Raw genomic sequence first — 72,089 nt, forward strand, 5'->3', positions numbered from 1 at the left:
TCACGAGTGCAGAAGCTCACATTATGGGAAACAACTGGGAACTAACGAGTAACACCAGATTTTCATCTCTCTTTCATCTCTCATCTCTTCTTCATTTCAATGGATACACTTATTAAGTTCCATGGCTGGCAGAGGTAGTAACACTAATTAAATTATTCTCAATCTCTCCATGTCTCTGTCTCTCTCTCTCTCTCTCTCTTTCTCTCTCTTTCTTTCCCTCCTTCTCTCTCTTCCTCTCTATCTCTGTCTCTTTCTCTCTTACATCTCTTCAGAAGATGATTTCCTTAAAGAATGAATACATTTCAATCCAAAGTCAAACAAAAAGTGATCCAACAATAGCATGATTGAATATTAATTCAGGAAGAAATATTGAAAATCAACTAGACCAACCCTCTCCTTTGACAGATGGGAAAAAATAAAGCCCAAAATAGGAGGGGACTTTCTCAAGATAATGTGCAGTCCTGGACCTTTTCATTTCCCAACAGTCTTCTGCAAAATTTTGTTTTATACTATAACATTCAAAGTAAAGCATGTTTGTGTGATATATAAAAAGTTCAAAAAACATAGTTTCTGGGTAAGTAATCATTTTATTAATTACTACTAGTAGTAAATAATTAATGAAAGGATTGGTAATTTGGCCATCTTTCATGAATCAAAGACGGATCAGGCAGGTTCTTCAAACTTATACATCCTTGTGAGAATGGGTGTTCCTGATAAGTGGCAATCAGCTCTGATTAGTAAACAATTGGTTGTTGTCCTTCATTTCTGAAGAGGATCAAAATGATATCGCCATGATAAAGTGAAGTTTCAGTGTGACTGGAAAGGCACAAGAGCGTTGTTCACTATCCAAAATCTGGGCAAACATGCCATCATGAAATTGATGTACAATACTGATGAACTTCTCTGCGAAGCCAAATTTTGACATAATTTTCCATAAGCCCTCATGACTACCAGTGTCAAAGGCCTTGGTCAGACCTATAAATGTTGCGTACAGACCTCTGTTCTGCTCCTGGCATTTCTCCTGGAGTTGTCATGTAGCAAACACCATATAGACTGTTCCTCAGCCCTTTCTGAAGCCACAGGTTAACCAGGGTGTGGCTGCTGTGCATGCTGCAGCTTCTTGGAACCACAGGTGAGAGTTGGGTGGAACAGATGAACATCAAAGGTGGAAAGAGAACCAAAAATGGCTCAGCAACCATCACACCAAGGTACTGGTCCTCCTTGAGCACACCCTACATCCCTTGGTAAACAATTAATGAGGGAATGAAAATTATAGTAAGAGTTGTACTACTCTAATGAAAGGCTGAGGGATGTGACGGATTATGTCACTCTTACTCCCAGATCACCCCCAGCTTTGAGCAATCTAAACAAAGGATTTACCCTCCCTCCCCCAAATCTGAGTAGAACACAATGGGCTTCCCCACTTGGATGGGGTCTGAACCAGTTTGAGGAGAAAGTTAATCCAACCCCATTATCAGCAATGTCCTTCAGATGCTGGCTGAATAACCTTCAAGGGACTGATTTCTGAATATATAAAAAGGAAGGGGAAAATCCTGGATCTCCCCAACAGTAAATGGTTATTAATATAAGATTATAGTATATGTATTTATGTAATAGAAATAATCATTTTCACTTATTATTCTAATAGAGAAGAGGGACCAATTTAATGAAGATACATTTTATGTAGAATAACTATAAGTACAGAAACAATTATTTGCTTCCAAAAGTTGTCTTATAAAGCATTCTATGTTTTCATATGTTTTCAGCCATGCTTTTTACCATAATTGTTTCAGCCTCATTGTTATATGCCTGTGAAACATGGACAGTCTACCAGCGCCATGCTAGGAAACTGAATCACTTCCATTTGAATTGTCTTAGGAAGATTCTGAGGATGGCCTGGCAGGATAAGGTACCAGACACTCAGGTCCTTGCTTGAACTAAACTGCAAAGCATTCAAACTATGCTTCAGAGAGAGTAACTCTGATGGGCTGGTCACATTTGTTTGAATGCAAAAAAGACTGTCATATGGAGAACTTGCATGGAGCAGGCAATTACCTGGGGGTCAGAAGAGGTGATACAAGGACACACTCAAGGTCTCTCTCAAGAACTTTGGAATCGATTGTGTGACATGGGAGACCCTGGCACAGGACCACTTAGCATGGTGTGCTCACATCAGAGAAGGTGCTGTGCACTATGAGCAAAGCAGAATTGAAACAGCTCAAAGAAAACATAGTACGTACAAATTTGGAACATCCACACCAAATGTTTACATGGACTATCTGTGCCCAATCTGTAGTAGAGCATTCCAAGCTCATATTGGTCTGGTCAGCCACTGTTGGACACATTGAAACTTGACTTTATCATAGTGATGTCATTTTGGTCTTCTTTGAGAACGAAGGACAATAACCAACCAAATATAAAGCTTTCCAATTTATTTGTTTTTTAAACTAACTTTTAATATTGCAATCAACCTCAGGAATTAGTTTTCCAGTATTCTAAAGGTATATGGATTCCGATGAATTCCTATTGCCTCTTGGTAAAAAACATAAACTCTTCTATTTAAAGTCTTAAACAAACAAGCCACACACAACCTATCTTTCCAGCCTCCTCAGGCTTCGATCCTCTTCCCATATTCAACAGTCCAGCCAAACTGGTCTTTTCTAGGTTTTTCACACATTTAAACTTAATTTTAAAAAATCTGAACAATCCAAAAGCAGAAAGAGCTACCTTTCGAAGTGGCAGGCTCCCCCTACTTGAAGGTCTTTAAGCAGAGATAGGATGGTCACTTTTTTAAGAATATTATAACAGGAATTCTTTTTTTAGGAACAGGTTGGACTAGAGGGCCAACAAGATTCCTTCCAACTCTATAATTCTATGATTCTATAATTCTTTTTAATGGCACTGGTTGACATATAATTTGCCAGCTGGCTAATTCATCTTGAAATTCACCCAAAGAGAAATAAATATCTGAGGAGACAAGATCATTTGGGCCAAGTGCATACATCTCACACCAAAAAAAAAACAAAAAACAGATGTGATTTTCCTAATGAAGGAGGAAGGGAGAGAGTGGGGTGTTATATAAAAACTTATAAACACATGGAATTTCAGGGAAATTTCTAGCACAACACAAATATATAAACTTATCATAAGGTATTTATAAATTTAGGACATAATTTTAAGAATAAGACTAAACAGACACATAAGCATTCCTGCAAAACAGGATTGCATTATCTGTTAGTACCCCCTCTGTGTTCCATTGTGTTTACGTGATACAGGTGGGAAGAGAGAGAGAGAGAGAGAGAGAGAGAGAGAGAGAGAGAGGGAAGGAGGGAGGGAGGGAGAGAGAGAGAGAGAGAGAGAGAGAGAGAGAGAGAGAGAGAGAGAGAGAGCCAGAGGCATGGAAGCAGAGCAGAGATTCTTTTGCCTGACATAAGGGAGAGAGGGGAAGTCTCATGTGCATCTTCCCTATATCCCTCCCACTACTTTCAGTATAGTTATCTGCAAGAGTACAACAAAAATTGCTTTCCCACTTTCTTGGCTCTCTACTGCCTGTAGCTCCTCACATCCTTATGAGAGTAGGAAACAAAATCATATCTTGCACATTTCAAGTTCTGTGTCAGATTTCATGGTCATTGCGGATGATGGCCAGTTTTAAAGAACATGTTGTTTTGGAATAAATAAGGTCATACCCTGGTAAAAGAAGAAAAGGTCACCTTTGAAATACAATCACATGGCCCATGCTGACATGAGACTTTTGTAAAAACCTTACATTTTTCTACCTGGAGTTAGAGAGAGGAATGAACATTTTCATTACTTTCTACCCAGCCTCCACATTCTTAGAAGGTAATAAAATGATATTAGAAGCCTCTTCCTTTGACCCAGCAATACCACTTCTAGGACTGTATCCCCAAGAGATCATAAAAATGGGAAAGGGTCCAAAAAAATTTATTGCAATTCTCTCTGTGGTGGCCAAAAACTGAAAATCAAGGGGATGCCCATCAATTGGGGAATGGTTGAATAAATTGTGGTATATGAGTGTAATGGAATACTACTGTGCTATAAGAAATTATGAACAGGAAGACTTCAGAGACACCTGAGTGAAAGGAGCAGAACCAGGAGAACTTTGTACACAGCAATAACCTCAGTGCGCAAGGAATTTTTCTGATAGACAGTACTTCATTTCAATGCAAGGACTTAAAAAATTCCCAGTGGTCTTTTACACCAAAATGCCTTCCATATCCAGAGAAAGAATTATGGAATTTGATCACAGAATGAAGCAGACCATTTTCTTTTGTGTTATGTTTTATTTTGTTTTATGATTTCTCCCATTCATTTTCATTCTTCTATGCAACATGACTAAGGTGAAAATGTATTTAATAGGGATGTATGTGTAGAACCTATATAAGACTGTATGCTGTCTCAGAGAGGAAGTGACGAAGCAGGGGGGCAAGAGGGGAAAGAAGGGGAAAATATCTAAGATGTATGGAAGTGATTGTAGAACACTGCAAACAAATACAATAATAAAAAAAAAATTTAAGAAAATAAAAAAATTAAGTTCCCAGTGCTACAAAAAAAAAAAAAAGAAAGAAAGAAAGAAAAAAGAAACCTCTTAACAATGGTAGCTTTGTTCTGGTACATTATTCTATCATGGTAACATATTAGCTGATGTTAACATTGTCTACCTTCTTCCACCCTCAGTGTTTATACATCATATTTCTATACCAGAAGGCCAAAAGATATCCTATAGGACACTGGGATTTATGCATGTTTAAAATATATTCTGAATTAAATTGACTTGAACCTCGGTCTTCTGACTATAAACCCAGTGCTTAGAGGAAGCCAGTACAAGTATTATATCATCAGTTCGTGGATGAGAAAGAGACTAAGAGAAATTAAAGGACACTCCATTCTCACATAATAAGTTGCTGAGCCAACCCTCAAATCCACATATGATCATTCCAGGTTCATTGTTCTTTCTTCAATAACATAATGTCTGAATAGAATCTCTCTCAAGAGACTCCAAAGTCTTGTGCTTGATTTGTATCTCTTTTTTTGAGAACAGTGAGTTCTCAGTAAAAGTCATTGTTGATTTACAGAGAAATATTATCCTAATGTTAATCCTTATCACCAAGGGCATAAAGAAAAAGATGAAAAGTCAAAGGCAGCCACTATGCAGAAATCTCAGCAATGAATCTTTTCATCTATTTACCTAAGTGTCTACTACTTGCAAAGCACCTGCCAAACTACGTGTTCAAATTCCATATGATATGTAACTTATATGATATATCACTTATATGATAAGTAAAACTGTTCAAATTTTCCTCTGACTTAGAATTTGATGTCTTGCTATTTGTACAACCAAGAAAACATAGTTTAACTCTACAGGTATAAGATCAATCCTTTTTTTAATCTGTACATGATTTTATCTGCATGAAGATCCCACCCTTGTCTTTATTATCTAGTTTAAGTATGGATAAAATCACACAATAAGCACTATTTGATTTTGGCATACATCCTATTACGAGGTTGTTTGATATATAGTAGACAGAGGGAAAGACAGGAAGTCTATGAATGGCTTTGCTTCTGATACATACTGGCTGTATGACCAGGGACAAGTTATTTAACCTGCTTCTTAGAGAATAATCTCTCAGACATTGATGAATGCACTGATAAAATCACTAGTTCAGACTAAAAACAAAAACAACTATTCTCCATAGTAATTCATAGCAGCCACTTAGTTAAAGGGAACTGGTTTCCAATCCAGGAAGACTAGAGTTCAAGCACTTAATTCAAGTGGTTAGTGGTTTTCTGTTTTGTTTTGTTTTTTAAATCCTTATCTCATTTTGGTTTCCAAATAGTTTTCTCAATTAGGAAGAAAATGTGTTGACTAGAAGCTAAGAATATGATCTGCTTGACAGAATTCTGACTATAAATTCATAAATCATCATTCTGGGTTACAAATAAAGCTTCTTTGTGTTTGGATTTCATGAATCAGTTTACCAAGGCATGATCTCATCTGAATGAATTTATAAAAAATGAATTTTAAGGCAGAGACCTAAATTATGGAATATGAACTATTTCCTTTTTAAGAAAAACTGGAAAAGGTCTCATTTCTAAAATATGTAGAGAACTGAGTCAAATTTACAAGAATACAAGTCATTCCCCAATTGATAAATGATCAAAGGATATGAACAGGTAGTTTTCAGAGGAAGAAATTAAAGCTACCTATAGTCATATGAAAAAATGCTCTAAATCACGATTGATTAGAGAGTTGCAAATCAAAACAACTCTGAGGTATCACATCACACCTATCAGATTGACTAACATGACAAAACAGGAAGGTGATAAATGTTGGAGAAGATGTGGGTGAGTTGAAACACTAATTCTTTGTTCGTGGAGCTGTGAGCTGATCCAGTTATTCTGGAGAACAATTTGGAACTATGCCCAAAGGGCTACAAAGATGTGCATATCCTTTGACCCATCAATATCACTTCTAGGACTGTATCCCAAAGAGATCATAAAAATGGGAAAGGATCCCATAAGTATAAAAATATTTATAGCAGTTCTCTTTGTGGTGGCCAAAAACTGGAAATCAAGGGGATGTCTATTGATTGGGGAATGACTGAACAAGTTGTGGTATATGAATGGAATGGAATACTATTGTGCTATAAGAAATGATGAACAGGAAGACTTCAGAGAGGCCTAAGAGGCCTTAGATGAGCTGATGCTGAGTGAAAGGAGCAGAACTAGGAGAATGTTGTATACAGCAACAATCACAATGTGTGAAAAATTTTTCTGGTAGATTTAGTCCTTCACAGCAATGTAAGGACCTAAAAAATTCCCAGTGGACTCTTGAGGCAAAACACCTTCTACATCCAGAGAAAGAACTATGGAATTGGATCACAGAATTAAGTAGATCATTTTCTCTTGTGTTATGCTTTGTTTAATGGATTCTCTCATTCATTTTAATTCTTCTATGCAACATGACTAAGGTAAAAATGTATTTAATAAGAATGTATGTGTAGAACCTATATGAGATTGCATGCCGTCTCAGGGAGGGAGAAGCAGAAGGAAAGAGAAGGAGGGGAAAAAATCTAAGATACATGGAAATGATTGGAGAAAACTGAAAACAAAATAATTTTAAAAAAAGAAAATGAAAAACTGAAGTCTATGAATTTTATTTTTAATTCAATTTCTATTTTCAGTTCCAATTTCTCTACCTTTTCTCCCACCCTTGAGAAGGCAAGAAATATGATACCCTTTATACATATAAAGTCATGAAGGACATATTTCTGCTTTAGTCACATCTCCCCCTCTCCCCCCAAAAAAAGCAAGGAAAAATTAGGAAAGGGAAAAAATATGCTTCAGTTCACACTCTCTGACTACAAATTCTCTATCTGGAGCTTGAGAGCTATTTACCTCATGTGTCTTTTGGAGTTGTAGTGCATCATTTTATTGATCAGTTACTGAGTCTTGTGGTTACTGTTTAAATTTGTCCCCTTGGTATGACTCACTTCACTTCACACTAATTCATATAAATATTCCCAGGGGTTTTTTCCTGAAAACTATCCCCTTCATTATTTCTTACCACACATTTTTCTATCACATTCATATACCATCAGTTATTCAGTCATTCCCTAACTGATAGACATTCCCTCAATTTCCAGCTCTTTGCCACTATAGAAAGAGTTAAAATAAATATTTTGTACTTATGTACAAAATTTTCTTTAATCTTTCTTTTCTTTGATCTCTTTGGGATATAGACATAAAAGAGTTATTTCTGGATCAAAGGATATGCACATTTTTCTAGTTTTTGGGACATAGTTCCAAATTATTTGGTTGTATCAATTTACTGTCCCAATTTTTCAACATCCCCTCCAACATTTGTCAGTTTCCTTTTCTGTCATCTTAGTGAATCTGATGAGTGTGATGTGGTACCTTAAAGCTGTTTTAATTTGCATTTCTCCAATCAATAGTGATTTAGAGTATTTTTCCTTGTGACTACTGATAACTTCGATTTCTTCCTCTGAAAATTTCATGTTCATATCCCTTGACGATTTATCAATTGGCAAATGGCTCCTATTTTTTATAAATTTGGCTCATTTCTCTATATATTTGAGAAATGAGACCTTTATTAGAGAAATTTGCTACAAACCCCCTCCCTCCCCCAGTTTCCTGATTTTCTTCTGATTTTCTTCTGATTTGGGCTGCATTTGGTTTTGTTTGTGGAAAACCTGTTTAATTTTATATAATAAAAATTATCCATTTTACCTTGTATATCATTCTAACACTTCATTAAACTCTAAATTGTATGAAAGCTGTCCTGACATCTTCCTTAAGTAAATGTCATTTCCAATTCTGAAGAACTTATGATAAAAATTGTAATCCATCCCCAGAGAAAGAACTGATGGTGACTAAATACAGATTGCAGCATACTTTTTTCTTTATTTTTCTTGAGATTTTATTTGTTTATGTTTTCTTTCACAACACGACTATTATGGATATGTTTTGCATGACTACATATATATAGCCTATATTGAACTGTTTGCCTTCTCAGTGAGGAGGAGGTGGGGAGGGAGCAAGGGAGAGAATTTGAAACTCAAAGTTTTATAAATGAATGTTAAAAATTGTTTTTACATATAACTGAGGGAAACCAAATTAATTAAAAATAAAAAACAAGCAGGACAATTTGGTGACTGCTCTATTAAAGTCAACATGTATATCTTTTGTTTGGGAGTTTACAATCAATAAAAGAAGCTTTTCAAACATATTTTCTAATGATTATTTTAGAATTATGAGGTAGGTTGGACCTGATATTTCTTATCTTTCTCTAAGTTAATGGTTATGCTAAGAAAATTACTTTGAGACTATAAAGTCCTTGAGAGTGAAGATCATTTCATTCTTTGTATTCATAACATGATTGCTTAGTACGGTCCCTGGTAGATAGCACATTTAAAAATTGTTTATTGATTGATTCCTAGCAGTGAAGAGATTGCTGAATTTGGAGTGGTAAGGACCACATCTCACATCCTACTTTGGACACTTACTAGCTATATGACCTTGGGCAAGTCACTTAATCTCTCTCAGTCTCTGTTTCTTCATCTGAAAAGTAAGGGAGCTAGGCATCATGGCCACAATTTCATATTTGTAGGCTGTATTGTCACCCTTCACTGTTTCTTCCACTGGGATTTCATTCAAATTAGCTATCCCTGATTTCTGTGTAAAAGACACAGCGAGAAACAGATCTTTCTTTACACATGCAGCATATCTTTCTGTTGCTAAATTTTCTCTGAAATATGACTTAATTTCTCTTCTCTTTGGTACAGATAGGACCACAGAAAAAAAATCCATTAGCATTTATAATTTTCCTTTAAACAATAAGCTAAAATTGGTTTTTAAATGAGAGACCCACAAAAAATGTTAAGTAAAAGGATATGAGAAAGAGGTAAAAAAAAGTGAAGGATCAGCTTCCCAACAGTCAGAGCTATCTAAAAATGTAACAGACTACCTTGGGAGATAATGGGTTTCTCTTTAGTCGAGGTTTTTAAGGTAAAGATTGGATGACTTCTTCTCTGATCTACTGTACAAAGGTTTCTTATTCAATTACGCACTGGACTTGGTGGCCTCTGAGATCTTTCAACTCTAGGATTCTGTAATTCATTTTTCCTATGATACCTTCAAATCTTTCATCTATACATCTAAAAGGCAAGCAGAGGAAGAATGGGTAAAAGTATACATAAGAATGAATAGCTACCTATCAAGAATGGTGCATCCATTCTACAGGCAAGGATTGGTCTAGAAGACATCTACCTTCCCTTCCAACTCTGAGAATGTATTATATGAGAATATTATGTTATCTTCCCTCCCTTTGGAGGGAAGTTATATTGTATGTTCACAAAGACTAATCAAATTATTTCATATATTTAATAGTAGTGGTGGGATAAGAAATAATTATTTCCTAGCTAAAATAGCATCATAGATTTTTCCAGTTTTCTTGAACTGAAAATCTTGAAAACCGGCCTGGGTGAAGATCCTACGGTACTCTGTGGCAGTTCTCTCCTTTCCTTCAGCCTGTACCAGCATGTTCATAGAATAGAGCTGGCTTGTCAAAGGCCCCCTCTTATCTTCATCCAAAAGAGTTTCAACCACTAAAACACCACAGCCTAGAGAGAAAAAAAGTAAGTGTGAGCTGGGCCAAAAAGAAACAAAAGACTGAAACAGGTTTCTGCCTCACTCTCTCATTCTTTCCCCTTACCATCAGTGGGCCCAGTTTTGGGGCTGGTCATAAAGAATATGTAGGGCCTATTTTTGGGTGGAGATCAGTCCTTCCCATATTGTAAGTTTGGATCCAGTGAATATGCTAACCTTCCTTCAACATGAAAATAAAACAATGAACATATAATACTTGCAGGGCTTTAGCTCTACTTTCATTCAGCACCACAGCAAAGGTATATTGCCCAGAGTAATCAGTTCTGTCTAGAGGCATATCTGCTTCCACATAAGCTCTGTTCCATCATGTTTTGGTTTTCCTCACAGTAACACGTCAACCAAGCCTATTCCAATGAGTACATGAAGATCAGCATACATGGTAGTTCAACCTTAGTGTCATTATATATCAGGATGCCTACTTCTGGGGCTATCTCTGATTTCCCAATTTCCAACCTCCACTTTGGACCTTGGACCATTTTATCTGATGAGAAGAAAAAGTGCTATCTCTTCCTCATCCTTTAGCTTTGCCTTAAGGGTCTTGGAAATTTTGATTCATGATGGTATCAAGGAGGAAATAGACAAATGCCGAACTTGGAGCCACAAAATCTGAGTTCAAATCCTGACTCTACAACTTATATATGTGACATTACACAAGTCACTTAACTTCTTTCTCTCTAGGTCTTACATTCTTCTAGGGGAGGAGGCTAAGACTAGGCTTTGTAGCAGTCTTCCCCAAAAGGTCTCTCCTCTACCTTATCTTTCCTTGGCCTCATTGACCAGGAGCCTTTTCCTCCTCCTCTTTCCTCTAATGCTACAACTAAGCTGGTGGATCTCTCATGCTCAAGAGCTCTGAGCTGCAGTGTACTAAGCTAATTCAGTGTCTGCATTGAGTTTCATATCAACATGGTGAACTCCCAGGGTTGGAGAGAGGGGACTACCAGGTTGTCCAAGGAGAGGAAACTGACCCAATTTAGAAATGGATCAGATCAATGGCAATCAATAATAGAATCAGGCCCTTCAGTTAGCCCTGCATTCCCAGATATGAAGACCCAGACAAAAAAAAAATTTTTAACTATAAAGAACATATGAGGGTGCTATCTACATCCAGAGAAAGAATTGATAAATAGAAGTATGTATAGAATAATTTTACACATATATACCTATTTGGGTCTAATGGAAGCCATCCCTAGGATGGGGGTGAAGAAAAAAGGGAAAATCAATATGATACTTTTGTTGCATATTTGTAAGGAATAACAAGTTGTACATAGTAGATTTATAGTTTCATGTACAACCATCTTTTTTATTGTACTATCTTACAGAAATGTTTGTTTTATTTTCTACATTTTTTTATGACAGTGCAGAGAGGAAAAGTATATATGGAAAAATATAAACTCTTTAGTCACTTGACCTTATTTAAAACTAGATATAAAAATGCCAATAGGACCAGAGCAGTGCTGTTAGATTGAGAAAATGTTTGTAGGGACAAAGGTATTTCCATTCAAAAAAACAAAACAAAACCCAGCAACAACTTTCAATGCATAGTTCTTTAAAGAGTGGCATGAAATGCCTTATATTTCAGTGAAATCACAGGGGAGGGGGGTCATTTAAATGAAAGTAATCCTCAATTTATACCCCCTAAGCAAGCAACTATTTGCTTTGGGTGTATCTAGAAGAGATCTAAAAGGTCCCATTTTCATTTTACCAAGGAAGTATCAGTGACTCAGAGAAGATAAATGACTTGATGCATCTATATTTATGTATGTACTTGTCTCCTTAATCAAGTGTAAATCCCTTAAGAACAAATTACTTCATTCCTTGCATTTGTATGCACAGTACCTTGCAAAGAGCTTGGAACACAGTAGGTGCTTAATAAATGTTCATTAGGCAATTCATTGATTCTGTTGGTCAACTCACTTCTCTTTGGACCTCAGTTTCCTCATGGCGGGGGCTAGGGTGGGAGTTGGAGGGGATCTGATGACCTCTGGAGTCCCTTATAGCTCCATGATCTTGTGATGCTAGGTTGTGACAGGCCAAAGGTACAATAAAATCCTCCTGATTTCCAGACCTTTGTTCTTTCTATTGCATGCTAACTTTCCCAATTTAAGGTAAGTTAAACTTGCTTCTGTCTGGAGAAGATTACAGGCAATTAGATGTAGCACAACCAAAGTGGGCTAAGGGTAGGAGACTTAGATTTAAGTCATTATCTCAATAAGCAATAGTATCATAAGATCATAAACTTAGAGCCAAAAGGATATCTAGTCCAATGTCCCCATTTTATAGATGAAGAAACTGAGACCCAGAGAAATGGACTTGTATAACGTTTTATGAGAATAATAATCCTTTTTTTTTATAGATCAAAAGAGAATTGCTCTAGAGCTGGAAGTATTTTTGAAATCATTTAATTTAGTCTAATCAACAGAGGCTTACAGACGTTGTAATTTGTCCAACATCATTATTTGTTGTTGCTGTGTCATCATTGCCATTGTTAACTGTTTGTTTGTCCTTTGTCCTTGAAAAGGATTGAGTGGACCAGGATTTGAACTCGGGTCTTATGACTCCAAATTCACTGCTCTTTCCAGTATTCCCACAAGATGAGGAAACTGATGCTAACAGGTTAAGTGACTTGCCCATGACTACAGAACTAGTAAATGTCAGAGGCTATATCTAAACCCACGTTTCCTGCCTACAAGTTTCAAAGCTATTTTTTAATATACTATACAGAACATAAAGGGCAACTAGGTGGCACAGTGGATGGAGCACAGGACCTAGAGTCTGGAAGAATCTTCTTCACGAGTTCAAATTTGACCTCAGACACTAGTTGTGTGACCCTGGGCAAGTCACTTAACCCTGCTGGCTTCAGTTTTCTCATTTGTGAAATGAGCTAGAGAAGGAAATGGCAAACCATTCCAGTGTCTTTGCCAAGAAAACCTCAAATGGGGTCACAAAGAGTAGGAAATGACTGAACAACAACAACAAGGTCTGTTCTAAAATCTAGATTTATAATCCTTTTAGGAGGCAGCTAGGTGGCTCAGTAAATAGAGCCCTGGGCCTAGAGTCATGAAGATGAGAGTTCAAATCCAACTTCAGACACTTATTGTCTGTGTGATCCTGATTAACTCAACCCGTGTTTGCCTTGATGCACTGGAAAAGACAATTGCAGTGTCTTTGCCAAGAAAACTCCATAGACAATAAGGTCCACAGGGTCATGAAGAGTTAGACACAACTGAATAATTAAACAACAACAAAATATAAATATGTCTTAGTTTACAATATTGAAAACAAACAAAAATACACATACCTGGTTTACAGGCTTGGTGGATGTTTGTTAGCAATTGTACGCATTTATTATCTGCCCAGTCATGAAGGATCCTAGCCAAAATATACAGATCAGCTTCAGGAATGGGATCTCTGAAAAAGTCCCCTAAAATACAAAAGAGAATGACCTGAGGTAATCTAGCAATTCAATTCCGTTTGGATGAACCTGAACTATGCCAAAAAAATCCTATGTTAGAGCATCTGCAAGGACACACACAAATATACATGAGTCCTCTGAGATAGAGTCAAAAATCTTAACAAACACATTTGAAAACATTGAACAATAATAAATCTATTGGCAGTGTGAGAGTTAGAGCTGTGACTAAGAATTTTTACACCTTGAGCAAAGAGGAGTTAGTTGTTGGCGGGAGGAAAGAGATCACTTGGGGTGCTGTCACACAAGAGGAGAAACAATGCCATGTGACACCATCACATTTTTACTTTACTCAAGGACTAGCTAAGGAGGCAGAAGAAAAAGAAGTGTACCCTGAGATAAAGTCACTTAGCTGGGGGGATGGAACTCGGTGGTAAGGAGTTCATGTGGAATGTGGTCATAGTGGAGGAGGGAGCTTGTGAAGGGGTAAATTCCAGTACATTTCTATAACTACCCTCTAAGTTTTAGTAGGCTAAGGCAAGATCCCAGTTATCCTGCACTAATTAAAGTTCTAGTGTAGGCTATTTTTCCTTAAGGACAGAAAACCCCTGGAAAAGGTGCCATGAGACAGAATATCCTTCAGAAATTGAACTTGAGTTGCTTATCTAAAACAGAAGGCTTTTCAAGACAAAAGTGCCTGTAGATCATGACCATGATTCACATATCCATCATATCAAGAATACTATGTATATATACGTAACCGAACAATCTTCTTTTATCATTCAAAGCAAATAATCCCACTATATTAAGTGGACCTGCCATAGTATTAGTTGTGTGTTACACACTGAACCTTTTGCAATGGGGAAAAGGAAAAGAACAATGACATAGCTATATACTTGCAATGTCAAGTATTCAATCTCAGTAACTCTTCCAAGACAACCATGAAGACCCATAGGACTTTTGAGCTAGAAGAGACTTTAGAGATATTTAATCCATCCCCCCAATTTTATGGGTGAGAAACTTAAAGTACTAAGAGATTAAGCAACATTCTTCATTGTTTCCAGCCCAGTACCCTGTCCACTGGGCCATGTACTGGGCTGCTTTCCAATGTCTTCTTAAGCACTGGCTCAGATTCTGGAAGTAATGTACTTCCCGGTGTCCTTAAATAAAGGGATCCATTTGAAAATTCTTAAATAAAATGAAATAAAATCTGATGACATTAAACAGCACAAAAGTCCAAGGTACAGTATGACTTTGACAGCAACTGAAAACACAGAATTATGAAAACATAAATATATCTATACCCCCAAATTCCATGTGTATGTAAATACTGCAATCATATGTTAGAGGGACTTGGGGAAGACATTCAGACACATGCTCAGGGAATTCCCTATACCTAAAATTTCAGTCCTTTCCTTCCTTTAGAAATACCACAAAGTCTTCTACCAAGCCTTCCCTGACTGTCACCCCATCCTTCTAGCAGATAAAAATTTTATCTCTCTCTTCAAATTTCTCCCAGTGCTTTTGTTAGATTTTTCTTTGCATTGATCTGACCCTTCTTCATTTTCCTTTTTTGAGAGTATCATTTTCCCTATGGGAGAAGAAAGAAAGCTCTTCTACCTCAGCTTTTGAGGATCTAATCATAATTTATATTCCAAGGTTCCCAGAAAAAGATAATCAAAGAATAGGGACAAGACAAATCAAAGATATATGATTTTTTAGACAGCTACAATACTGAATCTGATGCATATAAATCCAGAGTTTGGGGTGATGGCTGACAGTTTGTCATCCCAGAAGTCATTTAATAAATGTTTTTTGAATTGAATTAAATTGCAGTGCTCCTTCCAAAATTTTGTCTAACTTTTTAATCTCACAGTTGCTAGAACTCTTTCATTTTCTACCTTGCAAGTAGGACTCCTCCTGTAGCTGAGTAATTTTCCTTCCTTTTATGACTTTGATTATAATTGAAAAGGGTGATTGGGGAGGTAGGACAAGGTGGCAGAGTTCAGACAGCAGTGCAGATGAACTCTCCCAAATCCCCCTCCAAACAACTTTAAAATAATGTCTCATATCACATTCTGGAGTGGTAGAGCCAAGAAAAGGTCAGGGTGAGATATTCTTTCCAGCCCAAGACAACTTAGGAGGTCAGCAGGAGAGGCCTATGAGCATAGGGGGGTTGACCAGGAGAATAGCTCAGACAATGACAATATCAGCAGCAGATCTTAGAGGTATCTGTGACATCTGTGGCAGCAGATTTAAGAACTCTCAACCTAGAGACAGTAAGGGGATTAGATCACTGGTCAGAAAGAAATTACATGGGACTGTTTGCTGGGTGCAGGACCCTGTTACATTTCCCATACACAAGTCCAGGTCACAGCTGAAGGTAAAGAAAAATACTAGTGCTTGTGATTGCAAAGAAGCAGGGGTGCTGGGCACAGTTCCAGGGCAGAGAAGAGTGCATATGATCACTTACAAAGGAGCAGGGACCATGGTCTCAGTTTCAAGACTGTAGAACTAGGGACCTCAACATAATTCCAGGGTCAAGTGAAGTGCTAGTATTTGTGACTACAGGGGAGTAAGATCCCTCCTGGGTAAAGGTCAGAGTACAGGCAAGTAGAATTGTGACTACATCTGTCTTTGGATCATATCACCTTGGAAGCACCAAAAACTTTCAGAACCCTAGAAATAGCTTTGAAAACAGCATCACAACAAATCTAAAGCTTTGGACAGGGCCCCCTCTGTCCTGGGAGCAGAGTCCAACTGTAAAATGCAGTTGAAAGTCAAGAAATGGATGGGAAAATGAGCAAACAACAACAACAAAAGAACCTGACCATAAAACGTTACAGGGGTAACAGGGAAACTCAAGACACAAACTCAGAAGACGTCACTATCCAAACAGCTACAAGCAAAGCCTCAAAGGGGGGAAAAATGTGAATTTGACACAAGCCCAATAAGAATTCCTCGAAGAGCTCAAAAATGATTTTTTAAAATCAAAGAAGAGTGGTAGAGAAGAAATTGGGAATGAAAATAAGAGTGATATAAGAAAATTATAAATAGAGCAGACACCTTGATAAAAGAGGCACACATGAAAAATCTAAAGAAAATAACAGGATTTAAAAAAACAGGATTGGCCAAATGGAAAAGGAGATACAAAAGCTCACTGAAGAAAATAATTCCTTAAAAATTAGAATTGGGCAAGTGAAAGTTAACAACTGCATGAAAAATCAAGAAACAGTAAAAACAAAATGAAAAAAATAGGGGAAAAATGTGAACTATCTCATCAGAAAAAATAAATGACCTGGAAAATAGATTGAGAAGAAATAATTTAAGAATTGCTGTACTACCTGAAGCCATGACCAAAAAAAAAGAGCTAAGACATCATATTTCATGAAATTATCAAGGAAAATTTTCTGAATATCCTCAAACCAGAAGATAAAATAGAAATTGAAAGAATCCACTGATCATTTCCTGAAGGAGATCCCAAAATGAAAACTCCCAGGAATATTGTAAACAAATTCCAGGGCTCCCAGGCCAAAGAGAGACTGTTGCAACCAGAAAGGAATGCTTCAAATATTATGGAAGCAGTCAGGATCACACAAGACTTAGCAGCTTCAATCTTAAAGGATCAGGGGGCTTGTAATATGATATTCCAGAGGGTAAAAGAACTAAGATTACAACCAAGAATAACCTATCCACCTAAACTGAGTATAACTGTTTAGGAGGAAAAATAAATGTTTAATGGAACAGAGGACTTTCAAGCAATTCTAATGAAAGACCTTATCCAAATAGAAAATTTGTCATTCAAACATAAGACTCAAGAGAAACATAAAGGTAAACAGGAAAGAGGAATCTCCTATAAAAGAGGCATGCAAGGAAGAGTTTCTACAGTGGAGGGAAAAACGGAGAATGGGCAATGTTTGAACTTCACTTTCATCAAAGCGTGAATAATTTATGCCTTCAGTAAAGTATAGAAATATGTCTTACCCAATAGGGAAGTAAGAAGGGAAAGGGATGGGAGTAGTAGAGGAGATGCTGATTGAAGGGAGGACAAATAAATGGAGGCTGTGGTCAAAAGCAAAACAGAATTTGAGGAGAGATGGAGGAGAGAGAGAGGAGAAAGGATAGAGGGAAATACATAGTAATCATAACTGGAAATGTGAATAAGTTGAAGTCACCTACAAAATCAAAGCAGATAGCAGAATGGATTAAAAACCAGAATCCAACAATATGTTGTTTACAACAAACATGCTTGAAACAGAGAAACACACAACACGGAATAAAAATAAGGAGCTGAAGCAGAATCTTCAGCTAAAGTTTAAAAAACAGCAGAGATACTCATCATGATGTCAGACAGAAAAAGCAAAAATAGATCTAATTAAAAGGGATGAGCAGGAAAACTACATTTTGCTAAAAAGGTACCACAGACAATGAAGTATTGTCAATTGAAGAATATTAAATATATATGTACCAAATGTCATAGCATCCACATTCTTAAAGGAAAAGTTGAATGAGTTACAGGAGGAAATAGTAAAAGTATAATGGGGGGGACCTCAACTTTCCATTCTCAGAGCAAAATAAATCTAATCATAAAACAAACAAGAAGCTAAGGAGATAAACAGAATCTTAGAAAAGTTATATATGATAGCTCTCTGGAGAAAGTAGAATGGTAAAAGAAACATTTATTAAGTGCCTACTATGCGCCAGTCAGCCACTGTGCTAAGCTCTGGGAATACAAAGAGGAATTTAAATCCTAACTTCTAAAGAGACAAAGATTCATGTAGTTTGTGCATACCTACTAGGTTGTCCACTGGTCATCACATTCTTGGTAAATTATTTAACCCCTCTGTTCTTAGAAAGACTTTTATGAATATACATGAAATAGGATATTCATAAGATTTAGCACTGGAAGAGATCTTAGAAATCAATTAGTAAACCCTCTCTTTTTACAGGTGAGGAAACTGAGGTCCACAGCAGGTGAGTCACTTGCCTGTGGTTACACAGGAAATAAGTAGTAACAAAAGAAACACAAATCTAGTCCCTCTGATTCGAAATCCAATGCCCTTTTCACTGCACCATGCTTCCCATTTCCTCATCTATACTTCAGTATAACTATAATAATTTTTAAACTGTCTTCACATGACTATTACTAGGAAAGTATTTTTGAAAATCTCAGACTGTCATATAAATGTAAGTTACTATTATTTGTATTTGTCCCTTGAGGCATAATTTCAAAACTGGTAAGTCAGAATCTGATGATTAAATGATAAGGGGAAGTTTTCATTCCATTTCTACTTATGTTTTCAGCTTCATCTTCCATTACAAAATAATGAAAACTACTTCTTAGCCCTGTTTGTAACTATACCATCATTTCCTACCTAATTTCTCATGCAATCAAGTCCAATATATTTGTTTCATTTTGTGATATTATAGTCATGATGGAAGACAGTAGAAAATTAATCATAAAGCAACAATAAAGATGATTTTTAAGAATTATAAAAGTCCTATAGACTTTCTGAATATCACTTAGATCCTGAGCAAAAGATCTATGGTTCTTTTCCCTGCCACCTGGTTTCATGGTATCCCCTGGAATCTTTACAGGTGGTGCTTAATCAGATAACAAACAACTTCTATGTGAACGTAAAGTTGTTTAAAGTGTTTTGAAGGTCAATTTAATCCAACAAGTACTTAGTAACCTCTTATGATATGCAAGACACTGTGCCCAGGTGCTAGGAATAGAAAGACAAAGGTCAAAATAGTTCCTTCCTGAAAGGACCTTATAGTCTATCCAGGGAATCACAATATTCTGTAGTTCTATTAAGTCTTTTGACAAAAGGTTCTATGGAGACGTGTATGGTGGTGTCATACTGTATACTTGAGAAAGTTCTAAATGTCAATAGTCCAGTACAGGGAAACATGGAACACGCAAGACAATACAAGAAACCAGTTTTATTAAGGGCATATGCTTAAAATATGAAGGTCAGTCAGCAACAGGTCAGATCTGCTCAACACCTGAGACCTCAGAGAGAATGGGCCATCCCCTCCCAGTAAAAAAGCTTTTATAGGGTTCTTATGTGGGTCCATTCATAATAGGGCAGAGAGGGGGAAGGGGAGGAATGGAAGACTCCTGGAATGGAATGGAAGACATTCCTTCTAGTACCACTAGCTGATATTCAAACTGGAAAGGGAGATTTGGGCCATTACTGCTAGCCTTACCATGACAGAGTGATTCAATCCACAATGAACCTTCTCCAGGTGTAGGGAGGGTACAATTAGGGTCATTGTAAGTGGAGAAGAGAAAATAAAACCTTTTTCAAATATACCAAGAAAAATCAGTTCTTCATGGCTCCCTATTTTCTCTAGGATAAAATACAAAACCTCCCAATTGATAAATGGTCAAAGGATATGAACAGGCAATTTTCAGAGGAAGAAATTAAAGCTATCTATAATCATATGAAAAAATGCTCTAAATCACTATTGGTTAGAGAGATGCAAATCAAAACAACTCTGAGGTACCACATCACACCTATAAGATTGGCAAACATGACAGAACAAGAAAATGATAAATGCTGGAGAGGATGTGGGAGAGTTGGAACACTAATTCATTGTTGGTGGAGCTGCGAGCGCATCCAACCATTCTGGAGAGCAATTTGGAACTATGCCCAAAGGGCTACAAAAATGTGCATACCCTTTGACCCAGCAATATCGCTACTAGGACTATATCCCCAAGAGATCATAAAAATGGGAAAGGGTCCCACATGTACAAAAATATTAATAGCAGCACTCTATGTAGTGGCCAAAAACTGGAAGTCAAGGGGATGTCCATCAATTGGGGAATGGCTGAATAAATTATGGTATATGAATGTAATGGAGTACTATTGTGCCATAAGAAATGATGAACAAGAAGACTTCAGAGAGGCCTGGAAGGACTTATATGACCTGATGCTGAGTGAAAGGAGCAGAACCAGGAGAACTTTATGCACAGCAACAACCACAGTGTGTGAGAGCTTTTTCTGGTAGACTTAGATTTTTGTAATAACACAAGAACTTCTGAAAAAAAAAAAAAATCCCAATGGTGGACCTCAAGGCAAAATGCCTTCCACACTCAGAGAGAGAAATATGGAAGTCACTCACATAATGTAGCAGATCATGTTTGTGTATGTGTATCTGTTTGTGTATCATGTTCTGATTTGTTATACGGATTCTTTCATTTATCTTAGTCTGACTACATAGCATGACTATAGTGAAAATATACTCAATAGGAAAGTATATGTAGAATCTATACAGAATTGTATGCAGTCGTGGGGAGGCAGGGAGGTAGTGGGGGGTGGGTGGGGAGGGATAAAATCGCAATTGTATGGCAGTGATTGTTAAACATTAAAAAAATAAAAAAATTAAAAAAAATAAAATAAAATAAAAATAAAAAAAATAAAAAAAAATAAAATAAAATAAAATAAAATACAAAACCTTCAAAGACAGATAGCCTTGGATCAAGAGTGCTGACACTGTAGTCAGGTGACCTTGGTTAGCTTCCCATCTATGCAACTATTTAATTGTGAGATGAATTTTACTTTACCTTTTGGGTCTCAGTTTCCTTTTCTGTAACATGAAGGACTCGGACAAATGATGAAAATGTTCCGTTCCAGATCTAAATCTTAGAGTTATCTATTAATTTAAATATATTTTACCAATAAAAAATAAAAAGCTTTTCCCTTGAATAATATCTGTCTTTCCTTGTGGACATACAGACCTACCTATGTGGAAAGTGATCCGAGGTTCCTCTAGGAATGGAAAATGCTTCCTTGCCACATGTATCACCTCTTCCTTTTCAAATATTGTCACTTGGCATTCAGGATACATGGCAATACATTCCTTGGCTAGGGCACCTGAACAACCTCAAAAACAAAAATAGAGGAAGAATCCCAGCTAAACATGGAAGTCACGCCAGTTGTACAGACATCAATGATCAGTCAACTCTAGGGGCCCTTGGTTCAAGATACTGATTATCCAGACTCTTCTCCTTCTTCTTTTTGCTAATTGTTTGGATTTTTGTTTGGGTTTTTTTCGGGGTTTTTTTTTTTTTTGATAATTTAATTTTTTACTAGCAGCAGGATTCAGAAAATTTCCCTTTCTCCATGTACTTCCTGGACTCTACCCTATCTCTGCCTAATGAAATCTTTCCCCTGTTTCAAGGTCTTCCACAGACACCACCTTGTAGAATTATGGATTTAGAGCAGGAAGAAGCCTCAGAAGCAATCTAGTTCAACTCTACTTGTTTTTCAGATAAGGAAACTGAGGTCTGGAAAGATCAAGTGGCTTATTCAAGACCACATATGTAGTACCCATTGGAGATGGAATTCAAACTCAAGGCCTCAGACTCCAAACCTTGGTATATGCCACACTTCTTCCATGATGCCTGCAGTGATCTCCAAAACTAGAAATAAGCCCTCCCCCCTTGAATTTCTCAGGCTATTCTGTTTGTGCACCACCCCACCTCACTTCCTATGCAATCATTTTCTGATTTGTAATGTAGTTATTCATGTACATGTTTCATTCCTTCTACTAGGTTTTAAACTCAAGAACAGGAATATACTTTATGCATATTTTATCATAACCTTTCAACCCTAGTCTTATTGCTGCTCAGCAGAGTTCCTGGACACTATCTCATGCCTTCAGACTATGACAGCACAATAGGATTTACTTGGAAGGAATATCAGAGCTCATTTAGTCCGAAAACCTCATTTTACAATTGAGAGATTTCCACTTATTTGCCCAAGGCTACATAAACCATTATGCTTTGGCTCTTTGCTGACCCTACTGTCTGTCTTCACAGTGATACACCCAACCAGGTGTATCAAACCACAATTTTTTGTCTCTGGAGTTCAAATGTTCATGAATCAAGACTATACCCTTGAGACAGCAAAACTTCACCTCACATGTAACTGCCATTTCTCCATTGTTTTCACTGATTATGCCTTCATCTTACCTCTGAATAGAGTCTAAATTCTTTAAAGCTAAAGGACTTATCTACTCATTTTTTATAAAAAAAAAATTATTGATATCTTTTGCTTTTATAGCACCTACATTTTCTACCATATTCTTCCTTCCACCCCATCTAGATTGGCATCTCTCATATTAAAGAATAAAAAATTGGGGGGAGGGGGAAAGAAGGTTAGCAAAGCTAATCAATAAATCAAAAATATTTGATGCATGTAGAATTCCACAACCAACCTCTGAAAAGAAATGGAGGGAGATATCTTCATATTCATTCTTTGGGACCAAGTTTGATCATGATACAGATGAAGCATTCAGTTTTTATTCTTTCGTTGTTTCTTATTCTTTCTAATTCTGTTATGATAAGTCACTATGCATAATGTTTTCATGGTTCTGCTTACTTCACATTATTACTGTTGTTCACCCTACACCATCTCAGTAAATGTCTTTGCTACGAAATAACTTCTATTGGAAGTCTATTCAAGGTAAATATATTGGTGGAGGGTCATATGGACCCACAGAGTACCTTGAACTTAGGTGTAGTTATCCACTGAGTGATCCAACCTTTGAATGTGAGTTTAGGGCAGGGTAATGCGGCAAAGGAGACATTATCACAACATATAATAAACAAATGGCAAATTTAGGAAGCTGGAGGATGCCATATATTGGAAAAGTTTTGTTTTGCTCCCTTCAGTTACCCAAGGCATTCCCTTCTGAGTTGTCTTCCCCCATTCACACTCACTCACTGACTAGGTATTCTGGGAGATAAGTACCTTAGGTTTTAAGTACAGTGTGGACTCACAGGGTTTAAGGTACTCTCTGGGTCCACACTCCTAAAACTACTTCTCACTTAGCCAGTAGACAGAATTAGTCCAAAACAAAAGTATTTGCTGAGATGGCATAAGCATAAACAATAGTAACAAATTACCCCCATAAATCTATGGCCGAGTTCTCCCACAACTGCCTATGGCATCAATGAGAAGTGGGAGACTCTCCATCAAATGCAGCCTTCCAGCCTCTGCCTTCTCTTCACCTTTTTCCTGGATGTCAAACCCCCACTTGGGGTGATCTGGCAATAACAGCAACATAGCTATCCACATCAGTTGGATGAATTATGACCCCACAACTGGGTGAGTAGGAATCTTTCTGGTGACAAATAAAACTAAAATGTCTAAGAATCTGCTAACCTTCCCCTATGCCATCCAGATTTTCTAAGCCATCTGACCTGCTAATTCAACATCAGGTATGACCATTCTTTTTACTGGTTGCTGAATTTCTAATTAATTTTATTAATTAATTAATTCTAATTCTATTTAATTTCTAAATCTCAAGTTTATCCATCCTCCTTGCAGCTGAATTCTTTTATATGTTTGATATGTCCCAGAGGGTCAGCTCCTTGAGGGCAGGAACTATCTTGTCTTATTCTATTACTAATAGAAAACTTGGTATGTACATAGGAAGTATTTAATAACTGCCTTTTAATTCATTCATTCATAGAGTGCATTATTTCAGAGGCACACACGTAAGGAAGGTGACCAAGGCAATTTACTGCTCCAGTACTATGGGGTCCTAATGCCCGATCTCCTGTAGTGGTTCTCTAGCTGTTGCTCTTGGGTGAAGCCCCTCTGACAGGCAGCTCACTCCGCTAGGTTACCTGAATTTATTCCTCTCTGAAGATCAAATCCCAAAGTTCAGGTCTAACACTATCTCAGGTCACAAGCTTCTTCCAGTCTTATGCCTGTTCTCTGATAGATATAATTTTCCATCCCATGAGAGAGCAAATCCATCATGCTTTATGAATAGAAATCTCTTCTTCATAATATCTTCTCACCCAATCATGGGATAATTTCCTCTCAAAACCTGGGTTTTTCCCCCATAGATGGCTCTCTTTTCTGCTACCAGAGGTCACATTTCCTTAGAACTATTTTCTATCTAGAAATGTATCTTAATTTTAAAGGTCTGCCAAGGGTGTGGCCATACTTAAGCAATCTAATCATTCCATTCAGTTTAATAGGAAAACTTTTTCACACTTCCTAAAGGCTTAAGAAAATGTAAAACTTTTCCCTGTACTTTGTTTAAGACCTCAACAATTCATTGTCTCTGCTCCCTGTTTCTTAATGTTCTGAAATTTCATCAACTAGACTGGTGAGGAAATAAACTGATTGAGGGTCTCCCCAGTCCTCCACTACCACCTCTTTCCCATGGCCTTTCTGTTGAGTATTTTGCTCTGAGAGTTCTTTAACTCAGGCTACTTGTTATTTTTGTTGTTTGTCGTTCATTCTGGAAAAGGACCATGACATCAGGAAGGGGATGCCATGACTTGCAAGTAAATTGGATTTAAGCCTAACTTTTTCCTCCAGGGCCTTTGGGTCCAGTGGCAAAATATAGATCAAAGTAACTAGAGAGGGCCCCCTCAGGCTACTTAGAATAATACTGAAAGAGTCGTTTTCTCTCTGAGTCTGCTAAGGATTATTGACAGTCAGTAAGTGGCCCTCTGCTGGCAGGACTTTTTCACCTGGTTTATTTCTGAATGGATAGCTCTTTCTTGAGCAGTTTAAAATGTTTGCAGTTTGGCAACCTACCTGGACTATACCAGTGGTTTTAAAAGCAGACTCAACAGTATATTTTTCCATGCTCCTCAAACATTTTCTTTATTTGTTCACTATCATCTCTGTACAGATCACTCCTAAATCTATATATCCAGTCCCAGTCTCCAGATAGCAAATCATCTACTGGACATTTCAAGCCAGATATCTCAGAAGCATCTTAAACTCAACATGCCAGAAATTGAGCCCATTATCCCCCAGCTCTCCCCTCTTCCAAATTTCCATAGTTCTGTTGTCACCATTATTTCCAATGTTGAGGGTTCATAATTTCTATAATAACCTCTGCTCTTGATTTTTCTTCACCCCACATGTCCATTCATTCACCAAATCTTGTCAGTTCTACCTTCAGAACACCTCCTGCATGCAGACCCTTCTGTTTACTCCCACTGTTACCTCATCACCTCAGCCTAGATCACTACAGTAGCCTTCTAACTGGCAGCTTTGCCTCTAGCTGGCCCCAGTGCAATCCATTCTACACAATGCTGCCAAAGTAATTTTCCTGAAGCACAGATCTGACTCAACCAATTCCAATGGCTTCTCGCTGCCTATGGAAAAAAATATAAACTCCTATTTAGCTCTGAAAACCCAAAACAACTTCATCCTAACCTATTTTTCATCCTCATGGGACATTACTCTTCTTAACATACTCTGTAGTCCAGCCAAATTTACCTTCTCTCGGTTCCTCACTCCCAAGTCTCCACCTTCTGTCTCTGTGCCTTTACATTAACTGTCCTCCATTCCTAGAATGTACTCTCTCTTTACCTCTTCCTCATAGCTTACCCCTCTTCCTTTAAGAAACAGCTTAGGCACCATCTTGTACATAAAGTCTTTCCTGATCCCCACAACTGCTTAAATTCTCTCTCCCAAACTACCTAGTATTTAACTACTTTGTATTTATTTCTGACATATATTTGTTCAAGTAAGGCAATATATATAACATATAATATACTGACACCCTTAACATTGCATACATTATATATAATATTGTACATATAATAAATATTGTATATAAATATATAATGTGATCTATATGTAAATACACACATACTCTATGTATTTTGTATGTACTCATCTCACTTTAAAATGTGATCTCCTTGGGATCCAGAATTGTTTCATTCTTTGTACTTGTACACCCGGCAACTAGAACATCATCAGTGCTTAGTAAATAACCATCAGCTAGGGGGTGCAGTGGATAGAGCATTATGCTTGGAATCAGGAAGACTCATCTTCCTGAGTTCAAATTCAGCCTCAGACATCTACTAGCTGTGTAACCTTGAGCAAGTCACCTAACCCTGTTTGTTCCAGTTTCTTCATTTGTAAAATGAGCTGGAGAAGGAAACGGCAAACCACTTCTGTGTCTGCCAAGAAGACTCTAAAATGGGGTCACAACGAGTAGTTCATAACTGTAAAACTACAAATACTGCTTGTTTGATTGATCGATTTACTTAGCTTTTTTGATGATAGAGGGATTTCCAAAGCCAAAGATACCAAAACATTTGAATGTGGATGCTAATTTCTTAAAGTGGGCACTCCTACTGCCTTAAGATATCTCAACAAACTATTTCCTTCTACTTTATCAGAACAAATCTTCCACAGAGAAAAGTCACTGTCTTCCAATGTGTCTCTCCAGTTAAGGCTGCTTAGATCATAAAATCATGGATACTGCCTTTGTCCTTGAAGCAAACTATTAAAGGAGCATAAAGTTTAGATTTGGAAGAGGCCTTAAGTATCATGTAGTCTAACCTGGCCATTTTACAGATGAAAAGACTAATGCTAAGTGGCAACTGAGGCTGCTTGGAGTTAGGCTTCAAACACAGGTCTCCAGATTCCAGATTCAGGCCACTTAACACTACACATTACCCTGTCCTGTCTAAAATTCCTAATAAATGAGCCAGCAAAGTAGAGGAAATGTCTGGGGCTCAGGAATTTAGAAATGATTGTCTTTTTGAAGACCAGAACCTCAAACTAGAAAGAACTTACCTTTTCTTGGAAGCAGCTGATGATACTGTGGACAGAACATTGGGACTGGAGTCAGAAAGACCTGAGTTTAAATCCAGCTTTAGACACTCACTAGCTGTGTACCCCTGGACAAGTGCCTTAACCTCTGCTTGTTTCAGTTTCCTCAACTATAAAATGAGGATAATTTTAGCACTTACTTCATGGGGTTGTTGTGGGATATCCTTCATGCAGTGCCTGGCACACAGTAGGAATTATACAGGTGCTTATTCCCTTCCTATAGTTAACAGCATGGTTCTCATCCTCGTACAATTTTTATTTATCCTCCACAAAAGCCCTTGGTTCTCAGCACTCATCTAGAGTATTTGAAGCAATTCTTAATTCTTTAGCTATTACTTACCACCAAGATCATAAATGAGACGGAAAGGGGAAAGGTCAAATGCGGTAATGACATCTCTGCCATTAATACTCCAAATCTCATGTAGGCCATGCATGAATTTTACCAGCTCTTCCTCTGACCTAGTATTTAAAATAATATTTATGTCACATGTTTTATCAAGAGACAGTATGAAGATTGAGAGCCAACCATGGAGTCAGAAAGACCTGTGTTCAAGTCCCACTTCTACCAATGCTGGCTATATTATCCTAGGTAAGTCACTTAATCTCTCAGTGCCCCAAACAATTCTCTGAGCCTCTCAACAAAAAGAATGTTCCTTTTCAGGAGTGCCATGTACAATACTTATGAAATCACATAAGAAGAAAAAGAAAAACCTACATTAAATGCTCTATATATCACTGTGAAAAGAGATTAAAAGCAATCCCTAAATAATGTACTTTTTAAAAATGGGATATCAGTAATGGATTGGATTTTGCCTAGGTTAGGAAATAAACCTTACTCTCTTATTTTTATAATTTATTTTTAGTCTTATTAGATCTTATGATCCAATAAGCCTTCTGTAGCTTTCTCCTGATGAGTTTTATGTAATAAAACACAGTTATTACCATTGAAGAAGGCTTATTTCCATTTCATCAAATGACTAAAATACTTGCATAGACGTTTAATATCAAAGCATTATTCAAACATTCATGACAAATGTATACACCAAAACAAAAAGGAAAGTTCTATAGATTTTTCAACCCCAAATAAGATATCTAGCTGTCTCAGTTGTTTACTTAGATTTTAGACTGTGTTTATATAGTCAAAGTGAAGTGATTAGAGGTTTAATTAGTATAGATATTCATGTTGCGATGACTCAGGACACAAATATGATTTGAGATGGTTAGTGAGAAATGATTCATTTGGACTCCTACTCTATTCCAATTAATACTAATCAGTTTGATATTTTACATAAATCACATAGGGATAATTAGATAAGACAGTTTATTATGTAGGCTTTTATAATGGGCCTCAAACTTTAATGTAATATTCACTACTTGTTTACCAGTTACGATGCTCACTTGCACAACCATAAAAATGCTGACAAAAATATCTCCATCCATTTTGCTCAGATTCTATGTCCAAGTCTAGCATGGGTGGGATGCCTTGGTTTTTTAGAAGTCCTTAAACTTATTTTTGTACTTCAGAACCACTCTTTCTTGTCCAACATGAGCAGGTGACCATCTTATGACCACTTAGTCAGTGGAGAAACCCTGCACTTCCCCCAACCTGTGACACTCTTAGCTGATATATCACTTGTGGGGGCTGGTACCTCATTTTTGGTCCTCAAGAGTAAGGTCTATAAAACAATGAGATTCTGCATTTTCCCATGTCTCTTTTGCATATTTGAGTATCAAGCCCTATATAAAACAGGTTCTGGGGACCAGGGGGTATCTCAGATAGTGAGGAAAATCTGAGGTCCACTTCACTGGAGGGGACCATGGACTCTTCAGAAAAAGTGCCATTGGCTCAGAGCTCTGCCTCAGTTTCTTTAGGTTGGGTAATTTTAAACTTCCTGGATCTGAATTATACAGTTGTCTATCAGCATTGCTAAAATTATTTGGATAATCACAAGTCTCACCTTCACTTTGTGTTTTTATTCCTACTTATTCCCCCCTACAGTAATTATAAAGAGGACAGAACATTAGAGCATTCATTTTACCTGTAGATAGCTTCAAAAAGATCATCTGATGGAATACCAAATGTTCTCATATATTGATTTTTTCCTTCCCTGAGGGGAAGAAAGCTATTATTACTTATATGTACTTACCGAGCATCAGCATATTACTAGATGTTCTAGAGTCCTGAGTACATATAAACCCTTTCTTAATGAGCTCATAAATACACATGCCCAACTGTAGGCTCCCTTAACAATCACCATTCTTCAAGTTGAGCCAAAGAAGTTACTCAGTAAGAGGCCACTAAAAAGGGGTTGGGGGCTGAAAAATATTCTTAAAGGCAATCTCAAGAAAACATAAGATGGATGCAATGCCATGGGAGACTCATCTCCGTTACTATCACGAACACCTTTGGCAGGTATATTTCTGGTTTAACCTATTATGGGATATTTATGAAAGGAGAACTGCTGATCTCCTTCACTGTATCATTTAAAACTTCTTGAATAATTTGATGTTTGGATGGAAGATTGATTATGAGAAGAAAGCCTTTTAGACAACATTTACTCTACCAATAAGCTTTTTTAATTATTCAATCAATAATAAGCACAAAGAATTGTTGTACTATGTATCACTTCCCAAAATTACATGATGATACAGATACAGTATAGTATGTAATATTGTGTGTACAGGCAACATGTTCCTCATACCCTCAACAAAGATTTCTTCAACGTGTGAAAATAATTTTCTTTAAAATTATATGTAGTTTCTAGGAAAGTGTGACTATAAATTAGTAGATGCTTTTTTGGTTGCCTTTTTACAGTATTAATGAAGATTGACATTTTTTCATATCTTTGGTATCTTCACTTCCTTCAGATAACTTGCAAATAAATCCCATAATATCTTCACAATTGAGTTGACTCCCACATAGATCTCCTTCGTGTATACTTGGTCTAGTTCTTTGTTCTTTATAATGTCATTTATTCACCATCTGTAAGCAAATTTGGGTTGGTGAAGTTAGATTCTAAGTGTGGGGGGCTCTACTCTCTTTGAAGAAGGAAAAAAATACAACTTTAAAAACTTTGCAGATGTTTTCCATTTTATTGTTTTTGTTGCCCTCCTTCCATTTTTATCCTTTAATACTCTTGGGACAACTTGTTGAGCTAAATCTTCCCCACAAACTTTATTTCAACTGGTATTATTCTCTATTGCTTCTCTCTCTCCTCCCCCCTCCTCTCTCTCTCTCTCTCTCTCTCTCTGTCTCTCACTCTCTCTCTGTCCATCATTTCTCCATAACATTTTTCACATGTTTACATTCTAAACTGGTGATATGATGTCTTTGAGTGCCATCTCTTTCTGCTTGTCAAATGTTTGCTGATTAAGGAGATTTTTAGGTTCTTTTAGTCTCCAAGGGATTTAGAACTCTCACAAGCTCGAGCACAGAAGAGGAGCAGTTTGTCAAGAGAAAAATGAAGATCAGAAGGGAAGCAGCTAGCAGAGAAGTGTTTTCATGTAATGCAGATTGATCCTGAAAGGACCAAGGATTTCAAGTCTGTATTCCAGAGTGATAGGTTGCCCCAGGCACATGGTTTTCCTTCTCATGTGCCTTCCTCTCAGATTTATATGTGTGTGTCCACTCTCCTCCACGGACATTGTATACATTACTGCGAGAATGTGACTCAGGTGTATGGGTGGACTTGATGTTTTGATCATTCCTGCTTTGGCTTTCTGTTGAATAGCTATGGCATTTTGATTATTTTTGGTTTGCCTTCTACTGAGTTAAGTTATTATCATTACTGTTTATAATCATTATCATTTAGTAAGTGATTTGTGTTTAAGAATTAATGGTATCATTGTTTGTGATTCTGTGTAAATGGAAAGCATATTGTTGGGAACTCAGGAGTTACAGTTTTGCGTACTGAGTGTCTTTTTCCCTCACCATAAATGCCACTAACATTCTGAGAGGGTGGGAGTCATAGTCTGTCTGTCTGTTTGTGTTCATCCTTCATTGCCAAAGAAGACCATGCCATCAGAGAAATGATGACATGACTTGCACTTGACTTTGTTTTGAGTGAGAGAGGGCTGTACAAGGTCACCAGCCTCACTTTCCCCTCCTAAGCCATCTGGATCCAGTGACCAGTCAAGAGGTGATGACTGAGGTCAGTCTCATAAGAAGGCATTTGGGGTGAGTGAGATACCCTGAGAAAATTGGAGTGAGGGTGCCAGGTTGGATGGCATACATGAAGGTGATATTTCTTGCATCAGTGAGCCAGTACCTAGTACCACACCTGGCATCCCCCTCCCAAAAAAGGTAAGAAATAAGCATCATTAGTCGATAGGAGGTTCAGAGGGAAACACAGGCAAGTGAGATAGCTATGGAACTAATATGTTGGATTTATTATATACTTAAAAACAAACTGTAGGAAATAGGGATTTATATTTTCATATCCAGTTCTTTTTTCTGTTCTTTTATATTAAAATATTATGTTAGTGCTTGTCAAGTTCAAAATTATAAAAATAATTTAAACATATCATCGGTCTTTGTGTGATATTATTTGGTGTTCCACATATCCTTCATCTACCGATGCTTTTTTATGAAAAAGGTATTCATCATCCATAAGTGTGAGGTTGCTACACAGTCTTAGACTTTCTCTTTCTTTCCACTTGATTCAATATTCCTGTTTTCCAAAATATTTTTCACCATCCTCTCCTACTTCTGGCTTTGCTTTGAAACAAATTTCTTTACCTCATTATCCCCTACAAAAGATATTAGTTCAAACACTATTATTTTCATGGTGAACTTTTTGGAAATACTCATTTTTTTTTATAATATAAGGCCACCAAATATATCCATGAAATGATTCTTCTCATCTTTGGGCACACCCAAAATGCTATTCAGTCAATTGCTTTATTTGCCTCTACAATGAAAGATTGAGATTCATACTTTTATTTAGCTACAATTTCTTTTTTTTTTCATTTATAGTAAAAATGTCAAGATTATTATGATTCAGGACATCCAGGATTATAACCCCTTGGTCATGGAACAAAGATCATATGTAGAGTACCAACTGCCAAATTTAAGTTTATGGATGGCCTGAAATTTTTTCCTTACTTTTATAGTGACCCCTGGCCTCTTTTCCACCTCTTTTTCTGCTATCACGGCAAAAGCATAAGTGCTTGGAGACAATTTATATTTTCATTTGTTTCAAGAGTTGTAATAGTCACAGAATCCATTACCAAATGGCCAGGCTACTGGCAAGATACTTCTCTGTGCTTCGGTAGGCTTGTCCTCAGACAAGACTCCATCTGTTACCAGGTCTATAGTTGAAGTTTTTCCAGCATAATAGAATCAGAGAGAAGGTGCTTTCCTGGCATAATATTTGAGAATCCATGGCTTACCTCCATATCATGGTGATACATCTAAGTAAAATTTCCAACAAAATGACTATATTCAAAAATAACTATGAAAGAACCAGAGTTAGATTAGGGTAACTAGAGTTTATAAAACACTTCAAGGTTCGAAAAATGCTTTACAAATGTTATCTTATTTGGTCCTCACAATTATTGTCTCTACTTTGTAAATGAAAAAACTAAGGCTGAAAGGTTAAATAATTTGTCCAGGATCACACAGCTAGTAAATATTGAAGTGGATTTGAATTCAGGTATTTTCTGAATCCAAGTCTCACACTCTATGTATTACATGACCTAGGTGCATATAGAAACACATTAAGAAGCCCATATTTATTATTTGGGATTTTCCCACCCTGTCCCCATTTTAGACCATCTAAATCATTATTCACCTCCATTAGCATAGCTTTCTAGATGTTGACAGTTAACAAGCTACAAACCATTGGTTTAATGTGATCCACAACATTCTTGAGTGCCCCCCAAACCAGATTAAAATGAAATTGAAATTGAAAGAAACAGAAATGTCCTGTTCTGGCACCGATTTCCTGAAATCTGCCATGTGCTACTCTAAGAAAAAGTAAATTATTACTGTAAGTCAACTTCAGGTTAATTTAATAGGTTATGGCTGAAAGAAGCCTAGTCATTTTTTTCACTTTTCAAGTGTTGTCAAACAAGTCTGAATAAAACAGCAGAGAACAAGTTAGCACTATTTGAAATTTCCTACCTACCTTACCTTATGGCTTCAGTTAAGTGATTCCAGCATGGGTAGATAGTTTTTGACATGTAGAGTAACATATTGTACTGGGATTTGGGGCCACACTTGGTGAGATACAGGGTGGCAAGTTCTGTGTTTTGATATAAAACTGAAAAGGAAACAAAATTATTGCCTTTATCATCATCATCATAAGTGTATTAGGTTCATTCATCCCCTTTGAGCACTTAGATTACCTCAAAAAGCAAGTTGACATGGTACAAAAGGGTAGGATAATTTAACCTCAACCAGTATAGCTTTGTGGATTTAGAAGGAAAATCATGCTCAATCAATTTATTAGACTCATGAAAGAGGGAATAAGTAGATGTTTAAACAAACTTCTTTAATTTTGTTAAAACCTTTTTTTAAAAAATGAAATTAATCACCTCATAATGAAGACAATATTTTATCATGAGGAGAAAAATAACTTAAAATTAGAAATAGACACATACTTCTCCAGATAAGGTCTCAGCAGTTAGATACTTAATAATGGTATCTCTAAGCCTTATAGAAAATGCATCTCTAAGCCTTCTAGATAGCACAAATCTTCTGGGTAGCAGCATGTCAAGCCTATAAGGCAGAACCATAGAAACTCTATACAAAGCAATATGCTATCATAGGAAAAGCACTGGATTGAGAGTCAGAAGCCCTGAGACCTAGCCCCTGCTGGGTGGCCTGGAATTATTAGTTAAACTCTCTGAATACCAGTTTCCTGATCTTTAAAGGGGTGTGGATGAGATCAGAGGATAAAAGCTACATCCAATTGGTTTAATGTGATTCACAACACTCCCGAGTGCCCCCCCAAACCAGATTAAAATGTGATTGAAATACATTTAACAAAATGAATTAAAATACAATAAAACAGATTATTTTAATATGTGGTTTTCTGAGTCAATATACCCACAGAGATCTTTCTGTACAGTTTAGTGTCCCCTTTTACTATCTGAGTGAGATATGACTATACTAAATTGTGTCTGAGGTCTTTTCTAGCTCTAAAATTCTGTGGTCCTGTCAGGAAACAAACTGGTAGAAGAACCTTGATGTCAGTGTAAGGAAGTTGATTTTTCTGAGACTTAGTCACAGAAAAGAGATGGGATAATGAGTTGTTAAATTAACTATAAAAATTCAGCCTCACCAGGCAATCCTTCTATGAGGTGCAAATTAGGCCCTTTGAGTATATCAGAAAGAAAGCAATAAAGGATAAAGAATAATGGACCACAGCTCTGGGTGACTTTGGAAAGTTCACTGAGGTCAGGTAACGGACACACTACATGGAGCTTGCAGAAAAGAAACATGGAGGAGGGAAACCGCCAAAAAGAAAGGGGCTAGGACTCTGTGAGGGATGTTGCTTGTGCTAATCAGTATGATGTACACTGGGACAGAAGCTATGAGATAAAATATTCCTGGACCCAAAGCTCCCATTGGGAGTTTTCTTATAGGATATTGGAGTGGTTTGCCATTTCCTTCTCCAATTCATTTTACAGATGAGAAAACTGAGGCAAACAGGGTTACATGACTTGCCCAGGATCACACAGCTAGTAAGTGTCTGAGGCCAGATTTGAATTGGGGAAGATGAGACTTCCTGACTCTAGGTCTGGCAATTTATCCACTGTCAGATCTACTGCCCTCCTTTCTCTCCTATTGCTTCTTAATGGGTGCCTCAAGCCTTTTACTCTGAGTGTGTCTGCTTACCTTTCTTTGTTTTAAATGTAATTCTAAACAGTGTTAACCACCAGAATTTGTTCTTGTACTTATTGGGAATGGAGTTCAGGTGTTTATTGGGGATATAGTTATAGAGATAGATATGACACTGAGATGTTTTGCCAAAAGTGCTGTCATTGCTGGGGGCTCAGAGCTAACAAAAAGAAAAAGAGAATTACAGATCTTTTGACACTACTTTTCAGAGCAGAAAAGGCACATCTATCCTGAGAAATCCATCTGCACAGTAAGTCAGTAATAGAGTAAGGGGCAAATAGGAATGTTTGAAAAGTTCTCATCAATATTTCACTTAATTCACTTAATGTAGCGGAGCACATTTAGGGAGCAAAGAAAGTTATAGGCATGAATCATTAAAGGCCATTATTTAAAGCCACTCTGTTCTGAAATATCCCAAAATACCAACAATATATGCAGCTTTGGTCATCATTAGAAGAGGCACTGGAAGCAAAAGAGAGAGTGGTATCTTGACCTGTTAAAAAACTGAACGATGAATTTTAGAGTTGAATATCATCAACTTAGCTAAGTAAACCAGACAATCCAAAGATTTTATGGCCTTCCCAGATTTAGAGAGCCTTAAATTCTACAAAAGGAGTAGAGCAAGCTACTGTGCCTTAGAGTTAGCAAAGACTGGAGCAGCAAGTGGCCTTGCTAAGGGGATTAAAGGACAAGGAAAGGATGATTAATTATAATGGTAGACAATTTTGGAGCACTTAAAGGCTAGCAAGGCAATTTGTACCTAATGTGATCACCACAACATCCATATGAGGTAAGACTATAGATGATATTTGCTCTTATTATCTTTTGTTGTTTTCTCTCCTTCAGTCTCAAAGCAGACTAGCGACATCAGGAGGGTGATGCCTTGACTTGCAAGTGAATTGGATTTAATAGAGATAGGGCTGTGCAAAGTCATCATTCTCCTTTCTCCTTCAGAATCATTGTAGTTCAGTGGCAAGACATGATTCAGGATGATTGGCAATAACCTTGGATGCAGTGGGAGACTTTGGTCTTTTCAAGCTAAGGTCTTTCCAAGTATTACTTCTAAAGTTCCTTTTGGCTCTAAATCTATTATCCCCATTTTAAAGATGAGGAAACTGAGGTTCAGAGAGGATAAGAAATAGTTAAACACCTCACAAGAGCCAAGATTTTATTCCAAGGTCTTCCCTCTTTCCATTACACCAATATGGCCACTCCAGTTTTTTCTAACTCTTAAATTCTCTTGTCCTACAATAAGTTGTCTGTAAAACCGAAGGCATGATATTAAGAAAATATTTCTCTTAAATAGTCATCATAATCTGTTGGAAGTCTGGGTTTACGGGATTAAAACAGAAACTGATTGATCATGTAATAGTTTTATATTATTGTCAGATGTAGGATTTCAGATATGGAAGGGTCCTTCGTGGACTTGTGGTCTAATCCGCATCCCCAAAGAAAAATATCAACACAACATGACAAAAAGTGAAAATCCAACCTTTTTTCTGAAGACCACCAATGGGGGGAACCCAACACCTGCCAGACAATTCATTCACTTGTGAATAGCTTTCGATTTATCAAAATTCCTGTACGTAAAACTTAAACCGGCCTTTTTGTGACATCATTTTGTTTCCAATCTCTCCTCTAGAACTATACTAAACAAATCTAATTCCTCTTCCACATTGTTGCTGTTGAATTGTTTCAGTCATGGCTGACTCTTCATGAGCATGGAGTTTTCGTGGGAAAGACACTGGAGCGATTTTCCATTTCCTTCTCCAAGTCATTTTATAGATGGGGAAATTGAGGCAAACAGGATTATATGACTTATCCAAGGTCACACAGCTAGAAAGTGTCTGAGGCAGGATTTGAATTCAGGTCCTCATGACTCCAGGGCCAGCACTGTATCCACTGTACCCCCCTACATTATCACATTTCAAATATTTGAAGAAAATGATCAGATAGCCCTAAGTCTCCTATGCTCTATGCTAAAGATCCCTAGCTCCTTCAAACATTCCTCTTACAACATAGATTGTTGGCTCTTCTTTAGTTTATTTGCCCTCCTCTGATTGGGCTCCAGTTTATTGATACTTAAAGAGTGTCACAAAAATGTGATACTTAAAACTGAGCCCAACACTCCATATCTGGTCTGACCAGGACAGAAAATAGATCTATTATCATTTCCTTATTTCTAGAAAAATTCATCTCTTCATATAGCCCAAGATCACTTTTCCTTCTTGACCACGATTTCACATTGTTGAATCCTTTTGAGTCTCCAATCTGCTAAGATATCCAGGATCTTTTTTCAAACTACTGTCTAACTAAATATCTATCATGTACTTGCTTATTAAGTTAATTTATTTTGACCACAACTATAAGACTTTAAATTTAGTCCTATTAAATTTCATCTTATTAGATTTGGTCCAAAATTATAGCCAGTCAAGGTCTTTTGGAATTCTGTCTCTGTTGCCCTATGTTATCCCATCCAAAGCTTCTCCCAGCTTTGTGACATTGAAAATGTGAGAAACATCCCAAATACATTTTTTTCCAAGTCACTGATAAAAATGTTAAAAAGTCAAAAGCCAGACATAAATTGCTCAGAATTCCACTGGCAACTTTTTTCAAAACTGACACTGACTTACTAACAACTACTTTCAGAGTCTGGCTATCCAGCTGGCTCTTAATGCATCTCAGAGTATCCAGCCAATATCTATCGAATTTTCCACAAGAATAACATGAGATTCTTTATCAAATACTTTTCTAAAACCTAGCTAAATCATAACTTTAGAATTGCTTTGATCCACTAGTTTAGTAAGTAAATAAGATTAGTCTAGTATGATATACTTTTGCTAAAGCCATGTTGGTGTTTTGCGATCACAACTTCTATTCCTTTGCTATTTTCTTCACTATCTCTTTACTAATAGAATTTTTTCAGGAATTGAAGTCAAGTTCACTGGCCTACATTTTGCAAACTCTATTCTCTTTTTTTGAAAATCAGAAAATTTGTCAATCTCCAACCCTGGGTTACTCCATGATCTTTCAATTTTCACTGATAGTGACTCTGCAGTCATAAATAATTTCTTTCAGTATTTAAGAATGCAATTCATCAGAGACAGTTACTGTTCTTTTACTATATCTTTATATTAAATGTCATATCTCTTTTTTTACAGTTTGAACCTGTAAGACTCTCTGCACCCATGCAGATCAGCAAATTACCTGCAATTTATAGTCTTATCTCATGTTATTCTTGTTATCTGGGACCCTAAGAGAATAAGTGACCTGCCATCATCATTCAATTAGTGTATCAAAGAGATGAGACTCTAACCTCTGGTTCTCCTGACTCCAAGGTTGTCTCTCTAACCACTCTGCTATGCTGTCTTTCAGATATCACATAACCAACTTTCTATTAGACATTTAATATTCGCTCACATTTATATGTTGCTTTACAATTTATAAAACATTTTATGAAAGATTATCCTGTGACGTAGATAATGCAAGAAGTCATGGAATCCAGGACCATATTTTGTATATGTACCTTCAAAGGATGTCCTATGAACTTATCCCAAGACACAGTCCTGCCAGGCTTGGGCCCAGAATTCCTTGATAATTTGAAGTTTAAATAAATGAAAATTCAGCCTACAGTGTATACTTGTCCAAGCTAGCCTATGTGCGCCCTGTCCAAAACTGTCTTGGTTCCAGGTCTTCCATTAGAGTAGAAAAAACTCAGTAACAACATGTCCCCTTTATAAAGCACAACAGCCCCACTATTACTACTGAGCATCAGATTTCTTCATTCTTCTCCTTTAATCAAGACCTCCCTAAGACATAAGAGGATGTGTTTCAAAATAAAATTTTAAATAATCTTATCATCAATATTAAACCTTATCCAAACTTTTCTAAGCTTATTCCTAGGGGTCCCTAAACCTTAAAAAGGTAGCACTCATCTCCTCAAACTCTTTTAAAGCTTCTTATTTTCTCATCACTACTGATGCTAAAGTGGAAGCAGGGGGTCCACCTGTTGGGATGCAGTACACAGGATGCCTGCTTGTACATGACTTAGCAACAATGGCCCTTCCAAATCACAGCATCATAGATGCAGGGAAGGAAGGACTTCAGAGTCACCTAGTCTAACTCCCTCACTTCATAGGTGATGGAAGTGGGACACAGGGAGACTAAATTAATTTCTTAAGGTCACACAGATAGTAGCAGAGGATATGAACATACCATGGGTGGGGAACCTGGGCCTCAAGGCCACATGTGGTCTTCTAGGTCCTCAAATGTGACCTTTTGACTGAATCCAATTGTTCTGTGAAATTTGGATTCAGTCAAAGGGCTTCACTTGAGAATCTAGAGGGCCACGTGTGGCCTTGAGGTCGCAAGTCACCCACCCCTGATTTAAAATATTCCCACTGTAGAGCCTGTGTTTCTTCTGTTGCACCAAGCTGCTTCTCCAACTTTAGAACACTGTGATTTAAAATGATATGAACATTCTTTTGGGGAACCTATTCTTATTATATTTACCTTTTTCTCTCTTCATTTCCACCTTTAGTAGCTTCAGGGTCACACAGATATCAAGTAATTGTTCCATTCCTTGGGAATTGGTGCCTAAGCGTTCAGCAATGACATCGAAGGTCAGGAAACCTTCAGATTCCAAGAGGTCAAACACTCCCAATTCGCAGGCAGTAAACATAACCTCATAACAAGCAAAGCACAAAAGAGTTAGGATGTTATATTCTTCTGGGGAAAACACTTAATGGAAGCTTAACAGGTTAAAAGATGCAGTGCTTTTTCAGTGAGCCTTGTGTAGAGAGTTGAACATTCTCTGAAAAATGAACTTGTTTCTTTGGGATACAGTCCTAGAAGTGATTTGTTTTGTTTGAATTTTTCTCATGGTTTTTCCCATTCATTTTAATTCTTCTATGCAACATGACTAATGTGAAAATGTGTTACATAAGAATGTATGTGTAGAACACATATAAGATTGCATGCCATCTTGGGGAGGGAGGGGGAGAAAATCTAAGACTTATGGAAGTGATTGTAGAAAACTGAAAACAAATAAATTGATAATAATAAAAAATGACAGTCACCCCATGGTTATTAGCCTATATGGAAGGAAGGAGGGGAGGTAACAGGAATGTTCAACAGCGTCTCTTATTTGCATAGCACTTTGCCTTCCTATAACAACCTTGTGAGTCAGGTAATAAACTGATCATCCTTAGTTTTTCAATAAGGAAACAGTAGTCCCTGGTCACATAGTTAGCGAGTGGCAAAGACAGGTCCTCAAATGGGGTTCTCTCAACTCCAAATTTAGTGTTTTCTCCATTATATCTTGCTGCCTTTTGGAGTTAAGAACTGATAAGAGGGATGGGAGTGGGCCAAGACAAGGAGGAAAGTGTATCTGCCACTGTGTTTCTAATACAAACCTTTGCAGTGATAAATGCAGAAAGGAAAAGGAAAGAAACAAAAGGAAGTTAAGCAGCTGTAAAAGTCTTAACAGGCAAAGTTTCCCCAGGCAACTGCCCTCCTTATTTCAACCTTGGTTGAAAGTAATTTAATTTAAGTAATTCTTGCAACCAGCTACGACAGTGATTCTCAAACCTTTGATCTCAAGACCACATTGCACACTTAAAAAATTATTGAGGATTCCAGTCTATTAGAAATTTAAATACCTTAGTGTTATCTGAAAACTACTTTGACCTTGTGAAGTCCTAAGGGTCCACACTTTCAGAACTGCTGGCTTAATGGAAAAGAAGAAGGAAACACACACACACACACACACACACACACACACACACACACACACACACACACACACACTTACTCACAGATGAAATCTTAAGCCACCAGTTCAGGCAGGAGAAAGATACTGGATAGTGAAATTCCTGAAGGACTTCTTGCAGCTGGAATGAGTTATTGGCAAATTTGCTATAGAAAAATCTTCAGGCAAAAGAAATGTTTTGCCAAAAAGAAATTGCAAAGTCACATATCTGAGTAATATATGTGATTGCCTCTTGGCCTACAAGATCATTATATTTTAATTTCTTCTTTTGCTCCAACTTATTACAAGTTACCAAAGTCTTGACTGTTTTGTTTTTTACCATAACTGAGCCATAAATGTTAGTTACATCAAGCAAGTGGGGACCCTTTTTATCATAGTCTTGCCCATCAAGATCAACCTGGTAAGTTTCGGGAAATGTCATGAAAATATAGGCTTTATCTGTGACAATGAAAAGGGAGCATGACGATCCCAATGTATGTTCACACAGACTAAATTTGATGCTGTCTTACTGCCTACTGGAGACTCTGAGTGACACTAAAATCAATCCATATTTCCAAGGTTCTATATGAAAGAGATTTTATTGTACATTAACCCCTTTCTGATTTTATGAGAAGTATATTCAAGAAACATTAGCAGAGTGAATAGAGAATTGACCTCAGTCAGCTGTGTCCAAGTCCCATCTTTGCCATATATTGTCTATATGACATGAGTATGGATGAATCATTGCATCCAGTGGTACAGGCAATTTTGTAAGGCTTTGTTATGGTTGATGTGATGTAAATTAAGGCTTTGTTATGGTGGATGTGATCTACAATGCTAGCTACAAAATCAGAGAGGAAGTCCAAAGAAGAAAAAAATGTGGAAGGGAAGGGAAGGGAACACAAGGGAAGGGAAAACAAGGGAAGGGAAGGAAAAATAAAAGAAAAAAGAAATTCATATTAATAGCCTAACATCCCCCCACCTACATATTAGCACTGGCTGCACGTCATGTAAGGAATGCCCTCCTTCCTCATTTCTACTGTCTTGCTTCCTTGACTTCCTCAAGTCCCAACTAAAATCACACTTTCTATCAACAGTCTTTCCCAATTCCTCTTAATTCTAGTCCCTTCCAGTTTATCATGAATATATCTTGTTCGCACATATAGTTATTCGCATGTCATCTCCCCCATTAGATTATAAGCTCTCCAAGCCCAAGGACTCTCTTTTGGCTTTCTTTCTATCCTCTGTATTTATCACAGAATCTAGCACACAGTAGGCACTTATTGACTGACTAGCATCCATAATAAAACAAATTGGTCTTGTCACATAACTGAGTCAAATTTACTGAAGGCCCTTGGACAGATAACATCAGGTATGGCTAAGTAAAGGCTCCAAAGCAGACTAAGCCCATCTCTCTTTTTCTTTTATTTTCCTTTCCCAATTGTAGTAATCATAATCATTATTCAAGAATGAGCACTGTTCACCTACTCAGTTATGTTGATACAACCTAGCCAAACTAGAGTTATAAAACAAAATGTTTTCCTCCCAACACATCATTACATTATGTAACCTTCTTACCTTGGAGACCATGAAGCCATTTATGTACTCATTGAGAAGGCCATAATCAAGGTCCTCTGCAAAACTCATCTTTTTTTTTTCTCAGAACTAGCCAGAGTTGGAAAGGCCTTCCTTGTCCTCATTTAAATAAATTTCTTGGAAATGAGAAGGTCACATGCCAGCAAAATGTTTTGTGATTGCTTTCAAAAGCCCACTGCCACACCGGGGTTAGTCATCAGCAGATAATTCTGAAGGCTCCATATAACTTATTAATGGGCTCCCACTGGCTCTCCTTGAACTGATTTCTAACATTACAGTTGTCCTTTCTGCTTTTATATCCTTTAAGCTATCATGTATATAACCTTGCTGCTTCATTAGCCAAATTAATTTGGCCCCTTGAGGGAAACTTCCATAAGGGGAAAAGTTCTTGAAAGCCCACTCTAAAGACAGAGGAGACTTGCACAGCAGCCAAGATGCCCCCAAGGCCCAGGGATAATGGAGATAAATGAAATCCATTGATAATCCTCCAACTTCATTTTAGCTATTAGCTTAAAACTCCTCTCCCAGTAAACCTTTTTCAGAGGTTCTAATCAGAAGCAGCATTTGATAGATTGGCATCCCTCTTATCAAATGAGGGATGGAGGGAGGAAGGAAGATGCCAGTTTATGGAGATTATTCTGACAAGCAGAGTGAATTTGCAAAATATTGGTAAAGAAACAGAGAAGAAGAGAGGAAAAAAAGGGCATGGATATACAAAAATGGTATCATCAGCAACTTCTGATTACATATGTATTGGTTATGTTTATGGAGGAAAGGTTATCACCAAAAAGTCATCACTGTACAAAAGGGATAATAGTCAAACAGTGTGTTCTACAGATGCAGTCTTGACTAAAGTCATATAAAACCTCCTAGGCCCAAAACCCAAAGCACATTCAGGCCTGTCCAGGAAATAAATAACAATTGATCATTCTTCAAAAAACAAAAAATTAAATAACAGTATCCTCGGATGAGACCTCGTATAAGCCTATAGAAAAGCAAAAGGTCTGATGATGAGCATTCTGAGTAGACAACAAAGGAATGAATGAATAGCATTCATTAAGCACTTGCCCATCTGAATTCATTTGCCTAATGATGGCATAGTAGAATGATCACTGGGTGTGAAGTCTGAACCTGGGTTGATATTCTAACTCTTTCACTTATTACCTATGTGACCAAGTCCCTTAAACTTACTGGGTTTCACTTCATTGTAAAATCAAGGAGATGGACTAGATGACCCACTAAGGTGCCTCCAAGTTCTAAATGAATGATCCTATCATCTATTCAAGTAGATACCATAAAGTAGACTTTCAATTTAACATGGTTTGTTCTTATTATTCCAGTAATTATTATTTTATTATTTTTAATTAAATTTAATTTAATTTAAATTTAAATTTAATTAAATTAAATATTATTTTATTATTATAAGTTCAGATATTATTCCAGTAATCCAGGAGGAGAAAATCATAGAAATAACTAGCTAAGAGATTTGGTAGAAAAGGTTTGAGATATATTAGGAAATAGATATTGCTATTGAGGAATCCATGACCTTTTAGGAGAGTGCAGGTCCTATGCTCCCATATCAAAATTGAAGGAGTTCCACTGTACTAGGGATCACTGTGCCTGGAAGGGCCCTTAAAGACAGAACCATAACTTGAGTGGGTATTTTGCTCCAGGTACAAAAATCTGGTGGGTGGGAGTGGGAGCAGGAGCATGCCTTTTTTTTTTTTCAACAGAGGCACCACTTCCTTGCTGTGGTCTGCACATTATATTTCACAAATAGCCTTAGGAGAAGACAACTGGAAGTTAAAGTCAAGGTATATGGTGAGGAGCCCTTTAGATGCCATGACTTTATCTTTTAGTCAGATTGTTTCACCTACTGCTACCTATCTCTTACATTCAAACTGTCTTTCTCCTGTGAACTCTGTCCACATTTTTATCCCTATCCAGTTGAATCCTAATCCTCCTTAGTTACTATCCTCAGGAAGACCTAAATTCAAATTCTATCTTGGTCACTTAATAATAAGTAACCCTAAGGACCAAAAAGAGAGGAGAGGAGAGGAGAAGAGAGGAGAGGAGAGGAGAGGAGAGGAGAGGAGAGGAGAGGGGAGGGGAAGGGAGGGGAGGGGAGGGGAGGAGAGAGAGGGATAGTGGAAGAGCTCCTGAGGTATCTTTACGGGAGAACAATTTCTATAACAACTACACAACTGCCAAGAAAAATAACTTTGAATGACTGAACACAACTTCAGAAGACTAATGATAAAGCATGGTACCCATCTTCTCACAGAGAGGGTGATGGACTTAAAGTACAATATGAAACATCCACTTGATTTGCTTGACTATGTCCATTTGCTACAAGAATTGTGTTATTCTTTTGCAGGAGAAGAAACAGTAAGAGAAAGAAAGGCAGGGTAAGAGAGGCAAGCTAGCAGTGTGGTTGCAAAAAAAAAAGAGAGGAAAAAAGGCCACTGAAGTCACTTCTTCTTAAAGTATAGAAAAAACTGAATTAAGTTCAAAGAGAAACATAGACAAGCACAACAGCTTTGAAAGTAGCATTTGGAACCTAGATACTTTTTTTAACATATTATTTATATATTTTAACATTGTTTTCTTTTTAAATTTTGAGTTCCAAATGCTCTTCCTCCCTCCCACTCCCTCTCACACCCACTGAGTAGACAAGAAATATATCAACATGTAAAATCATGCACAACATATTACCAAATTAGACATATTTTGTAAAAAACAAAAAAAGTCAAGAAAAAAATGAAGTGAGCAAAAACGATACTTCAATTTGCACTCAGTGGATCAATCCTCTCTCTGTAAGAGGAAGGCATTTTTTTTCATCATGGTTCCTTAATTGTCTTGGATCGTTGTATTGATCAGAATAGTCAAGTCTTTCACAGCTGATGATGATTACAATATTGCTGTAACTGTGCACAATGATCTGGTTTTTCTCACTTCACTTTGCTTCTTTCTTCCCCTTCCCTTCCTATTCTCTATTGGGTAAGTTACATTTCTATACACAAGTAAGTGGGTACATATAGTCTTTCATCTTTGAACCAATTTCAATGAGAGTGAGGCAAACTCTCATAGAAAAAGAGAGAAAAGAAGACCACTGAAGCCATTTTTTTTCTCAAAGAACAGAAAAAAACTGAATAAAGTTCAAAGGAAAACATAGACATGCAAGACAACTTTGAAAGTAGCATGTTGAACTTATCATACCCTTTCAAAAAAAACCATTTATGTATTTTAACATTCCTTCTTTTTAAATTTTGAATTCCAAATACTCTCCCTCCCTCCCACCCTCTCTCACACCCACTGACTAGGCAAGCCATATGATATCAATTATACGTGATATCATGCATAATATATTTCCAAATTAGAAAAAATGAGAATATTGCCTACTCACCCCTGCCCATTTTCTTCTCCATTGTAAAAGCTATTCCTTGAATCCATCTTTTATGCAAAAAAATTTCCCCATTCTACCTCTTCTCTCCCTTGTGCATTGTCCCAGTGCATTCCTCTTTCTCACTCTTTCATTTGTTTTGGAGATCACTCCAACATAATCAACTCGTACCCATGCTCTCTGTCTATGTAAGTTCTTTTTAATTCCTCTAGTAATGATGGTTCTTTGAAGTTACATGTATCATCTTCCCATATAGAAATATAAATAATTTAACTTTATTGAGTCCTTTATCATTACTCTTTCATGTCCTGTATTTGAATGTCAAAATTTTTATTTAGCTCTTAAATATCCATTTTCCCCCTGAAGGTTATATTCAGTTTTCTTTGTCTTCCTGAATATCATATTCCAAGACCTCTACTCCTTTATTGTGGAAGCCATTAAATCTTGTGTGATCCTCCATGATATTTTAATCATTTCTTTTTGGCTACCTAAAATATTTCCTCTTTGACATAGGAGCTCTAGAATTTGGCTATAATATTTCTAAGAGTTTTCATATTGGAACTTCTTTCAAGAGGTAATAGGTAGATTCTTTCTATTTATATTTTACCTCTGGTACTAAGATATTGGGACAGTTTATTTTCATGATTTCTTGAAATATGTCTAGGCTCCTTTTTTTAATCATGACTTTCAGATAGTACAATAATTCTTAAATTCTCTCTCCTCAATATATTTTCCAGGTCATTTGCTTTCCAGTATTTAATATTTTCTGCAATTATTTTTCATTCTTTTGACTGTTTCATTGTTTCTTGATTTCTCATGGAGCTATTAACTTCCACTTGTCCAATTCTAATTTTTAAGGAATTATCTTCTTCAGCATTTTTTTAAAATTTATTTATTTGACATTCATTTTAACAAAATTTTGGGTTACAAATTTTCTCCCCTTTTGTCCCCTCCCCCCCCAAATACCGAGCATTCTAATTGCCCTTATCACCAATCTGCTCTCTCTTCTATCATCCCTCTCTGCCCTTGTCTCCATCTTCTCTTTTGTCCTGTAGGGCCAGATAGCTTTCCATACCCCTTTACCTGTATTTCTTATTTCCTAGTGGCAAGAACATTACTCGACAGTTGTTCCCAACACTTTGAGTTCCAACTTCTTTACCTCCCTCCCTCCCCACCCCTTCCCTTTGGAAGGTAAGCAATTCAATATAGGCCAAATCTGCGTAGTTTTGCAAATGACTTCCATAATAGTTGTGTTGTATAAGACTGACTATATTTCCCTCCATCCTATCCTGTCCCCCATTACTTCTATTCTCTTTTGATCCTGTCCCTCCCCATGAGTGTCGACCTCAAATTGCTCCCTCATCCCCATGCCCTCCATTACATCATCCCTCCCACCTTGCTTATCCCCTTATCCCCCACTTTCCTGTATTGTAAGATAGGTTTTCATACCAAAATGAAGGTGCATTTTATTCCTTCCTTTAGTGGAATGTGATGAGTAAACTTCATGTTTTTCTCACCTCCCCTCTTTTTCCCTCCACTAATAAGTCTTTTGCTTGCCTCTTTTATGAAAGATAATTTGTCCCATTCCATTTCTCCCTTTCTCCTCCCAATATATTTCTCTCTCACTGCTTGATTTCATTTTTTTTAAGATATGATCCCATCCTCTTCAATTCACTCTGTGCACTCTGTCTCTATGTGTGTGTGTGCATGTGTGTGTGTGTAATCCCACCCAGTACCCAGATACTGAAAAATTTCAAGAGTTACAAATATTGTCTTTCCATGTAGGAATGTAAACAGTTCAACTTTAGTAAGTCCTTTATGACTTCTCTTTGCTGTTCACCTTTTCATGCTTCTCTTCATTCTTGTGTTTGAAAGTCAAATTTTCTTTTCAGCTCTGGTCTTTTCATCAAGAATGCTTGAAAGTCCTCAGTTTCATTGAAAGACCATTTTTTCCCCTGAAGTACTAAACTCAGTTTTGCTGGGTAGGTGATTCTTGGTTTTAGTCCTAGTTCCTTTGACTTCTGGAATATCCTATTCCATGCCCTTCGATCCCTTAATGTAGAAGCTGCTAGATCTTGCGTTATCCTGATTGTATTTCCATAATACTTGAATTGTTTCTTTCTAGCTGCTTGCAATATTTTCTCCTTGACCTGGGAACTCTGGAATTTGGCCACAATGTTCCTAGGAGTTTCTCTTTTTGGATCTCTTTCAGGCGGTGTTCTGTGGATTCCTTGAATATTTATTTTGCCCTTTGGTTCTAGAATCTCAGGGCAGTTTTCCTTGATAATTTCATGAAAGATGATGTCTAGGCTCTTTTTTTGATCATGGCTTTCAGGTAGGCCCATAATTTTTAAATTGTCTCTCCTGGATCTATTTTCCAGGTCAGTTGTTTTTCCAATGAGATATTTCACATTATCTTCCATTTTTTCATTCTTTTGGTTTTGTTTTGTGATTTCTTGGTTTCTCATAAAGTCATTAGCCTCCATCTGTTCCATTCTAATTTTGAAAGAACTATTTTCTTCAGTGAGCTTTTGAACCTCCTTTTCCATTTGGCTAATTCTGCTTTTGAAAGCATTCTTCTCCTCATTGGCTTCTTGAACCTCTTTTGCCAATTGAGTTAGCTTATTTTTCAAGTTGTTATTTTCTTCAGCATTTTTTTGGGTCTCCTTTAGCAGGGTGCTGACCTGCTGTTCATGCTTTGACTGCATATCTCTCATTTCTCTTCCCAGCTTTTCCTCCACCTCTCTAAGTTGATTTTCAAAATCCTTTTTGAGCTCTTCCATGGCCTGAGCCCACAGAATATTTAGTCTGGATGTTTGGGATACAGAGGCCTTGACTTCTATGTCTTTGCCTGATGGTAAGCATTGTTCCTCCTCATCAGAAGGGAAGGGAGGAGATGCCTGTTCACCAAGAAAGTAACCTTCTATAGTCTTATTTCTTTTCCCTTTTCTGGGCATTTTCCCAGCCAGTGACTTGACCTCTGAATAGTCTCCTCACACCCACCTCGCCTCCTGATCCTCACAGCCAGAGCTTGGGGTCTAAGATTCTAATGCTGCTTCCCAGTCTCAGGGCTTCCGCAGGGGCGGGGCTGCTATTCAGTGTGAGATTAAGTTCAGGTACTCAGGTCAGGGCAGGGCCGCCTCTCGGGCTCAGTTCCCTCAGGGGGTTTATGCAGAGACCTTCAACAATGGATCCAGACTCCTGCCTGCTTGGGGAGCCCTGGTCTCCCGCTGCATCAGCTACTGCCTCCCAAGGGGGCCCGAGTCATGGGGGCACCCACTCCCCTCTCGACCCCCCAAGAAGACCCTCTCACCGACCCCCGTCACCTGTGGGCTCCACGTCCGCAGCGCGACGGACCTTTTGCGAGAGGTTTGCAGGTCCCTCTGGAACAGAAATCTCCTTTGCTCCACTGTGCTGTGGCCTCTACTACTCCAGAATTCGCCGTAAGTTCCTTTTTACCGATGTTCTATGGGTTGTGGGTTCGGAGCTATGTGTATATGCATCTTTCTACTCCACCATCTTGGCTCCTCCCCTCTTCAGCATTTTTAAATACCTCTTTTGCCAAGCTCTTCTACTAATTTTCTTGCCTCACTCTCATTTCTTTTACCAATTTTTGATCTACCACTCATTTCTTTCTTCACCTCTTCCAGGAATTCTTGTTGAGTTTCTTTCCAATTAGCATTTTTCTTTGAGTTTTTTTGGGGGGAGTAGCTTTTTTTCACATTGTTGTTTTCTTCTAAGTCTATGCCTTGGTCTTCCGTGTCCTGCGTTAGCTTTTTATGGACAAATTCCTTTTTGGTTGTTGTTTGTTCATTTTTTCCACCCCATTTCTTGACTTTCAACTTGATGTTAAAGTTGGGCTCTGCTCATTTTAGGGTGAGGAGACACTGTCTCAAGCTTTAGGCTTGTTTATGCTGCTGTTTTCAGAGCTATTTCTGTGGGTCTGCATGTTTTTGTTGTTTCCAAGGTTGTATGATTCCAAGAGAAGTGTGGTCACTGTCCTCTTGGTCTGCACTCTTATCTTTACCTAGGAAAGGCCCTGGTCCCCTGAAATAATAAGTGCTAGCATTCCTCTTTGCTTTGGAACTGTGACCAGAGCCCCTGCTCCCTGGTGACCAATCACCAGTGCTGTTCTCTACCCTGGAACTGAACAGAAATACATGTGAGCAATAAAGTTGCCCACCAGTGCCAACTCTACCCAATGTCAGCAAAAGTCCTCTGTCATCTCTTTCTCACTGGTTGTCTGAATCCCTTATCATCTCTTCCTGAGAGATACTGAAGCTGCTGCTGCAGCCCTATCACCACCTCTGCCTTTGTGGGCTCTGGACAAGCTTCCATCTCACGTCACAGAATTATTCTGCCAAGCTCTTAAGTTTTCTTAGGCTAGAAAAATGTTTCACCCCAACATTTTATTGACTCTGCTACTATAGAATTTTATTTGAGGCGTCATTTTAAATTTGTTTGGGAGGAAATTGTTGGGAGAGTTCAGCTGGTGGCTGCCCCTAATCCACCATCTTGGCTCCCTACATACTTTTTTTTTTTAAAACAAACTTTAAATAATACACACACAAACACACACACGCACACACACAATCTTCTTTGTCCTGCTTTTTTCTTTAGTGATCACTGTTAAATTCCAAATAAAAATAACTTTTTTTAAAATATAGCATCTATACACCATAAATTCCAACATAGTATAGTAGAAATTGTACTAGACATTTAGGATCATAGGATCTGTGTTTGAATCCCAATTGCTACCTGCATATCCTTAATCACATTACTGCACTTCTATCAACCTCTCTTTCTCCACTACCTAGACTAGATTATCTCTGAGTTTACTTCCTGTCCTAAATCTTGTGCTCCTATAACCATGATTAACAACAGTAAAAAATGACTGTTAAGAGTTCCAAATAACAGCTGCCATTCTCATGCCCACCTACATGTTTCACCAGCAATGAAAATAGTTGGAATTTGCTGAACTCCTGGGTGCTTACAGTTTATACTTGTACCTGAGATGAATACCACAGATAAAGACACAGTAACATTATTTTGAATTGCAACAGATCACATTCCCAAGCAGAACTTGTACCTGCAATAAATATCACAGTTAAGAACACAGCAGCATTATTCTGAATTGCAGAAGATCACATTCCCAGGAAGAACATAAGACTTCAGTAGTTTGTTGGCAAAATTTGAGTACTGAAAGCAATTCTGAATGACCTTACCTTTCAGATGAAAAATAAATTCAATTTACCTTGAGGAAGAAAATAACACTAGGGGATCAGAAAGACCTCTCATAGGAAGTGACATGTAGGCTGAAACCTGAAGTGAGGAGGGGGTGAAGTCCAGGCATTGCAGAAAGCCTATGAAAGGGCATAGTTGTGGGAGATGCGATGCTGAGTTAGAGGAATAGCTAGCTAGTAGACCAGTTCGTCTAAAGCATGGAATGTGTGAAGGAAGCAATGTGAAATGAGTCTAGAAAGGGATGTTAGGGCTAGATTATGAAAGTTTTCAAAGCAAAGCATTTCATCTGAAGAAAAATAGGAAGCCCCAGAAGACTTTTGCACAAGATAGATGTATTATTGGCAACTAGATGACGCAGTGGTTAGAGCACCAGGTCTGGAGTCAGGAAGACACAAGTTTAAATCTTGCCTCAAAAAATGAGTGACCCTGAGCAAATCCTTTAATCCTGTATGCCTCAGTTTCCTCCTTTGTAAAACGAGCTGGTGAAGGAAATAGCAAAACACTCCAGTATTTGCCAAGAAAATCCCAAATGACATCACAAAGAGTCAGACACAACTGAAATGACTAAATAACAGCAAAAGATACATTATTAACCAATTTCTACATAAAAATAAACATTCTGGTCTGTAGTACATAGTTGCCCCTCGGAGCACTTGGATAGCACCTGAGTGAACCCTGAACTCTTGTTCACAGAGCAAATCCTCAAGTGAATATTCCAGGTGCAACAAATTCTGTGGGTCCACATCCCCAAAACTATAACTTATAATTCCCCCATTGATGTGTTTGCCTTTACAGTCAGAATACCAAGTTAGTTCAAAACACAAGCATTTAATGCCACAACATAGCAATAAAAGTGTCCACATAGCATTTCCTCCATAAACCTGAGGTCATTTCTCCCCCAAATACACACAACTGCAATAGTGGGAGTGGAGACATGGAGAAAATATGTATAAAGATACATATTCATAGGAGACACATGTAACCAGGGTACATACATAGAGGGGCAATAAATAGGAAATATGTGTGGCCAGAGGGTACACATGGATGCACCCCACCCTACTTATGATGTTCTCCATATTTTTCCCAGTTTTAAATCTCTTATGGCTAAACTATAAAGCTTGTTGTTTCATCATGTCAATCATATGACTCTTTATGACCCCATTTGGAGTTTTCTTGGCAAAGAGAAGGCCATTTCCTTCTCCAGTTTGTTTTACAAATGCAGAAACTGAGGTAAACAGGATTGAATGATTTGCCCAGGGTCACACAGCTAGTAAATATCTGAGGTCAGATTTGAACTCAGGAAGATAAGTCTTCCTCACTAGAGGCTGGGCACTCTATCTAGTGTGCTACCTAATTGCCCCCAAAACTATAAATTATAAAGTAGATAATAATTATTTGTCCAATAATTACAAAACAGCTTTAGGATTTGGGGTTCCCATTTTCAAACTCTAAGTACCTTCCATTCTTCCATGTAGATAGGTAGGGGAACAAAAGGAGAGACAGACAAGTCCAGGGGGCAAGGTCTATCTGTTACCTACTCAACTACATGTAGTCTTGGATTTTTAGATGCTAATGTAACAAATCAGTATCTGAAAGGAACCTTGCTACCTTCTTTAATCATAAGCTACTCTTATACTGCGACTTAAAAGGAATGTGATTCTACATCTAGAACTGATACAAAGTGAAGTGAGCAGAACCAGGAAAACATTGTACACAGTATCAGTAATATTATATGATGATCAACTATAAATGACTTCATTTTTCTGAGCAATACAATGATCCAAAACAATTCCAAAGGACTCATGAAATGGTATCTATATCCAAAGAAACTGGAGTGTGAATGTAGCTCAAAGCTTACTATTTTCATTTTCTTTTCTTTTTTTATTGGTTCTTTTCTTTTGGTCTGTTTTTTCTTTCACAATATGACTAATATGATAACATGTTTTACATAATTGCACATACAAATTCTATGTCAATTGTAGGAAGAAGGTAGGGAGGGAGGGAGGAAGAAAATTTGGAATTCAAAATTTTTAAAAATTGATCTTAAAAATTGGCTTTACATGTAATTGGAAAAAAATAAAATACTATTAAAAAGAGGTGGCTTTCTAGGGGAAGTAGTAGAAAAATATCTATTTGGAAATGAAAGTGTTTAAAAGAAGATATCAATAAAATAATTTTCAAAAGGAAAAGAAAGATGAGTTGAAAGAAGAGAAAGAAAAGTAAATAGATGAGTTCCCAAGAAGATAGAGTAATTTATAAGACAAGAAAAACAAATTGTAATGGAAGGTTAGAAATTAGTAGAGGGGGAAAGGAGTTGATAGTAATGATCAAGGTATCAAGAATTACTTAAGAGGGCTATCAAAGTGTTGTTCAGTTAGTTTTCAGTCACATCCAACTCTTTGTGAACCCATTTGAGGTTTTCTTGGCAAAGATACTGAATGAGTATACAGATGAGAAACTGAGGCAAACAGGACTAAGTGACTTGCCCAGGGTCACATGGCTAGTAAGTGTCTGAGGCCAGATTTGAACTCATTAAGATGAATCTTCCTGACTCCAAACTTGGCTCTTTATCCATTGTGCCATGTAGCTGCCTTGTTAAAATGTTAAAAGAGAGCCAGAAAGAAGAGGAGAATGGTATCCAAGAGCAATTTGCGACAATAGTCCTATAGGGCAGCCCCGGAAAAGAAAGACAAGAACTGAGGACCTCACTTTGAATAAGTTTAGAAGAGAGTGGATTTTGTAATGGTCTGCATTTAGCATTCTGCATACTTTCAAGGTCATAAGACTCATGTCTGTGGTCAAAAATTAGGCTGTTTTTCTATGTTACTAAGTAAAATGTATCTTTAAAGACTCATAGCTCAAGGTTGAGAGGTGAATCAAATAAAAGCTTTATTCATATTGTTATTACAAGTCATGGTAGGGATAGACACTGCTCGACAGCTCCCTTTCACAAAATCCTCTGATGGTTTTCTCTGTCAGCCAAGTGAGCTATAAAAACAAGCCATCTCTTACTAGTATAAAATGAAGGGAAAATAAGAGTAGTTTTTGGTCACAATCTGCCTGCAGCTGGCTTTTGAGAAGAGACTCAGAGATTTGTTGCACTCACGGAGAAAGAACAGAGGGTTACCAATCTGTCATTGACCTCAGGGTAGTAAGATTAGGGCAACTTTGTTTTCATTGTGCTCAGGGTTAGCAGAAGAAATGGGATAGAGGTATAACCTAGACTTAGAGAAATAGGAGTCTCCTTATTTATACTCAAATGAAAACCAGGTTAAAAATGGTGAGGGAAGATACAAATCCCCTTCTCCATCCTCCCAGAAGAGAAGGCAAATTGTCTCTGAGAAGGTAACAATACTTATTCTCCGAAGAGAGGTCATCTATATCCTCTGATGCTCTTGGATGAGACAGTATCCAGTAAGGGCCAGAGGAAGAAGGTAAGTAGAGGATGACAGTTAATGACAACCTGCTGAAGGATACTGTGACATTTATTTGCTGAAATGATGACATTGGAAGACTCCCCTTTCTTCCTGTGGCATATTTCTAAGATGAGTGAATAAACCAAGATTTGTCAATTTACTTACTGTGTGCAAAGCACTGTGCTAAGTACTAGGGACACAGACAGAAAAGCAATACAGTCCCTGATCTCAAGGAGTTTGTAGTCTAATAGGAGTAAATAACACACATAGGAGGTTTTATCTGCAAGCTATCATATGTGAAAGAGAATTTTCCCAAACTTGTAAAACTGGATAAATATGGCTCATTTTTGGTGACTGACAACGCTGAAAAATGATACAGAAGGAACCAAGAAAGTATTGCTAAAAGTTATGAAGTCCTGAGCAAGGAATGGATAAAGAACTGGTCGAGTAGATAGTGTCTAAGAATGAGATATGAATTTCTAGATCACAGCTTAGATGATAGAAATGACCTAATGCAAGGAGATAAATTTGATTTCACAGGTATCACTGGGACTTCACGGGCTACAAATGGCTAGAAAAGTATACTTTATTCAAAATAAACAGGATAGGTAAAAAGTGGGAAAGGGGAATGGAGAGTTGTTTTATTTGGCCTTGTGGTTTGGGTTAAAGCAAAAACCTGAATTTAGGAATTTACAGGAAATCAGTATTTAGGGAGCTAATACAAACAAGAGTTTTGTTATTATGCAGCTTGGCAGGCAAAAGAAGAAAGTAGGAGAAAAAGGAGGACGAGGAGGAGGAGAAGACTAGTAGCGGTAATAGTCATAGTCATTGCATACACAAACATCTGGGAATATGGAAATACGGAAGTTCATCTCCCCAGATGCCACAGATCCCAGCATTAGGGGGAAGGAGACATATTAAGGAGAGGGTGGTCAAAGTTGTATTTTAGGTAGAGAAGTTACGTGCCCTAAAAAAGTGTCAGATGTAGACGGGGAAACTCCAAATCACACCAAGATGTGATGGGAAAGTTCTTATTGTTACTTATTAATACTCATGCTGGGAAGGCTCAGGTAGAAAGAGTTTCTTTACCAGGTCAAGAAATTGGAAGAGTTGCCAAGAGTTGGTCAGGAACTGAGAAGCTGTGAAAATAACTGCCAGACACAGGTTTAACACAGTTCAGAATGGTAGAAAAGTACAGTCTTGTCTATCTCTGCCTATAGGCTTTGTGGGTATCATGATTACTTAACCTAAGAGATCCATATTAGAATTCTATCACTATAATATCAAACAATATAAAAATCACAATTATCAAAAGACATGATCATTTTGTACATCAGGAAGACATAATCATGCAGGGAAATTCAGAGTAAGGAAAGCATTTTGGAGAATATTTGGGTAAAGATTTCTAAAGGGAGAAACAGAAGAGATATTATACCCATAGGTCTTTGGGGCAGTAGTGTGAGCTCTCTTTTTGGACCAAAGTGGCTAGTAATCCTTTCTCTTGCCAAATGATTATTTCTTCCAAAAAGGGGAAATTCTATTTTGGACCCAAATCTCAAAAAGAGATTATTGTTAGATTGGAAATTGTTAGATTGGAAATAATGAGAACCTGGGGGTGAAAGGTGGGCATGGTCACTCCATCCCAGAGTTTGTAATGGAGAAAAAACTAAATACTTTCTTCAGAAAATGATAGGCCACTCTTAATTGAGGACTTTGGAAAAGGGTTGCTGGAAAAATTGATATTTGAATTATAGACTTCAGAATTAAAGGGAACTTAGGTGTCAGCTAGTATTATTGTAGCCTGTACTAATTTTTCCAACACAATATCTCCGCAAGATACTCTACTTAAAGTAGCATTACTTCCCCAGGCATACCGTTACACTTTGGTAATAAATATGCCATTAAAATCCTTCCCTTTTTGGCAATATTGCTAAGCTAGTCAATGAGAGGGATACTGTAAATACAGTTTACTTTAAATTTTAGGAAAGTGGCAAAATTTCTCAAGTAGTTAAGAAGTCAGTGTCTCAAAATAAAATTCAGATTTCCGGATTATGGCTTGAAATATATAAATGACAGGATCCTGGTCATGAATTCTATGCACCTGACAAAATTTCTGAGAATGTATTTGCCTGATGTCTTGCAAACTCAATTTTTTTAAAGGCTTTAAACTGAAAAGGATGGAGAAGGGAGATAAGTCCCTGTATACCTCCACTATTGTGGATATCATGAAGTGTAATCACAATGCAGGAAGAACAGCCATTGTGATATCCAGGAGTTTAAGGAGACAAAATCCAAGAAAGGAACCAAAGTGAAAAGCCCGGAGTTACATGTTTATATTCAAATGCACAAAATTTAGGCAATAGGCAAAATAAAATAGAAATCTTAATGCAAGGAAGCAATTGTGACTTTATAAGTTTCACTGAAACTTGCTGAGATGAGACCCATGACTAGAATAGGGTTCTGGATGGCTATATTGTATTCAAAAGAAACAGCACAGGTGAAAGAGAGAGTACACATGAGCGTGGCTTCTTAATAGCATTGTATATTAAGAAGGTACATTCATATGAGGAAATTTTTTTAAAAATATAAAAAAGTATGGTAGAAAACCTTTGAAAGAGGATCAGTGGAAAAAAGACAGGAGGGATTTAGTCACCAGAGTATGCTAGACTACCCAGATAGAAAGAAGAAAGAGAAAAGAGTTAAAGGGAATAGATACCATACCTGGGGATGGGGAACTTCAGTTGGCTAAACAGCGTTGTAACTCATTCTCTCTCTGACCAAAACAAAACAGCTAATAGCATCTTTATTTGAATTGGTGAAAATTTTATCCTTGAAAAAGTGATGCAACCAATGAGGGAAATTCTAGGCATCTAGACAGTGTGGTGGATAGACCACTGAACCTGGAATCAGAGAGACCTGTCCTTAGACACTTAGTGACTGTGTGACCCTGGGCAAATCACTTAACTTCTATCTGCCTCACTTTCCTCACCTATAAAATAGGAATAACAACAAAGCCTTCCTCCCAGGGTGAGAGATAATGTTTGTAATGTGCTTGGCAAACTTCAAAGCACTATATAAGTGCTAGTTTTATTTTTATCATTATTATTATTCCAGTTTGTATCTGATTCTCATTTATAGGGAAGAATTTCTTTGCTGGGGTGGAAATGATGGAAACCCTAAATAAAAGTGACCACTACCTTATAGAGATTGTAATAAAGAGAGGAAATCTGGGGATGGTCCAAGGGTATGCTGATAAATGTTTAATAACCAGATATCTATATCTATCGATGTGTACATATACATATATATGTGTATATATACATATATGTGTGTATGCATATATATAATTGGCATCATTAATATTTTTCCATCACTTTTCTAAATTTGGACAATCAACAATACAATAAATCCAGCCCTGATTTGTAGCATTTGCCCATTTCTGAAATGCTCACACTGAAAATTTAACCGTTGGCTCTAAACATATGATCTTGCTCCAGCATAGTCTGACATGTACCCTGGATTCTGGGGTGGCTGATATCAAAGGATTTAAAGGAAGATAGGATCCCCTAGACCAAAATTCTAGATCAAGAGGAATAGAAAACTCTAAGGACTGTCTGAGGACACAAAGGGAATAAAAAATGAAAGTAGTTTAAAGAGATTAATGTCTCAGGGATCTTACCAAATACATTAGATTGTTTCAAAATGGTGTATAACTGGAGTGTTGCACAAAGAATGACCAGAGTTTCCATTTCTTCATGAGCACTTGGGAGATGAGCAGGCCCTGGCTGTCTGTAGCCATGTACAAGTCAACCCTGAGGGAATCCTGTGTTCTGAAAGGATCAAGTCATCCCTCTATGAGCCACTGAGCATAGGGGGCAGCTAGGTGGTGCAGTGGGTAGAGCACCAGTGCAGGAGTCAGGAGAACCTGAGGTCAAATCTCACCTCAGACACTTGACACTCAGTAGTTGTGTGACCTTGGGCAAGTCACTTAACCCCAATTGCCTCATCCTGGCTCATCTCTAGTCATCCTGATGAATATCTGGTCACTGGATTCAGATGGCTCTGGAGAAGTGAGGCTGGTGACCTGCACAGCCCTCCCTCACTCAAAACGAAGTCAAGTGCAAGTCACGTCATTATTTCTTTGATGACATGGTCTTCTTCAGCAACAAAGGACACACACACACACACACACTGAGCATAAAGAGCACATAACTCAGAAGACCTTTAAAAGGGGAGTAATGATGCTCCATTTGTCTCTTCTTTTATCTCTCCCAGGTAGCAAGTCACACTCTTTCACTGGACTCTCTCTAGGGGAATGAGAGAAGAAGAATGATTTTTCTTCTATGCCAGGCCCTATGGTCACTGCTCCTATAAATCAATTAGAGTAAATAAGTAAGCTTGAGTCTAGCTACCTAGCTCCCCTTTTTTCTTTCTGTTACCTTTCCTAAATAGGTGTCCAAACATTTATCTTGAGGTGGAGGTGTCCAGGCTTAGAGGAGACCTTGTGATCTTGAGAAGAGAAAAAGAGACAAAAGGACTGTGAGGCAGTGTGTCTCCTGTCTCAGGCTCTCCTGAGCAATCATAGGCCACACTATCTACATGCTTCTCTACAAATCACCTTTGCTACATATTTTTGAGGGGTTGAGAAGGGGAATCCCCTCCCCCTCTGCTACACTCCAACCAGGAAGTCCAAGGGGAAAAGTGATTAAGATAGTCTCAATGGTAAACAGAATGGAACCATTTCACAGCTCATTCTTTTTTCCCTCAAATTTATTACCTTATTTGTTTTCAGTTTTCAACAATAACTTCCATAAATTCCAAATTTCCCCCCTCCCTCTCCTCTCCCTTCACAAGATGGCATGCAATCTTATATGGGTTTCACACATACATTCCTATTAAACACATTTTAACATTAGTCATATTGCATAGAAGAATTAAAACAAATGGAAGAAACCAAGAGAAAAACAAAACAAAATGTAGTAAAAGAGAAAATAATCTGCTTCATTCTGCATTCCAGCTCCACAGGTTTTTCTCTGGATGTGGATGGCATTTGGCAACATGAGTCCTTTGGAAATGTTTTAGGTCCTTGCTTTGCTGTGAAAGGCTAAGTCCATCAGAAAGAGTCTTCATACTCTGTGACTTACTATGTATAATGTTCTCTTGATTCTGCTCATTTCACTCAGCATCAGTTCATATAAGTCTTTCCAGGTTTTTCTGAAGTCTGCCTGTTTGTCATTTCTCATAGCACAAAAATATTCTATCACATTCATATACCACAACTTGTTCAGCTATTCCCCAACTGATGGGCATCCCTTGATTTCCAGTTATTGGTCACCACAAAGAGAGCTGCTACAAATATTTTTGTTAATGTAGGTCCTTTTCCCACTTTTATAATCTCTTTGGGTACAGTCCTAGAAGTTATATTGCTTGGTCAAAGGGTAGGCACATTTTTATAACTCTTTGGGCATAGTTCCAAATTGCTCTCCAAAATGGTTAGATCAACTCACAACTCCACTAACAATGAAATAGTGCTCCAACTCTGCCACATCTCCAATATTTATCATCTTCCTGTTTTGTCATGTTAGCCAATCAGATAGGTATATTGTGGTACCTCAGAGTTCTTTTGATTTGCATCTCTCTAATCAATAGTGATTTAGAGCATTTTTTCCTATGACTATAAGAAAAATTTTAATTTCTTCCTCTGAAAACTGTCATATCCTTTGACTGTTTATCATGGGGAAATGACTTATATTCTTGTGAATTTGACTCAGTTCTCTACATATATTAGAAATGAGACCTTTATCAAAGACACTAGCTGTCAAAATTCCCAGTTTTCTGCTTCTCTCCTACCTTGGTTGCATTGGCTTTGTTTGTGCAAAAATTTTTCAAATTAATGTAATCAAAGTTATCTATCTTGTATTTCATAATATTGTCTTTTTTCTTGTTTGGTCATAAATTCCTCCATCCTCCATAAATCTGACAAATAAAGTATTCCTTGTTCCCCTAGCTGGTTTATAGTATCAGCCTTTATACCTAGATTGTGTACACATTTGGACTTTATTCTGATATAATCTGTCAAGCATTGTTCTGTGCCCAGTTTTTGCCACACTGTTATCCAGTTTTCCCAGCAGTTTTGTGAAACAGTGAGTTCTTATCCCAGAAGCTGGGGTCCTTAGGTTTATCAAACAGTAGATTGCTATATTCATTGACTACTGTGTCTTGAATACCTGACCTATTCCACTGATCTACACCTCTGTTTCTTAGTCAGTATCAAGTGGTTTGATCATTGCTGCTTTCTAATACAATTTAAGATCTGGTATGACTAGGCCACCTTTACTAGCATTTGTTTTCATTAATTCCCTTGATATTCTCAACCTTTTGTTCTTCCAGATGGATTTTGATATTATTTTTTCTAGCACTATAAAATATTTTTGTAGTTTGATTGGTATAGCATTGAATAAGTAAATTAATTTAGGTAGAATAATCATTTTTGTTATATTAGCTCAGCCTACTCACAAGCAAGGGATGTTTTTCCAATTATTTAGATCTGACTTTATCTGTGTGAAAAGTGTTTTGTAACTGTGTTCATATAGTCCCTGGGTTTGTTTTGGCAGACAGACTCCCAAATACTTTATAGTGTCTACAGTAACTTTAAATATGATTTCTCTTTCTATCTCTTGCTGGTTGGCTTTGTTAGTAATATGTAGAAATACAGATGATTTATGTGGGTTTATTTTGTGTCCTGCAACTTTGCTAAAGTTGTTTATTATTTCAAGTAGTTTTTTACTTGATTCTCTAGGATTCTCTTTAGTATAACATCATACCATCTGCAAAGAGTGATAACTGTTTCTTCCTTTGCCTATGCTAATTCTTTCTATTTCTTTTTCTTCTCTTATTGCTAAAGCTAACATTCCTAGTATCATATTGAATAACAGTGGTGATAACTGACATCCTTGTTTCATCCCTAATCTTATTGGAAATGCATCTCGCTTATCCCCATTACATGTAATGCTTGCTGATGGTTTTAGGTAGATACTACTTATTATTTTAAGGAAGGCTCCATTTATTCCTATGCTCTCCAATGTTTTCAATAGGAATGGGTATTGTATTTTGTCAAAAGTTTTTTCTGCATCTATTGGGATAATCATATGTTTCTGCTAGCTTCATTGTTGTGGTCAATTATGCTGATAGTTTTCCTAATATTAAATCAGCCCTGTATTCCTGGTATAAATCCTACCTGCTCACAGTTTATTATTCTCATGATAATTTGCTATAATCTTTTTGCTAGTATCTTATTTAAAAATTTTGCATCTATATTCATTAGGGAAATTGCTATATAATTTCTTTCTCTGCTTTGGCTTTTCTGGTTTAGGTATCAGCATCATGTTTGTATCATAAAAACAATTTGGTAGGACTCCACCAATTTTTTTTCAAATAGTCTATACAGCATTGGAATTAACTGTTCTTTCAATGTTTGATATAACTCGCTTGTAAATTCATCTGACCCTGTAGATTTTTTCCTAGGGAGTTCATTGATGGCTTGTTCAAATTCTTTTTCTTGGATGGGGTTATTTATGTATTTTACTTCCTCTTTGGTTAATCTGGGTAATTTATATTATTTTTAAATGTTCATCCATTTCACTAAGATTATCAAATTTATGGGCATACAGTTGGGCAAAATAATTTCTAATTATTGTTGTAATTTCCTCTTCATTGAAGGTAAATTCACCTTTTTGATTTTTGATACTGACAATTTGATTTTCCTCTTTCTTTCTTTTCAATAAGATTGACCAAAGTTTTATCAACTTTACTTTTTTTTTCATAAAATCAGCTCTTAGTTATATTTATTAGTTCAATAGTCTTCTTAACTTCAATTTATTCATTTCTCCTTTGGTTTTCAGTATTTCTAATCTGATATTTAATTAGGGATTTTCAATTTGTTCTTTTTCTAGCTTTTTCAGTTCCATGCCCAATTCATTGGTCTCCTCTTTATTTATTTTATTTATGTAAGCATTCAGAGATATAAAACATCCCCTAAGAACTGCTTTCACTTCATGTCATAAGTTTGGGTAGGTTGTTTCATTATTGTTGAATATTCATTTTGAATGAATGAATGAATGAACATTAATATTGAATGAAGTTATTGATTGTTTCTATAATTTGTTGTTTGACCCATACATTCTTTAGGATTAAATTGCTTAATTTCCAATTAATTTTTGGTCTATCTTTCCATGGCCTTTTGTTACATGTAATTTTATTGCATTATGAACTGAGAAGGATGCATTGACTATCTCTGCCTTTCTGCACTGGGCTGTGAGGTTTTAACGCCCTAGTATATGATCAATTTTTGTGTATGTGCCATGTACTGCTGACAAAAAGGTATATTCCTTTCTATTCCCATTCAGTTTTCTCCCAAGGTCTATCATATCTACCTTTTCCTGAATTCTATTCTCCTCCTTAATGTCTTTCTTGTTTATTTTGAGGTTAGATTTATCAAGTCCAGAGAGGGGCATATTGAGATCTTTCACTAGTACAGTTTTGCTGTCTATTTCTTCCTGGTAACTCCCTTAACTTCTCTAAGAATCTGGATGCTATACCACTTGGTGCATACATGTTTACTAATGATATTACTTCATTGTGTATGGTTCCTTTTAGCAGGATATAGTTTCTTTTCTTTTCTCTTTTGATCAGATCTACTTTTGCTTTTCCTTTGTCTGAGATTAGGATTGCTACCCCTGCTTTTTTACTTCAGCTGAAGCATAATATAGTCAACTCCAGCCTTTTACCTTTACCCTGTGTGTATCACCCTGTTTCAAATGTGTTTCTTGTAAACATAAACAATATATTGTAGGATTATGGTGTTTAATCCATTCTTCTATCTGCCTCTGTTTATGGGAGAGTTCATCCTATTCACATTCAGTTATGGTTATTATACATGTCTTTCTCTCCATCCTATACCCCCCTCCATCCTGTTTATGCTTTTATTTCTCCATTCTCCCCAGCCCTCCTCAACAATGAATAGAGAAAGAGCTGGCCTCAAAGCCAGAAAGACCAGAGATCAAAGTCTCTCTCTGACACATGCTGCCTATGTGATCCTATGAAAGTCACTTAACTTCTAGGCAATTCTCTAAGACTATAAGTTGCAGAGAAAGCCACAACTGGCTTTAGTAGAGAGGTTTTTTACCTGAGAGTTCCCAATATCAGTAAAATCATAGGTACTGACCCTATATTTCCTCTATTAAGGACAACGATCTTGGACCTGAAGAACAAAACAGAACAAAAAGAGCTAATGGGAATTTGATACCCAAAATAAATAAAGAGATAATAAGAGAGTACCTAACTGCTCTTGATGAAGTCAAGTCACATGCCCTAGGTGAATTACATCTGTGAATACTGAAAAACATCAGTGGATGTTATTGTTGATCCACTACCAATGATATTTTAAGTATTGTAGAGAACAAAAAAATTTAGAATTGGAGAAATGCAAATGTCCTGATTTTTCTTTATAATTTTTTTTATTAAACTTATTTTTATTTTCAATTTCAAATTATTTCCTTCCCTCCTCCCCTTCCCAACTCATTAAAAAGGCAAGAAATACAAATGCCCATTATGTTTATGAAGTCATGCAAAAGATATGCCTGCATTGTTGTTCAGTCATTCAGTCATATCCAGCTCTTCATGATCCCATGGACCAGAGCCCACCAGGTCCTTCATACTGTCCATGGGGTTTTCTTGTCAAAGATACTAAAGTGGCTTGCCATGTGGTTGTCCAAAAGGATCACCTTTTGTCAGAACTCTTCACCGTGACCTGTTCACCTTCAGTAACCCTGCATAACATAGTTTCATTGAGCTATGCAAGCCCCTCTGCCATGACAAGGCAGCGATCCAAGAGGAGATATCTATATCAGCCATGTTCCCCCCCCCCCCAAAAAAAAAAGAGAAAAGAAAAGAAAAGAAAGAAAGAAATATGCTTCAATTTGTACAATGAGTCTAACATTCTCTGTCTGGAGATGGATAGAATTGTTCATCATGAATCCTTTGGAATTGTGGTGAGTATTGATCAGAGTTACTAAGGCAAGGCTTTCAGAGTTGATTATCTTTACAATGTTGCTGTTACAGTGTACATTGTCCTCCTGGTTCTGCTCTTTTCACTTTGCATTATTTCGTATAAGTCTTCCCAGGTTTTTCTGAAACCATCCCCTTCATCGTTTCTTACAGCAAAATAGTATTCCATCACATTTATACACCATACCTTGTTTAGTCATTCCCTAATTCCCTATCCCCTCAGTGATAGCTTGATTTTTCAAAAAAAAATTCAAAAGAGAGTGTTAAATCTTTTTTAGAGCAATTCTAAGAAAATACTTTAATAAAGAAATGGATTAGTGAACATCTAGAAAAGAAAAAATGGCTCACAGAATGGCTTCAGCAAAAGTAGACTGTGACAGACTCACCTTATTTGCTTTACAAACAGCCTTATTAAACTGATAGGTTAGATCAATGCTGGAGATCTAGTTTACCTAGATTTTAGAGAAGCATTTTAATCAAGAGTTCCATGCTATTCTTGTAGAGAAAATGGAGAGCTGATAACATAATGATAATAAGATGATAATACAATGAGATGAATTCAGAACTGGTTGAATGAATAGATTCGCAGAATCGTCATTAGCGATTGAGTTTTCAGAGAATTGAGGGGATTAGGACAACAAATGATTAATTGTGGGAATTGAGCAAACCACACGGACTCCATCCCATGACTCAATTATGGAACTAGCTTGGTTTCATTCTATTCAATTATGAGAAAACTTTATCATTTGTGGAAATTGGGAAAAGTGCTTATTATATTGTTTGACCCTAACCTTGTATGGCTGAGAAGTTGGACTACCTCCTTCTGCTGCTTAGAGACCCTTTACTAAGGATCTAGGTTATTGTATTGTTAATGTATTTCTAATGAAATTAATATATTTTTAATGGAATGGGAAGATCTTTCCCATCCATTAATAAGCCTATGTAACCTGCTTAAAAGTCACATAGAAGAATAAATAACATGAGTTTGAGTCACATGAAGCCTGCAGTAGGAGGAGTTTGCTGAATGGGTGGGACAGGAAGGGGTAGAGTAAGAAAGGTGGAACAGGAAGAGACAGAGATGGAGCAGAGCTGAGAGGAAGTTGGTCAGACTAGTCAGAACTGGGAATAATAGAGAAAGCAGGCAGCGGGCTATGAGTGAGAAAAGGGTATTTTGCTCAGAGGAGCCTGGTTGTGGGAAGGTCTGGCAATGTATATAGTCTTCTTGGTTACTATGATGGATTACTTTGCTACTATGATGGATTTGGTTTTCTGGTGTTGGGATTCAGCTTTCTGGTGTTTGAATAAATGCTTTTGTTCTGTATTCTATGTGGAGAGTCTGTTGTATTTTGAGATTCAGAACTATATCAGCATATTCATACTCACTGTCAGTGTTGTGAATATTACCTTGATGATACAGTTATGCTGACCAGAAACCCAGTCAGACCCAAAGACTAATGCAAGGAGTTTTCTCATGATTGTACATTTTGAGCAACTCATATGTCTTACCTGAAAACTGGCTCCATACTGCTATTGTTTCCACATTCTTTTGATTGTTTATAGACACTTTGAGGAGTGGGATACCTCCTTTTTTGATTTCAAGGAATTGTACCTGTTCACTTTCTCCCTTTCAATTTGGAAAGTCCCTTATCTTTCATCCAATTAGAAATCAGATTATGTCATATATTGTTTCCTTTTAATTAATTGGCCTTATTTGTTTTTAATGTATAAAAATCTGTCTTCCCATGTATTTGGGGTCCAGCCCTAAGCTGAGGAAAGGTCCTGGTTCCAGTTTGTTATGCGGTTGGCAGGTAGGGGGAGCAGTGAAGAGAGCACCAGGCCTGGAGTCAGGAAGACTTGAATTCAAATACAGTCTCAGATACTTACCAATTGCTTGACCCTGGGGAAGTCACCTAACCCTGTTCACCTCAATTCCTCATCTGTAAAATGAGCTGGGGAAGGAAGTAGCAGAACAACACTCCCATATCTCTGCCTGGAAAACCCCAAATGGGGTTGTGAAGAGTAAAACAGGACTGAAAATGACTAAACAACAACAAAATGCATTGCTTAATAAATCAATATGCTCAGAAGAGAAAATCTTTGTTTCCTCAATCATTCATCTTTCTCCCACCACACTGTCAAAGAAGGTTTTCAATGAAGTGGCCCAGGGATCTGTGCATAGCCCTGTGCTATTTAACACTTTTTTCAATGAGTTAGATCAAGGCATAGATAGCATTCTTATCCAATTTTGCACCAAGTTAGGACAGCTAACACTGGATGTCAGATTTAGGATTCAGAAGGTATTACCAGGCCAAAGAATTGAACTAAATCTAATAAGATGACATTTAATAGGATTAAATCCAAAGCCTCATAGTTGAGGACTTGTTTGTTTTTTAGATGAGCTTTACAAACACAAGATTTTAGTGGTATGATTAGACAGCAATTTACCTGAAAACGATTTGGACAATAGCATCCAAATGAATCAATAATGTTTTAGTGGACTGCAAGTCTAATACCGGTCAAAATAATGAAATGGCAGCCAAAAAAGCAAATGCAACCTTGAGTTGTCACAAATGAGCCATTCTCCCTCTGTAGTCCAACATGGTTGGGCCACATCTAGAGGAATGTGTTAATTTCTGTGTGTCCCAGTTTACGAAGGACATCATAAGCTGGGGAGCATTTAGAATAGGGCAACCAGAATGTGAACGGCTATGGTCCATGCCATATCATGATCAGTAGAAGGAACTTGGAATGTTTAGCCTTGGATAAGAGAAAACTCAGAGGGGACATGATAACTACCATCAAGAATTTAAGGACTTTCATATGGAAGAGAAAGTAAATTAGTTTATGATTGGTATTTTGTTGTAAAAACAGAAGAATGGGAGCAATAGGTAGAAGTAGCAAAGAATCAATTTAAGCTTAATGATAAGAAATTATTCCTAAAATTAGAGTTGTCCAAAAGTAGAATGGACTATCCAAGGAGGAGATCTGCAGGTAAATACTTGATGACCACTTATCTGAAACATTGAAAAGGACATTTTTGTCAGGTTTCGGTTGAACTAGATGATCCCTGAAATCCTTTCCAACTCTGATATTCTGTGATGCTGTGAAAGATCAGGGATGCTTAGCACAGAAACCTTGAAGAAAAACTGAAATTAATTCATGGAAAAAAAAATAACGATTTCTGTTAAAAGTTAAAACTGGCCACCAGTTCCCCCCTCATTTGTATCTATAGAGGAGAAAAGCTGCAAAATTTCTAGGTGTGTATTGCTTTTTTCCCCTCTCATTTGTATCTATAGAGGGGAAAAGTTGCAAAATCTCTAGGTAATGTATTGCTTTTTTAAGAGCTAATTGGATTAGGTTAGTCCAAATATTATATTCAGGATGCTGCATATAAAAATGACCCAAGAATAAGAGCAACATTTCAAAGCAATCCAGAAAGACTTAAGGGAAGACAATAAATTATACTTATTTAATTAAAAACAAACAGCAATGTTCTAGAGAAGCTAATGAACAGCTGTTGCTGTTGTCTATTCAGGGATAATCAACTAAGGAGATTACTTCAAGTAATGAGATTCAGTGATGAAAATACAAGCAACAGAAACTGTAGATCAGTATCTGAGGTGCAAAGCTACTGCTAGGATCTATCATTCCTGAAGCACTCACTTTAAGTATATTATAAGATGAATGAGTAAAATTTTCTCTCTCTCTGAGATACTATATAACCCAGCCAATCACACAGAGCTGTTACTCTAAACAACATAAATGCAGCAAATTCAACATTTTTATGAGACATATTTCTTGCCAGAAGAAGCTCACTTACTATAAGCAATACCATAGTGACCAACACACAATTTTAATGAAAATGATTCAGAATAATTTAGGCTTCTCCAAAAAAAAAAAAAGGTTCTTTAAGATTGATAATCTTAAAAGTATACTGAAAGGTACTAAAAGTTTGCTGAAATATTTCAAATATTAGGTTGAATTGTTTCTGAATTGCTGTATCACCCAAAGTATGTTCTTGGCATCTCTGACTCTCTTTGTATTTTGCAATGCACTCTTGAGAGGTATGTATTAGCAAGCACCCTCTCATCCTCAGGATGGCCTGCTAGCACCGGTTCTTTGATCTGCTTTTCTAAGGGAAAGACAACTTTAAAGGAGTCAACAATCTTACTTTAATTAAGATAAACAGAAAGAAGTGAGTATAGAAAATACAAGCAGAGAAATTAGCACAGAGATTCAACAGACAGGACTCCAACTGTCTGAACTAAGTAAAACAACCATCTACATACACCACTGGACCAGAAAAGCACCAACTTCTGAGTACTTGGGGTGGGGATGGGGCTCTTAACTAACAGCTACCCAGAGTCCTGGCCAGGGAATCAAAAGGTCCTTCTCATGAGCAAGACTCCAAAGCAAAATGCCAACCTCCCAGAATACACAACAGAGACTCAGCCCCTGATTGGCTCAGAACAAGAAGGATAAGAAACCTACTTGACTCAGCACTGCTGTAAATTATCAGGGTTCAAAGGCGATTAGTCTTTCAGATGTTCACAATTTAGGTTGAGCCTGGGAAACTGAAAACAACAAAAATCCCACTTTGCTTATGCTTTCAAGGGATGCAAAGTACTGGGAAAGGTTTGCAGGAAAGAGGACCCTGTAGGAAAGAGCTATTGCATTGAGAGAGCTGTTGGACACTGTGAAGATTTATAAAGTCTCCAGGAAGATATCCAAAGCGGGGGTGCAAGTCAATGCTCCCAGAGGCACCTTTATATAATTTGAAGGGACTATAATATTTTAAAGTGGAGAATATAAAGAATGTGCCTGAGAGCAGTCTGGTAAGACCCTTCTGAATTCTCCCCCTGTGGCTCCTTAAGGAAGTGTTAATCTCTTCACATAAATTGCTGAGTAGAATTGGTAGAAGTTTTCTCTTTGGGAATTTCCTATACCAATGAAATAAAACAACCATTTCCTTTTGGATTAATTCAATTTTGTTAAACAAACATTTGTTAAAACTTATTACATGTAGTTTACTGTGCAAGTGATCGGAATACATGAAATAGTCTCTGTCCCAAAGAATTTTACTGAAAAGGAAGACTCCCTAGTTTCTTCAAAGTTCAATTCAAGGGTCACCTTTTGCATGAATTCTTTCTTGTCCTCCCCAACTCCTAGGGTCTTTCCCCAAATAACTATCTTGTGTTGATTTTGTACAGAGATGCATTGTATATAGATACATTCTTAGCCCCTCAAGAGCATAGGCATTTTTACATTTTTGTCTCCAACACTTAGCACAGTGCCTAGAATACTAGCAAATAGTTGTTGCTGTTGCTGTTGTTTGTCCTTCATCCTTGAAGAGAACCATGACGTCAGGGAGTTGATGCCATAAAATGCAGCTGAATTGGATTTAAGGGCTGTGCAAAGTCACCAGCCCCACTTTCTCCACCAGAGCCATCTGAGTCGAATGGCATGATATGATAGGAAGACTGGACGGTCCTGGATGCAGTGGTACTTAATAAATATTTGTTAATTTACTGATTGATTGATTTGAGGGATCCCTAAGTTATGCTTTGAGAGGATTCTGCAGAGCAAAAAGGGAAGGAGAAGGTATGTTACAGATGGATATGGCATACTATTTCTGCAAAGAAATATCTTGTATCAAGAACAGTTATAAAAAAAAAAAAAAGCTCAGGCTGACTGGAAGCGATAATAAAGAAAGTAGAATAATAGTAAATTGGATCTAAAAGGTAGGTGGGAGTTAGACTGTGAATGGCTTGAAATTCCAAGCTGAGAAATTTATGTTTTATCATAAAGCCATAATGTAATAAAAATAATCAAAAGTGTTAAGTAAACTACATAGGACTAAAAGGAAACTAATTATGTTGAAATGATAATCAAAATAGTTTTTATAATAGTCCACTGAGCACAGTTTAAGAATCTGTGTACTAGTGGCAATTTGAAGGTATTAAAGATGTCTGCAGTAGAGGAGTGGCCTGGTTCATCTGCATGTTAGGAATATCAGTTTGGCAGATAAGTGGGGGATGAGAAGGAGAGACTAGCTGCAAGGAGACCCATTAGGAAGTTTTTAAATAGTCTAGGCAAGAAATGATGAGGATCTGAACTAAAACAGAAATTGTATAGGTGGAGAGAAGATAAATGCCAGAGAAAGTAAGCCAGAGGTAATATCCACAAGCCTTGGCTCTTGACCTGGGTTCCAAAGCTGTTTTTCTTTTTCTATGTTTTGATAAGTGTTTCTTTTATTATTTTTTAATAAGGAATAAAAGAAGCATTTCCATAACATAGCATAATATAAAAGATGATTACACATGAAACTGCAAATCTAGTATGTATAACTTGCTATTCTTTTAAAATATATAATAAAGTTATTGTTTAAATTTCTTTTCCCCTTTTTTCTTCCCTTCCACTCATCCTAGGGATGGCTACCATTAGATACAAATATGTGTGTATACAAATAGATGTATATACATACATATGTAAAATCATTCTATACATACTTCTATTTATCAGTCCTTTCTTTGGAAGCAGAGAGCATTTTCCTTCACATGTCCTTTGTAATTAATTTGGGTATTTATAATAGCCAAAATGACATTCACTCAAAGTTGTTCTTAAAACAATATTGTTGTCACTGTATATGACATTTTCTTGGTTCAGCTCATTTTGCTCTTATTATTTTGTGCAAGCCTATATATATTTTTCTAAGATCATCAAGCTCATCATTTCTTACAGCACAGTAGTATTCCATCATAATCATATACCAACTTGTTCAACCATTTCCCAACTAACAAGCATCATTTTTTTTCTTTGTGATCCTCCATATTTTATTTTATCCATTTAAAAACATTATTCTAAAGAAGGGCTCCATGACTTGACCAGACTACCAAAAGGGACCACAACTCAAATAAGATTAAGAACCCTTAATTTGGACTAATACATGGACAGGTTTTATTTTATGTAACAAAAACAAAATACAAAGGTCTTGCACCTGAGCCCATAAACTTTCAAAGCTCCTCTTCTTCCTCTCCAGTGGGACTTTATCTGTCAGCTACCTATGTAGTCCTCCATACTTACAGCACTAATCTTGACTTGAGCCCATAACTCAAATCACCCTAGAGGAAAAGTCAGGATTGCTAGAGAAAAAGCCCTGTTCTCCTAACTTGTGATGTCATTACTCACAGTACCAGTGGAAGGCAAGGTCCAGGTTTAATCCTCTATACGATGGTTCAGTGATTTGCTACTAATCAGGTCATTCCTTTGAAAGAAAAAATCCAAGGGCATGGTCCAGATATGCTGAAACCAGTTTGTGTGCCTTTAGTATGGAAATAATAGGCCAACCAATACCCAAGGCAAGATTAAGTCCATATCTTGTCAAGGAGGCATCATCAATGTGAAAATATAGGCCTCATTCTTTATAATCATATTAATATTGAATTTACCTTTTGTATGTTCCTTAAAGTTCTAGTTTGAGATCTCTTCTCTCTCTTTTTCTGGAGACTTCCGTGTTTCAGAAAATTTCCGGGGAAAACC

At 37.1% G+C, this 72,089-nt stretch overlaps 1 protein-coding gene across 1 annotated transcript; it reads right to left on the reverse strand.

The window, feature by feature from the left end:
• Window positions 1–9,910: 9,910 nt before the first annotated feature.
• On the reverse strand, window positions 9,911–42,590 carry ASMT (acetylserotonin O-methyltransferase). Its single transcript, XM_072614495.1, has 8 exons — window positions 42,405–42,590; window positions 39,590–39,761; window positions 33,365–33,494; window positions 29,271–29,339; window positions 27,572–27,690; window positions 21,370–21,510; window positions 13,508–13,630; window positions 9,911–10,163 (listed from the first exon to the last, which is right to left on the reverse strand). Exons 1-8 carry the CDS (start codon window positions 42,471–42,473, stop codon window positions 9,952–9,954), a joined length of 1,035 nt encoding a protein of 344 aa, XP_072470596.1. The 5' UTR covers window positions 42,474–42,590; the 3' UTR covers window positions 9,911–9,951.
• Window positions 42,591–72,089: the final 29,499 nt, after the last annotated feature.

Source organism: Notamacropus eugenii, chromosome 5, assembly GCF_028372415.1.
Source record: "Notamacropus eugenii isolate mMacEug1 chromosome 5, mMacEug1.pri_v2, whole genome shotgun sequence".
In the NCBI taxonomy this organism is placed as follows: Eukaryota; Metazoa; Chordata; class Mammalia; order Diprotodontia; family Macropodidae; genus Notamacropus; species Notamacropus eugenii.

Bases quoted from the DNA above. Each gene is read 5' to 3' on its own strand.
- ASMT (XM_072614495.1), bottom strand. From the start codon at position 42,473: ATGAGTTTTGCAGAGGACCTTGATTATGGCCTTCTCAATGAGTACATA. The intron at 33,495-39,589 runs GTAAATATAATA...TTTCCTTTTCAG, and splicing joins GGAAATGAAGAGAGAAAAAG to TTTTATATCAAAACACAGAA. The intron at 13,631-21,369 runs GTAGGTCTGTAT...TTTGTATTTTAG, and splicing joins TCGGATCACTTTCCACATAG to GGGACTTTTTCAGAGATCCC.